The 65,467-nt window shown below is 34.8% G+C and overlaps 3 protein-coding genes across 6 annotated transcripts in view; 1 reads left to right on the top strand and 2 right to left on the bottom strand.

Annotated features, from left to right (window-relative positions):
• Positions 1-10,834: 10,834 nt before the first annotated feature.
• LOC142354691 (uncharacterized) lies at positions 10,835-34,301 on the bottom strand. Of its 3 annotated transcripts, none has more exons than XM_075407052.1 (4): positions 34,149-34,301; positions 31,474-31,682; positions 30,074-30,342; positions 10,835-11,058 (listed from the first exon to the last, which is right to left on the bottom strand). In XM_075407052.1, the coding sequence occupies exons 1-4, from the start codon at positions 34,170-34,172 to the stop codon at positions 11,024-11,026; spliced, it is 537 nt and encodes a 178-aa protein (XP_075263167.1). In that variant the 5' UTR covers positions 34,173-34,301; the 3' UTR covers positions 10,835-11,023. The 3 variants fall into 3 exon arrangements, with proteins under 3 accessions (XP_075263167.1, XP_075263168.1, XP_075263166.1); XM_075407053.1 differs by lacking the exon at positions 10,835-11,058 and adding an exon at positions 24,516-24,754; XM_075407051.1 differs by lacking the exon at positions 10,835-11,058 and adding an exon at positions 28,568-28,710.
• Positions 34,302-37,366: 3,065 nt separating this feature from the next.
• LOC142353982 (uncharacterized) lies at positions 37,367-44,374 on the top strand. The gene is made up of 2 exons (XM_075406224.1): positions 37,367-37,914; positions 43,764-44,374. Exons 1-2 carry the CDS (start codon positions 37,394-37,396, stop codon positions 44,077-44,079), a joined length of 837 nt encoding a protein of 278 aa, XP_075262339.1. The 5' UTR covers positions 37,367-37,393; the 3' UTR covers positions 44,080-44,374.
• A 14,977-nt stretch (positions 44,375-59,351) lies between these two features.
• Positions 59,352-65,467, bottom strand: part of LOC142354396 (uncharacterized) — a 31,062-nt gene continuing 24,946 nt past the window's right edge. For both annotated transcript variants that reach the window (XM_075406673.1, XM_075406672.1), the window contains exons 3-4: positions 62,678-62,878; positions 59,352-59,661 (exon numbers count right to left, since the gene is read on the bottom strand). In XM_075406673.1, coding sequence (XP_075262788.1) covers positions 59,432-59,661; positions 62,678-62,878 — 431 coding nt within the window. In that variant the 3' untranslated portion in view covers positions 59,352-59,431. The remainder of the gene's footprint in view (positions 59,662-62,677; positions 62,879-65,467) is intronic.

Here is a 65,467-nt window from a genome sequence, read left to right as displayed (position 1 = left end):
TTTTCACCCAACTTTGGCGCGACCTACGTTTTAAAAATATCTAAGTTTTGTGGATTTTGACCATTTTTAATTGGTCTCAAAAAAGTTTTTAGCAAATATATGATTTCTGGTGGTCTTTGTGCGATATATTGCTTGACCGATTTTTTGTCTGATTCATTTGACTTTTCGTCCGTAAAAACGGGATAAACAGGTAGCGCCCAGGGGGCATCAAGTTTCATTAGATGCCCTTAGCCGCTTTTAGTAGTCCTTCGAAGACTGGGAAGCCCGTAGTTTAATGTTAGGTCATTTTTAGGAGTTTTTGAGCTCAAAATGTTGCGTTTTTAATAGCCGCCCTCATCTTCTCAGCCGGCTATTATTGCGCTCGTATTTTTTTTTACTTCGTCAAACTTTTTTTCGCTTTACCATTTTGCCGCTTTTTCGACATTTTGCGTGAATTCTTTTTGACTTCTCTAGGCTAGTTTCTCTCTTCTCTCATTCTGCTAAAAGTGAATTTGAACATCAGTTGCTAAGCAAAGCAATTCAAAATGAACAGAGTCGGTATAAAAAATTGAAGTCAGAAATAGAAACGGGATAAACTCATAAAGCTCAATTTTAGATGCCCGCTATTTGAACGTCGTTCCTATAAGTCTTAGTTACCACCTCTAATGCTTATTGGTGTTGATAGTAGCCCCTGTAGCCTCTCTCTAAGAAACAGAAGTATGTTCAACTACGAAATGCCATCAAAATAAATCGGACTTAAAAAATATTTTTGTACAATTTGTACAAAAATATTTTTTTTCAATATATTCTATTCGTTCAATCCCAATCATGCTTATTGGAATCAACGGCGGCTATTTTCCGGCAATCTGCCGGGTATGTTTAATTTTTTCTTGTTTTTTCCGTTATTTTTCGTAATTTTTTGTTGAACCAGTCTGAAGTTGAGGGTGGTTAAAACTGAGTAAGGTCTTTCGCAGGACATAAGTGCTTTTATGACTGTTTCAAGTACTATATGCTTTGGTACTTGAACCAAAGACACGCAAATTTATACTAATTTTACAATTTCAAGTTTTTTGAAAATGTGCGTCATTTTTTGAGTTTTTTCACCCCTAGGAGTCAAGAAACCTCCTCTAGGGTTTGATTTTAGGTTGCTGTATTTATTTAGTGGTAATGAAATGGTTTTCAATGTTCTTACATTACGAATTTAGCATTTTTAGACAACAAATGCATTTTCAATTTTTTTGACATTTTTCTTAAGAGTTTGATAATAAATTACTGAAAAATTTTATTGGCCATCGAATAGTTTTCAACTTAATATCACAAAATTTTGCAATTTTGGGAAAGATTGCAATTTTCATGTTTTTTAATAAAATGTTTGTCATTTTTCAGGTTTCCACAGCCTCAAGAGCAAAGGATCCTATTCTAGGGTTTGATATTCGGTTGATCAATTTTACGTCAGATTCTTTGACTTATCGTTTTCAAAAACACGATAAACAGGTAGCGCCCAGTGGACATTAAGTTCTCTTAGATTAGAGCCTTTCAGCTCACTATTCTCCTATTATGCGAGCCACACTGTTTTAGAGACATGGTGTGATGGGCGGTTCTTAGAAATTGGCTAATGACGGAGCCAACTGCTCGCCTGTTGTTGAGAGCAATTCGCCCGACGTTATTCGGTTATGTTTAGTTTTTTGTAGTCACTAAAATGACCGGTCTCAATTTCTCTCCAGGTAGGAATAATCGAGTGTATTCTTTTGTTTATTGGTGTACTTTTGATCGCTACCTGCTTTTATTGCTACTTCTGCTGCGTGGTTCACCAATTGTTTCCATTAATGTTGATTTATTGGTAGATCGTTGCTTTCTATTGATACATTATGCAATGGATGCTGAAGAGTTCAAAATTTTTCTGTGTTTTTTGACTTTGATGCCACTTGTTTTCAACCATTTTCAATAATTGTTGTGTTGTCCTTTCATCTGCAGTGGGTTTTTCGTCCAAGTTAGTGCCTGCTGTCTTAACTTCTTTTGTAGGGGCCTTGGTAATCAAGAACATAAATCATGAGATTAAACCGATTGAATGGGAGCTCTGGCACAAGGGCCCTTGCATTCGAATGCCGGTTACAGGTGTCGGATGGTTGTACAAGTGGTGTCTGATCAAATAAGACTACAGTACCGATCTATGTAATTCGTATTTATAATCTATATCACGACTGCTGAGGTAATTTGGTTATCTTTATTCCATATCTTAATCTCCATCACAATTTCTGTTTTTTTTTCATTATTTTGATCGAAGATTGGTGGAAAATCTAGTTAGAAAGTTTTTTGGTATGTTAGTAATATTATAAGCCCCCGGAAGTTTTTGAGACTACTTATTTGAGACAACTTTTTCCATGAATAATTAGTATTTTCTTGGATTTTGCGGGTTCTTGTGGTTTCACTTAGTATTATTAATGACGATCATTATGCTCTCAAACCGTAATTGAATTATTTTAACGGCTTTCATTAATATTTGATAGTTTTCACACACCTTTGACGCAACTTACGTTAAAAAAATTTAGCGATTTTTTTTATAATGACCACTTTTTAGTTTTTTGTAGTCAAAAATGACCGGTCTCATTTTCTCTCCATTTAGGAATAATTGAATGTATTTAATGGTTGATTTGTGAACTTTTGATCGCTACCTGCGTTTATTGGTACTTCTGCTGCGTGGTTCCCCAAATGTTTTCATTAATGTTGATTTATTGTTAGATCGTTGCTTTCTATTGGTACTTTTTGCAATAAAGAGTTCGTTTTTGTTGCGTGTTTTTTAGTACTTTGATGCCACTTATTTTCGCCGACACTCGTAAAAATTGTTTTCCAATTGTTGAGTTAAACGTTTTAATTGTCTGCAGTGGTTTTCTGCAAAGTTGGTTCCTACTGTCTACACTTGTTGTGTAGAGGAGTTGATAACCAAGAAAATAAATCTTGGGGATAAACCAGACTGACTTAGAGCTCTGGCATAAGAGCCATTGCGTTCGAATGCCGGGTACAGGTTCCGGAGGGTTAGTTTTTTTGCTTTCAACGCATTCGGTGAAACAAAGGGTAAAATTACATCACTTTCCGACCAAGTATTTGAAAGTTGAAAGGAAATTTTGCTACCACTTCTTTTGGTCATCTATACAAGTGGTTTCTATCCAAATAAGACTACCAACCAATCTATGTACTTCGTATATATAATCTATATCACCACTTCTTAGGTCATTTGGTTATCTGTATCCCATATCTTAATTTATATCACCAGTTCTGCTTGTTTTCATTTTTTGATTTATTAACTATTGGTGGTAAATCTAGTTGCTAAGTTATTTTTTGGTATTTTTGTATTAAGTTATGCACCAGGAACTTATTGCGTCTACTCGTTCGTCTTACTTTTTTGGTGCCTGTGAAATTTTTTAATGCAACCATTAGCTCAAAAAAATTTTGCGAATCATTTTCATTAGTAAGTTTGCAGGTGTTTGAAACTTTCGTAAGCCTTTTTAATTGTTTTTTTTGTTTACTTTTATACCATACATTGTCTCATTAAATGATTTCTGCTCACAAATGAAAGTTTAAATGAGGATGTAAATTTGAATCGAACGTTAAGTCTATGCACTCATGATAAGATTCTCCCTGTTCTATGCAGAACTAATTTTGTGAAAGTAAACTTCAGGATAAAATCACTTTAACAAATTTTGTACTCTTTCAATTTCTGCTCTATATCGTAGCTATTAATCTGGTGATTTTCATCTGATTATAAACAGTCTTCTGTCATGAATCTGTCTGTTATTATTATCGGTGCTATACCCAAAATCCGCTAACTATAGTTTGAAACAAAAGCGAGAAATTGAGGTGTTTTATGGCGAGATTGTTAATAACTAGTTATTTAGTGTCTAATTTGTATTTCAGTTGTCTTTGGAGATGCCAAAAGAAGAGGAGACAGCTAACCTTGAGAGGCAAGACATTTGTGCTGGATCATAATCTACATTGAGCGATTAGCGAATGTGCTTAATCCTTCATTAACCATAATGAAATAATGAAAATTGATTGCTTAAATCACTTTGTTTTAATATTTGTACTGATATGCTGTTCTAACAGTTTATAATTTTATGTTTACACGTAGAAGTACTTCCAAAAATTCGATTTTGGAAAGCGTTGTCTTTCATATGAGTATAGGCCAGCGCAGTCAAGTTCTTGACTTTTTCTACTCTGACTTAGTTAAAGTTTATCAGATTGTCAATCGCTTCAAAATAGGGTTAACGGGATTTTTGGACGTTCTTTATAATGTAACCAGTTTTTAATTGCTCTCGTAGAGAAGCAATTGTTGTAAACGTGTGTCTTTTTTATGCAAAATTTTTGCTTGACCGTTTTGACTTTTCAAGTCACTTTTACTACGCTCTTGACTTTTTGCGTTTCGTGTGCTCTAAAATTCTCTCTCAATCACAATTTCAAGCAGCTGAACTCAATTGGCAGCAATGTAATACTAGCACTTTTTAGGAAATCGTTGTTAATTGCTCTCAAACGAAGTTTGTAGCAATTATATTAGTCTTGTCGGTCTTTTTAATGCGATTTTTTGCTTGACCGATTTTTCGTCTGACCCATTTGACTTTTCCTCCTCAAAAACGGGATAAACAGGTAGCGCCCAGCGGGCATTGAGTGCTATTAGAGTCTTGCAGCTCAAACTGTTTTGGAGACTTATACTTATGGTGTGAAGGCCGGTTCTTAGAGGTTGAGGAACCCCCCCCTCTGTTACCCCCACACTCGAATATCGCGGGTTCGAAGCCCTCCCTACTCAAATTTTAGCAACCAAAAGGGTTCCTAGTTCAAAATTGTATTAACCATACTGTATTTGAAAAAAAATTATTCAAAATACAAAAATTAGATTGAAAATGCTATGTTTAATAATCGCAGCTGCCACGGGACGATAAAATTCTAAAATTTCACATCGCCCATCCGTGTTCATCGCGATCAGTTCCAATTTTTAGTAATCTCGAATTGCTTTAGCCTCGCCTTGAATTGAAATTTTGAAACATTTGAATTATCATTAAAATTATTAAAAATAATAAAATGGAGTTGAAAATTTGGCCAGAGTATTAAACAGAAAATTTTCCTGTTCAGAGGCAACGTTTTCCCCTGTGAAGTAAAATGCTAAGTATATGAACGATTTAAATTAAATTCTTCAAGTCGTGGCAGTTTTCGAAAGCAATAATTTGTAATTTTTTGTTCTTTGGCATTTTTCTTTGTTTTTCTTAAGCCAGATTAGCTGACCGATATCTTTTGCCTAGCGATACAAAAATTTTATTGAAATACTCCTGAAAATTCTACTGATTGTTGAAGAGATTTGTTTCAAGTGTTTTGTCTGTCGAAGAAAAATTTAGGATCTAAATTTAAAAATTTTCATTATTAATTGCTCTTGAACGAAGTTCATAGCTATTATTGTAAACGTGTGTGTCTTTTTTTATGCAAATTTTTTGCTGGACAATTTTTCGCTTTTCTTCTAGAACATTTGTTGACTTCTCAAGTGACTTTTTTTACGCTTTCGTTCATCATTTTTGAGTGATCTCTATTGCTCTCTTCGAAGTAAAGCTTGTTGCTAATATATAAACGGTTGCAGTGTGGGAAAAGAAGTGACTAATAGCGCAGTGGATAGTGCGGGTGGATGTGGATCGGGGGGTCAAAGGTTCGAGTCCCGGCGGGGGAAAGGATTTATGCACCCATAAAGAAATATTGATTTAGGCTACAGAACCTGAATTAAATTGCCTCGCCTGTCGTTCAAGAGCAATTCTTCCAACATTTGTCGGTTTATGTTTTTCCCTTTTCACGCAATCAGATCGCATTTGGCGTCTTCGACGTTTGAGTGCTTCGTATTTACATTTCATGAACATTCTCTGTACATTTTTTTTAATAATCGTTGTCATATTCTCAGCCGGCAATTATTGCGCTCCGGGTTTCAATATAAAAACTGGGCTGTATGAAGGGGTTCGAACCCTTCCTGAGTCAAATTTTTGCAAGTGAAAGTTTCTCTGGCTCATGCGCCCTTCTGAATTATATGCCTCGCTAGTCGTTTGAGAGCAATTCCTCCGACGTTAATCGGTTTATGCTACTTAACAAAAGGATGAAAGTAAGTTTTAATTTGATATTTTAAGTACCGGTTCATCATCTGAAGAGTTCGAATACTGTGTGCGTTGTGGGATTGAACACCCACCCACTTCATACCACTCCGCCTCATTCCACGCGTAAACCCGCAAACTCGACACCGCTCTCCGCCCGCTCACCCCTGCCCGCACTTCATTTCAAACCCCTCAGTAAAGCTAAAACTAGTCTCCCTAAGCCGCATGCAGCTAGTGACTACGGCAGCGGCTCGCCAGTCGTTTGACCGCAATTCACCCGACGTTATTCGGTTGTTATTAGATTTATTTTTGTTGAAAGTGCTTTCTATTTAACCTGACATAGCTTGAGAGTGCCGAAACATTGTTGAAACATTTTGGTAAAAAATATTGATTGTGGATGGTCGGTTAAACATCCTATCGGCTAAAATAGTATTTATAATATTCAAATGGCTATTTTTGCTTTGTAAAAATTGTAGATTTTTTTCTCAGATATACTGAACCTCAGAATGATCAACTTTGATGGCGTCATCGCGTCTGATACCTCAGTATCTGATCGATTCGAGTTTCCTTATTTTACCGCAAGATTAAAGAATCTATTGATTGTGAGTGAGGTTGATAATAACTACTTTAAATAGAATTCAAATTCTTCTTTAGAATGTGAATAATTAGCTTATTAGATTGATTATTTTCTTCTGAGTGGGTGAAAGACAGAATTTTAATAAACAGTTATATCGAAAATATTTACTCGTTAAGCTGAATGAAAGTCAGGGAATTGAATAAATTGGGCTTTGAAGTTACTTCAGAAACTTTTCGGGGGTTTAAACGACTCAAAGATTGTCTGTGATTGTAATAGAGCGTCAAAAAGGATTGAAGTACGTCCGCTACAATTATGTGACTATTTTAAAATGTTTTTTAAGACAACAGAACCTTTCTTTTATGAACCTCGTTTAAAAGAGTTTAAAGTTTTGATTAAAACGGTTTTTTTTTTAGAAAAAATGATTTTTAAAACGATTAAAAACTGTTTGATGAAAGTTTCATTTGCACTTGAAATAACGAATGGAAATAGTTTGATTTAATTAACGTTGCTCGGAGAAGCAATTAAGTTTGGTTATCAGACTGTTAATGCTAGTTCTATTTCGACTGTTTACAATGCTTCTAGCCTTGGCAATGATGAAACAAGTTTCTAAGGCCTATACTTCAGAAAAAAATTACCTTAAACTAGGATATAAAGCTAGAACTAAGGTCGTAAAGCTGACAATTTTGTGAAATAAATGTTCATATTTTATGATAACCAATAAAAAGGCCAGAGAAGAAAAAATAGGAAGTTAATCTCGCAAATAGAATTGCTTAAATAGAATTTGCTGGGAGATACAACTCTTTGACAATAAAGCTGTATCCTATGTGTTGACTGCTTGGAGTATTTCTATCCATTTCTAAAACACAACTTGCTCAAGCTGATAGTTGAAAAATTCAATGAAAAAAGAGCTTATGACTCTTGGAAACTCTGGTCTGCAGCTGATATTTTTGGTGAGGAAAAAGAAAAAAAATGGAGAGTAGGTAGTTAAGCTATCATGTAGAGAAAGCTAGCTTAAGTAAACTTTCTTTGGAGAAAAACTCAGGTAGTTTGTCTTAACCGTGTTAAAGCAGAATTTTCTCAGGACTATCGGTCAAGAAAAATTGTACAATAAAGTGACAGATTTTCCATTAACCTGTGACGCTTGGGACTGTGGTAGAAAAGCTAACACATTTGTAAAGTAAAAAGGACAAATTATGCAGTGAATCTAATAGAGATTGTTATCTTAAATGTAGAGATATAGCGAACCAACTCAACATGACAATAAAGCTGGCATTTTTGTCTAATTTGTTAGTATTTTTAGCCATTGTCTTTGCTCAACTTCAAATTTCTTAGCCTGTGATATCAGAAATAATTAACGAAAACTAGAAAAAATGACTGCTAGCAATGAGGGGTCGTAATGGGTAACGTTTTTGTACGGATAAAAATAATTTTTCTTTTTTAATTGCTCTTGAAAGAAGTTTGAAGCAATTACTGTAAACGTGTTGTGTTGGTTTTTTATGCATAATTTTTGCTTGATCGTTTTGACTTCTCGAGTGACTATTGCGCCCTTGTCTTTTTGGTTTTGCGTGATCTACATTTCACTCTCTTTCACAAGTGTAAGCAGCTGAACTGGCGGCAGTTCACTGCTAAAAGTCAAATGGAAAATGCGCTAAATTTGTATTTTTTTTTAAATTCTATTTGTAAATTTTACGGTGGTTATTGTGTTAAATATTAGCATCTAATTGCTTAATTTGTAGCCCCTTAGTGAATATAGTTACTCCTCCCGACTGAAGCAGAATGCAATTGATTCGATCTCCCACTATCGTTTTTGAGAAATTCTTCCGACGTTGGTCGAATATACTTAAATTTGAAGATAATTTAGAAACGTTTGATCTGGAACCATTTTCAGCGCTTTTTATCCTTCAAAGTTTTCGGCGCTTGAATAGATTTTATTTCTTGCGTTTGACGAGTTTTTGTTTTAGTTTAACCGAATCGTTAAGTGCCTTAGTTCTTTGCTGCTTTTTAGAACTTGGTCGAATGTTTGGGCATAGTTAGTCAAATTTTTGTATCTGTCTGCCTTTATCTTCAGATTACAACATTTTTTGTGCTACAATTAATTGTGTAAGCTACCAGATTTTAAAGATGTTTGATTAAACCTTAAATTGACCCGTTTAAATTTCTGTCTTTCAATGCTTTAAAATTTTCTATCCTTGACTTTCAATATGGTTTTAACCTCTAATTGAATATGTTTTTGATTGATTCTTCTGGGAAAATAATAATCTTCCGAAAACAAAGCTTCATCGACTTTGAATATCTGATCAATGCATGCATTGAAAAGTATAAACTTGACAGCTATTTTAATCGTAACTGTTTTTAAAGTTAATACCTTTTCAATTTATACAAATTGTTCTACATGTAGTTTTTGCGTTTTAACTCCTTTGTGCTTGATAATGACTTATAGTTTTTATCAAGCTTTCATTTCTCTTCAAACATTGAAAAATTTAGAGACGGACCGGATATTAAAATCATACTCACGTTCTATAATTCAATTTTGATATTGCAAAGTCAAAAGTTAGACAAAAATCTATTAGATTACTTTCTGACTGTTGTAACTGGTTTCTCAGACCAGAATAGGAATTTTCAAGCTTTTGAGAATTTTGAACACAGCTAAGCCAAAATAACTTTGTGAACTGTGTTGTGATCATGGAAGAAATGTTACATACTTTCATGTTGGTTTAGTGTTGGTGCACGGTAAATCGTTTCACATTTTCACTTTAAATTTTAAATTGAGCTAACTGAAATTGTGGAAAGCGTAGAAATGACAGGGGGAATTTGTGAGACAGTAATAAAATCTGAATAAATTTTGATAGTTTTCAAAAAATGTTATTGCTTTTTTCTGAATGTTGAAATGTGTGCTGGCGCGATTCACTGATTGAGAATAGAAGTTGCACGAATCTGACGCAATCTCTGATCCACAATATCATGAACGGTGAACGCAGAGTAAGCCGAAGTAAAAGTAAGTCAACATAAGAGCAAACCGAATGCTGTGTATTAGTTATTAAATTGTGTGACGTCACAATTAAGACTGCGCATAGTATTCGCAGTTATATTGTATTCCAGTGCACTAGAAAATGCGGTCATTTTAAGAAATCTGATGATTTTGAGCCCCGGCGAACCGTTGTCCAAAGTCATGCCTGCCTCTCATCCTCTATGGGATGTAATCTGGAAATCAAGGACTGGTTATCGCGGCGAAGCCGCGACGTGCTCAAAGCGCGCTCACCGAGGATAAATTATAATACGGCCATCTCAAAAATTTTCTGCTTACTCATCTTCTTTTACAAAATTCGGATTCTTGCCTATCGGCTTGTTTGACCTCCACCATTATAAACAGTCGCAGAAAAATTTTATTCCAATCCGTTTTAAATGGCAAAAGCTATTTTTTGATAGTAACGCGTGCTTTTTTAGACAACGCTGTTCTGGATTTTCTAATGGAATTTATTTTTTTTCTACATAAGTTACTTTTAAATTAACGTCATAACTGGTTTCTGGAAAATGGAGTCATATCTTCTGTTAGTTTCTCTCGGAACAATTTATTTTCATTCAGTTAATTATACATTTTCTGTGTGGAGTTTGAAAGTTCTTTGCAACCCACAGAACTGTAGGAGACGTGTTGTTAGAAGATATTTCGGGTATAATATTGTATTTTTTATTGCTGTCAATTATCTTAGTCCTGAGGGGTCTCGTGCGATTTTTGTCCGATCGGTTTTTTTTTGTCTAACCATTTGACTTATTGTCCTCAAAAATGGAATTAAAAGGTGAAGCGCGGAAGACATTAAGTTCTCCTAGAACCTAACGCTTTACTAGTTTCTAAGTATGCGATTAGCTGATACTGTTTAAGAGACATAAATGCATTTCGTTAGAGGCGGTTCTTAGAGTTTAAACCGCTCCCACTTAACCGCCATCACTTCATCCTAGCCACAAGTCGACCATGCTTATCACAACCCCGTCAATTAAGCTAATGCTAATCTCCCCCCAGCAGCAACTTACGACTGAAAAAACCAACCAGCAGTCGTTTGAGAAAATTCGCTTAACGTTATTGGGTTGTTTGTTAAACTGCAAGTTTTTGAAGAGTGTCTAAGATTGAAAAGACTCCGCGAACAATTGATGCCCTGTGTGGTAAAACTAGTTTCGATGGAAGTTCAGTTTCAATCATTCACATCTATCTTAATCAAGCTAATATTAAATTTAATGCTCTGTTTTTTTTCTTTGGTCGGAATGATTTTGTAGGGATTTCTAAATTGTTGATTTTCCTGCCACTGATTTGCTCTCTGGTCTCTATCGTTGTGGTGAACATGAAAGGGCTCTGCTATTTTGATCAGTTCCAGTGAGGGGAGCGCCAGTAGCACTCGGCTGAAAAGAAAATATTATTAAAAGGTTTAGAAGTCCTTGAAAACGGATCAAAAGTATTGCAAATGAAGAAGAGCGGAGAGGGTAAATGAATCATCAACTTCGATTAAAACACAAATACGTTCATGGCTTTCAGCTTTTGATAACATAATGCTGAAGAATTTGATGTATAGCTATTTAACATTCTTTTTTCGTAGTTTTTATAGCTGCGAAGCTGTAAGCTGAGCGAAGCTATATTGCGGTGCTCTTGGTTTTTTTACAATTCAAAGAATTTGAATTGTATTGGGGCGCTGTCTTTTTACGACTCGAAGAGGAGTATTGGTTTTCTCTCGGTTTTTTTACAGGAAGTAGATTTGTTCACGCGGCAATTTGACCTAAAAGCGAAAGTGAGAAAAGCTGTCTTGGTGAACAGATTTTCGCTAAGCGAGAGAAATTTTTTGATCATGCGCTGCGTTTAGTGAATGACTTTTTGACTTTGAAAAGTAGTTTTTGACTGAATTGCACATATAGATGACCGTTTTTAGCCGTTTTTTCGTCTAAATGGCCCAATTTTTTGCTTTTAATTTGGTTTCTTGTAGAAATAAATTTTATTTGGTACTATATTGAAATTGATACCACACTGTTTTGCAGAGCCTGAAAATGCGTTTCAAGTTGAAAATTGGCACATAATTCTTGATTTTTTAGTTAATTTTTGGCTTTTTTAATATTAATTTCTTCATTTTTGGATCTTTTAACCGTCTTTTTGTCAAAAATCAGTTAATATGGCAACTTCTTTTTGATAATTCCTATACTCAACGCCTCTTTCTGCCTCGATGTAATTTTGTTTCATAAAATTGTACATATGCTAATCCGATTTTGGTAGTTTTTTTCCGATTTTCGTCAGTTTTTCGTTTGTATTTTGGTTGTAATTGCTAGAAATAGTTTTTTTTGTGCAAAATGAGGGACTTTAATTTCATTTCAATAAAATTTTGATCATTTTTTGGCGTTAAGATTTGAAAAAAACAGTTAAAACTTTTTCATAAATGCAGTCTTAACTTAAAAGTTCTTTGACCCTTTTTTGCAAAATGTTTCAATGTTTCGTATTTATGAATTCTGCTTTTTCCTATTTTTGTTCTCTTCAGGAGGATAGATCATTGTATCGGATGACTAGTTATCTTTTCTATGTCTTGAATGCTGAACAATAAGATGTATTCGTTTTTCTTGAATTTATTAAATTGATTTTCAACTTTCAAAAATCAAGAATGTCTTTTTGTTACGGTGTTCCTTACATTGTGCCTATATTTACACTCTAGTTAGTATCATTCTAGGTTTGTCCTGGGATCTACATTTATTTTCAGCATATTGATTTTTTAAGTTGTAAAAAATGAATGATTTCAGCTTTTTATAGATTTTCGTCATTTCTTTGGTTTGCAATTGATTTCATTCAACATAGGGCAGTACTGTGAGTTTGATAGCAAGCTTTTTCCAAAATTTTCACTTATGACTAATTACTACAGCTTTCTTCCGGCCTTGGTATTAATTAAAACGATTTTTTGCGTTGAATATTCTGCTGCTTATGCCTTTTCTATGATCAATTTTATTTTTGATTTTGTATGAAATCATGTTGTCTAGCTTATGTACAAGAAGGAACAGGTGTGTGTTGTTTTTTGTCTTAATCGCAGTGATTAGAAGTATAATTATAGGTGTTTTCTGATTCTTAATTTTGAGCTTTCTTTTTTAAAAAGATTTAACTTAGTTTCTATGATTATTATCTGCCGTTTGCTTTCGCGATCTTTTTCAGATTAGAATCATGAATTATTTGAGGGCTATTGATAACCTTGTCAGCTTTTTCAGACTATCAGATTTTTGAGCACCTTATTATTTTGGATTTTTTAACGTTACCAAACGTGTTCAATAATATAAAATTTTGCTGCATTTGTTTCTCTTGTTGACCGTGGTTTAAGTTTCACCAATTTTTAGAGCAGACCTGGGGAGGTAGTGAGGAGTTAATAGTTTAATATAAAAGGTAGTGGATTCCGTTGCAAATACGGTTTTGTTAGTGAAGTTCTGACTCTTCGAGTCGCTTCCGGAATTCTTCCGGCTATGTTTTTTTTAAGATCTGTTCACACATTTTCATGATTTTTGAAGTCAAATTGGAGTAGTGATTTTGGTCACGCCGAAACAGGAAATGGAGCGAAAAAGCAAGTGGTTTTGCGGCGTGAATTTTTTCTCTCTAATTTCAAAGTAGAGTGAGAAAACGGTGAACAAAAATTCGGTTTCTCGCTAGTGGTTTTTTGTTCACATGCGGCAATTTCACTCTGATTTTTACTGTTTTTTTCGGTTTTTTGGATCGGATTTTTTTTCTGAATGCTTTTCCCAATCCGTTTACAGCTCATTCTAGACCTAGTTTTTTGTTTGAATTATATTTTCATTTGTCGCTAGTGGTTTTTTGGTTCATATGCGGCATTTTGACATTGATTTTCTGTTTTTTCTTATTTTTTTTATCTGTTTCTTTTTTAAAAGGGTTTTCTCAATTCAATCATAGTCCATTCTAGGTCTAGTTTTTCTGTTTAGTCAATGAAAATTCTTTGAATTGTACGTCAGGACTTGTCCTGCTATGTTTTTTGTTTCGTCGTCTGGCGCTCTTTTTTCGTTTTACATTTGTTCACACAGCAAAGCTGAAAGTCAAATTTTCTGAATGACTTCTTCCTCTCACTAACGGCATTTGCGCGCGTGACGTCATTTCTCACTCGCTTCAGCAAAAGTTTTTAGGTTATTTGCGTGATTAGATTTTGATCATACGTGACTTAACTCAGTCAATAAAATGACTTTTGCACTTTAACACTTAAGTTTAGTTTGAGTTTGTTTAAGGTCAAAGGAACTCATTTGTGCAGTAGAGGTCCCTAATAAGAGGCTTTTGCGGAATGAATTGTAACAAGCTTTATTAATTTATCGCTGAATGTTTTTTTACCTAGTTTTTTGAGCGGCGTCGATTTTTTTTCAATTTAGATCTGTATCTGTTTCTATTTTATGGCACGCAGGTCTATTCTTTCGCAGCTATACCGGCAATCTGCCGGCTATGTTTAATTATTTAAAGTTGCTCATTGGTTTTTAAAAATTCTCAGTTCGCTTTTTTGCAATTTTAAGAGGCATTTGTTTTTACAAGTTTTGCTCTTACTTTTAGACGATGGATTAATAATGGAGCGCGCCCAGTTTTCATGAAATTTAACTATTTGCTTTTAGTGATAAAAATCCAATAAGTGAATTTTCTTGCCTAATTAATAGTGGAGCACCGAGTATGATTTTATTCTCATGATTTTTAGTTTGTATGCAACTCGTGAGGAGAGAACTTCAAAATCTGTATCCTTTTTTGTCTAATGTATGCATTAATAGTGGAGCATACTAATGGCTAGTTAGTATTAGCAAACTCTTTTTTTTTACAAAATCTTATTTTTGCGGGACAGTTGTCAGTTAGTTTAACTTAAAATAACAACCGAATGATGCCCAATTTAACTTACGTTCTCATAGCGTCGCACATCTTTTCGAGCGATATCTTCAATTTGAGTGATGATAGCTTTTTGTCGTCGAGATTTAAAATATTTTTTTTTGGTAATTGTGTATAATTAGCAGTACTTTATCAGGATGCTCGTTTTTGAAATAGAAAAGTTTCTTCAAGTCATTTTTAAGTTGTACTGTAATTTCTTCTTTTTCTAAATGGTCATCAAGACCTAATTGTGCCTGATACTTCTGGACGGTTACGGGGCTATCTTTAAGTGAACTGTGTTCATTGTATCAGGTTTAAAATGAAATGAGTTTTCGTACATTGATATATGTGATCATTGCGATATGCAATGTACATATTCGTTTCCATGAATCACTCACTTAGGCAGTACGAATCATTTCTTTTTGTTTTCTTTGCGCGAAAAAGTTCCATTGAAATTAGAATTAATTTCCACAAAAAATTCTGCAATATTGTAGTGTTTTGTAATCTCTCGAGTTGCCGATTCTTAGAATTGATTTTCTTCAGCTACACGAAATCTCACTTACATTGATTTTTACCTGTCAAGTATTTTAGTTATTGACTTTGTTTCAAAGTTGGTGAGATGACGTAGTTTGTTGTCAACGTTTGATAATTGAGTTATCTGCAATTTGCAGCTTTCCAGTATTTTTGTTTAGCTTTTTGCAGCAAATGTGGGTTTTCGGTCTTTCTTTGATAGAATTTTATGTAGTTTTGTTATAGATATAATATATGTCAAATATTTGGCTCAGTACGTATTTCTTATGTTTGACCTTTTTGTCATTCATTGAAGGAAAATTTTTGTTCTTAAGCATTGTTTCTCGCAGTGACTTCAAATTTTGCCTTTCTTTGATTGTAAGTTTTTAGTTTTCTGTTTCTGGAACATTTCAATTAATCATTTCATTGCTCATCAAGAGCCCAAAATAGCAATTTTAGTTATTTTAGTATACTACTAGAAATTTTTGCGTCTCAGCGTTATGAATGGTATGTCTCTTCTACTTTCTAATGAGGCATAATTGAATCTTCTCAGGTGTTTCAATTCTTAGCGAATTTTATTGACTTCAACACCATGTTTTTAATTGCTCTTGAACGAAGTTCAGCAATTCTTGTAAACTTGTTGGTCTTTTTAGGCAAAGGTGTTTTTTTTGCGTGACCGTTTGTTTTTGTGCTTTTCTTCTCGAAAATTCTTTGACTTCTCAAGTGACTTCTTCACGCTTTCGTTCTTCATTTTTGAGTGATCTCTATTGCTCTCACTCCGAAATAAAGCTTGTTGCTAATACAAAATTGGTTACAACATAGCAGCAAAAAGGGCCTGATAGCCGAGTGGGCAGTGCTTCTTGTTAGGGAGCGGGATGTTAATGGTTCAAATCCCGACGTGGTCAGATGTTTTTCCACCCACCTGTCGTTCGAGAGCAATTCTTTTGATTTTGGTCGTTTTTTCGTTTTTTGTTCGTTGCCTTCTTGTTCTCGTTGTTGGATTCTGTTTTAGGTGCCATGCGCTTTCTGATGATACTTTATTTTTTACTAGTACGAAGTTTTTATTTTATTAATTTAAATGAATTTTATGTTGAAACAACTGAGTATAATACGTAATACTCATTAGTTCTCTGATGTCCTTGGTTTTTGTCAGTGTGGTCATTTTATCACGTCGAAGAAGTGAAACAAAACGTTTATTCATTGACTTTGTAGTTCAGAAGCTAATTTTGTGCACGTAAAATCATTTATTACTCTTGGCATGAGTCTTTGATTTATTCGTGAAATCGATTACATCATTTGTGATTGTCTACGTTAACGACTTTGGGTATCAGTCTTTTTTGGATTAGCTACCTTTCTGTAAACATTCTTTTAGCTCAAATTAGTTGTTGAAGTTTTGTTTTTCAGTAATATCGAAATAGCTTATACTCATGCGTATTTTTGAGTATCCTATGCCTAATAGTTTTTAACGGTTGTCTGGAATTTTGAAGAAATTGTTTCAAAGGCTTCAGTTTATGAATGCGCACAGTATAGCAACTTACAAAAATAAAATGAGGAGCTAGTTAGAGATGCGCAATTGAGAGATGAAATACACGTCTGAAAATACTTAAACATAGCCGAGAATTATAGGCCAATAGTTTTTCTAATTTATTGCCTCTGTCTGTCTCCTACGTGTCCAGCAAACTTTTTGCTAGCTTGCAAATTAGTTGTTCCGTTAAAAAATAGCTGGTGTTTTTAGACTTAGTATTAGAAAAATGGCAAATTTGTTAGTGAATTTACAATTTCTAGGTTTGAACTTTTGTTATTTTGGTGCCATTTTGGCTACAAGGGGCCTTTGAATCTTTTTTCATCTTTGCTGCCCGGGTTATTTTTCGTAGTTTTTCTAATGTTCGTTGTTTTTGCGTCGGCTTCTCTATTCTCAAGCACGATTTGTGTAGGCTAAAAAGTTTATTTCTCCGACTGACTTTTGCGGGGGTGAAACTCTATGCTCAAATGGGTTTTTTGTTCAATCGTTATTGTCAAATGTGGCCTTTTTTCGACAAACGAAGTAAGCTTCCCGGATAAGTAAGATTCCCAGATTAACGCACCCAAAAACTGCTGATACAATCTTCGTCAACCCCAAGGACGGCTAGTTTTCCTTGCGTTTCCTTTAAGCGTGCTTGAATTAAACTTTCGCCAATTCATCTCAATAATTATCCAAAATGCATTATATATTTTTGATATATTGACTCTTTTGTAAATTATCCAAATCCAAAATTTTCAGAAGAATTACAGGTTCCTAATGGAGGAACAGCACTAGCTAGGCTAATTTTGGTCTAATCGTTGTATTTCGTATTTTTTAGTCCAAAAAAAATCGAATTGTATTCAGTCGCTGGCTAAAATATTTTCTATTTTTGCTTTTTTTTAGGTAAATTACAGAACAACATCTTAAATCAATGCTTACTAATGACAGGTCCAATTGGCTCGTTTTAAAAATAATTAATTCTCACTTTTTCTCTTTTGTGGTCAAATTGTAGCTTAAGGTCAGCAAAAACAGCTAGCATCGTTTTTTATAAGTCAAGATGTGATATTTTTTGTGGTTTTACGTTTTAAGTAATAGTTTTTCGGATTTGATACTACGAGTTTTCACAAAAAGAAATATCGATTTTTGGAAATTTTCTTATCTTTCATGTTCTTTTCTTGTCTTGTCATATTTTTGACAGGTTAGATATCGCATTTTTGGGGTTTAAGCCGTGATTAAACTTATTTCTATAATAATTTTTCAAGGAATTTTTTTGTCTTGTTGTCTTTATTGTAGTCGTATAAAAAATTTTGAGTAATTGCAGGTCTTAGCTAGGTGATCGCAGGTTTCATTGAAATTACAAAAATTTTGCACGAAAAATTCGGCAATATTGAAGTCGTTTGTAATCTTTTGTGTTTGTTCGGTTTTGTTATGGTTTTGATTATTATTCACATTTTCAAAGTAGATGTCAAAAAAACATGGAAGCGTATTTTGAAAAAATTGCTGTTATTAGTTTTGTTTGATCATTAAAAAAGCTTAATATTTCTGCATTATCGTACTGTTTCTTCGTTTGTATGTTGGAGATTATGTATGTTTTTTAGTGTTGGTGTTCTTAGTTAATTCTTTTTTAAAAATATGAGTTATTTTAAATCTGTGATATTTGGTTTTGAGAGCCGGAAGCTTCTCAAGCTTAGCGTCCAACCTCAAGTTGACGATCTTCATAATTCATTGTCCTCAGCTACATGGAATCCCGGATATTGATATATACCTGTCAAGTAATGTAGTTATTGACATTGTTTCAAAGTTGATGAAATCAAGTCGTTCGTTGTCAACGCCTAATAATTGAGGTATCTGCAATTTGCAGCTTTGCCGTATTCTTGTTTTACTCTTGGAAGCAAAAGTGGGTTTTTTGTCTTTCTCTGATAGTATTTTACGTAGTTCTGTTACTAGATATAATTTTTGTCAATGGTTGCGTTCAGTACGCATTTGTGTTCGACATTTTTGTCATTACCTTTAGAGTAATTTTTGTTTTTAGCATTGTTTCTCGCAGTGACTTAAAATCTTACCATTCTTTGATTGTAAGTTTTTAGTTTTCTGTTTCTGGAACATTTCAATTAATCATTTCATTGCTCATCAAGAGCCAAAATAGCAATTTTAGTAATTTTAGTATACTGCTAGTATATTGCGTGCATGTATTGATTTGGATTTCTTGCCTTTTCTGGTCTTTTCAGCTTTCCAAGTTATTATAAATCCACTCCATAAAATGCAATTAATGATTCGTTTGACTAGTGGCCTTCAGTGTAGTACTTTTCAAGTCTACTTAATCTTTGTTTCTTCCTATCTTTTTATGGCTATTGTTGTGTGCTATAATTTGGATGGCTTTTAGCGTCAATTGGGAGTTAAATTTGAGGTGGAGTCACACCGGAGCACTAAAGGGAGAAAAAGGGCTAGTAATTTTCGACCGCTAATTCATTCTCTTTCAAAACTTTTTAAAACTTAGTGTTTTATTTATTCTATTCATACCTTATGAGTTTGACTCAATTTGTTTTCAAAAAGTTTTTTGTTGTCTCCTCTCTGAGCCTTATAAATGACATGTCTCATCTACTTTCTAATGAGGCATCATTGAATCTTTTTAATAGCCGCCATTATTGGGGACATCGTGGTCTTTATTTAATTCGTCGTCTCCATTGATATTTCTTGCTACCTGACTTCTTGGAATTGACTTTTCTATTGCATTGTTTTCTACTGCTTTGCAGTTAAAATTTGTGTGCGTGACGTCATTTGTTCTCTTTTTAGGTCAATTGCGTGACTTGCCAATTGCGTGATAATAGTGTGCATCTAAGTAGTGCCAAACGTATATGCTTTAATTCTTGAAAATTGGAGTCTTGAGTTTTTGATTTTGAATGTTAATTTTGATAAAGCTCCATTAGAGTTTTCTTATAGAGCGCATGTGTCTCATAAAAATGACAGTTCGAATCTAACGAAAAAGTCTAGTGGTCTATTAAAGGACTGGTGGTCAATCTGTCTATCTTAGTTCTTTAGTTGTTTCGTTTCATGGAAGCCCACAGGCTTCTATCGCGGCTATTTTCTGACAATCTGCTGGCTCTGTTTAATTCTGCCGGTGTTTCAATTCTTGGTGATTTTTTTTGACTTAAACACCATGTTCTTTGTCATCTTGTGCTCTTGTTTTGTCTCGTTGTTGCATTTTGTTCCAGGTATCATGTGCTTTCTAATGATACTTCAATTTTTACTCATTCGAAGTTTCAATTTCAATACTTTTTTCCAATGACTGTGATGTTAAAACAACTGAGTAAAATACTTGTAACAACTGAGTAACATCACTAATCATCCAAATTCCCAACTTTTGAATTTCTTTTCATTTCTCGTACTGTGTCACTCGTTGGTTTTCCTCAGAGTTGGTGTATGATTCCTAAAAACGCTCATTGTGAGTTGTTGTTTAACGTGTAGCTATCGGGAGTGATTACTCAGACCATCCTAGTTCTAAAACATACTTTTATATTTTTTTACTTCTTTTTTGTTTGCTTATGTAGCGTCGTATGTTTTGTTTACTATCCAGGGTTTTGTTATGAGTTCGCTATCAGGTAGTCTTATGTTCTCTTATATCATTAGCCCTCTGATGTCCTGAATTCTTCGTCTCCATCCTTTCTGCTGTGGTTGCGGCCATTTGATCACGTCGGAAAAAGCGGAACAATAGTTTTATTCAGTGACTTTGCCCTTCAGGAGCTAAACTTGTTTTTGGTTCATTTGTGAGACAAATTAGAAAATGCGTGGTTGTCTGCGCTAACGACTGTTTTCTTCTTTTTGCATGTCAGTCTTTTTTGGTGATAGACTTAACATAATAGACACAGTAAAAGAAATAGCTACCTCTCTGTAAACATTCTCTTAGCTCAAATTGGATATTGAAGTAGTTGTAAGGTAACATAGAAATACCTTTTTTCGGGTCTTTTTTTTGTATATCGTTAACTTAATTGTTTTTCCTCGTTTGTAGAACTGAGAATTAAGAAAATCGTTCAGCTTTTTGGTTTTATGGCAATGAACTGGGGGGGGGGGACTCTTAGCAATTTTGTGGCCCATTTTCTGACTATTTTGACCTTCGCAATATACATGGGTAGTTGCTCTCGAACGATGATTGTGTGTAATTATTTAGGTCCTGTTGGTCTTTTCGTCTGACTTTTCTTCCTCTAAAATTGGGGGCTTAACTGTTCAAGTCGGTAAGCATTAAGTGCAGCTGTCTTAGATATTTATTACGCTCCAAGTTTACGTGTAAGTTACCACCACTCCCGACCTTTTCCGCCCATTCTTTGCAACCACCGGTCCCCCCGTCCGAAGTGAAGCTAACCTCCCTTAGCAAGCTTGTTACTCATTTATGTTTTTTCACTTAGGTTTTGTATGACGGGAAATTGCAGTAACATGGGAACAGTTGGGTCGACTTTCTTGGCCCTATGAAACGACCAAAAATTTGGTTCATATATTTGAAAATTTTGAAAATTTGCAACATTGGAAAGAGTTTTGATGCCAAAAACGCAATCTTGACGCCAATGAGGCTTTTCGTTATTCTGCCTTCAAAAACAAAATTTTTGAAGTCTTTAGTTTAAGAATGCTCACATTACAGCAACTTGCAAAAATTAAAATGAAGAGAAACAACAAGTGATACTTATGAGAAGTGAAAGACGATTCTGAAAATACTTAAAACATAGCCGAGTAGGTAATGAGGTGACTTTCGATGGTAATGAGGTTTGATTATGATATTGTATTAGCTTTAAACTTGTTCTGGTAGGAATTGAAGGTTTCAAGTGGTAAATTTGAGTTTAATGCTAATTTGGAGATTTTTGATCAGTTTTGCTCATTTTTAGACAAAATTTAATGATTTTTTGCCTGTTTTTTTGTTTTAATGCTTTAAGTGGGATTTGGATAGAAGCTTGTTACTAAAGAAATATTCAGATACCAATTGACTAAAGTTTTCTTGGTATAACTCATTTTTTCTGAGGAAAATTGACCGAAATATTTTGAAATTTTAAAACCATTTTTCTTATTTTGAAGTTTTTCTTTTTTTTAATCTTAGACAAGTTTCTGAGCCTATTATGACTTGCCCATTGTTTTGCGAGCTTTTCATTGCTCTAATTGCAAAGAAACTTTATTTTGTTTTATGTTTCCTTGTACTATAAAAGTTAAAAAAATAGTTTTTTTTGTTCAATTTGTTTTTGAATGCCGTTTCTATTCTTCCTTAAATTTTTTATGGCTTTTATGGAGGTTCAGGGTTCAGAATAGTCGTTCTAGTTGTTAAGTCATAAGTGTGCGCAAATTTCTCCTTCGAGTCGTTTCCGGAATTCTTCCGGCTATGTTTTTGTTTAAGATCTGGTCACACATTTTTATGGTTTTTGAAGTCAAATTGGAGTAGTGATTTTGGTCACGTCGAAACATGAAGTGGAGCGAAAAAGCAAGTGGTTTTGCGGCGTGAAATTTTTTTGCTCTAATTTCAAAGTAGAGAGAAAACCGTGTTTTAAAAAATATTCGCGTTCTCGCTAGTGATTTTTTTGTTCACATGCGGCAATTTCACTTTGGTTTCCACTGTTTTTTCGATTTTTTGGATTGGATTTTTTTTTCTAAATGGTTTTCCCAATCCATTCATAGTCCGTTCGAAAATTTTAAAAAAAGTTTAAAAGTTATTCAACCAATCAGCTATAATCTGAAATCTTTTAATAGGTTAAGTTACACATCCTGGGGAAGCCATTGAGACCTTTCACTTTCAGCTATATGTTGTACAACAACAAAAAGATAAACTTAGGTAAAACTTTTTAGAGAACTAATTTTGCCGAAAGAACTGTGTCTCAGCCCATAAAAGCAAACAATTTAATTTACAAATTCAGTTGCGCCTTTTACCAAAGCTGTGCATTCCTCCAACTATGCATTCCTTAAATTGTACCTGTCAATTCGACAAGAAAAGAAATTGAACCTATAAAATGTGCTACTTTTCTCAAAAATCGAAAAAAGTTTGAAAACTCAGAACGAAGAAACCATTAGTTAATTATAGAAATCGTTTCAAACATTAATTTATAACTCATAGGAAATTGGCTTTATCCTGTCTTTACTAAGACTGCGTCAAAAGTTGAGAGATGTAACAATATTGCCAAAAGTTCGAAAATTTGCCAACATTTTAAAACATTTATAATCAAAGTCATAAAAGACATTAGATAAAAACTGAAAGCATTGTCTAGGTTGTTTTTTACCTTTTTAAGAAGCCAATTGGATCTTCGATTTGCGAGACTACGTCATTGGAATACAAAAAGTATAATAAATGAAAGCAAAGCAAAAGAAATTTATAAAACTTAAAGGACACATTTGAGCAAAGCCATAAAAACCATGAGGTTTACTGAAACGATAGTATACTTTTATTGGGCCTCCTTTTTGTGTTAATTGTATCTGCCAACAATTGAGCCCGGATTTGAAATTCTTGTCAGTGATCAACACGAAAAACTAAATGCGGAAATATTTTTTAAAAAGGCCGAGCCGCAATAAAATCTAAATTTTTATTCTAAGGTTCCATGAGATCAATTGAGCATTTGTGTGAGCATTTTGTATAACTATCGAGTTTATATTTGCAATATAATGACAAAAATTATAATTCCAGAAGCTGTTAAAGCCATCTGGAGTACAACTGGCTCTCTTTTTTAGCTTACAAAGATTGTGTCCGAAGTTTTTGGACGCCTACTTCAAGCAAATTTAAAGAAAGTGGACTAAAATTGCATATTGGGTTCATTTTTGACAGGCTGAATTTTAGCATAAATTTAGCATAAATTCTAACCAAAAAAACTCGGACCGAACATTTCAGCAAGCGTCCTCTATCTTGAAGGATTAACCAAAAAAAAACTACCGTTCACATTTTTAACATATTATTGCAAAATTGGGACAAGAGTTACGGAAAAATTGAACGAAAGCACCGTAATTAGGCCGAATGTTCAGAATTTAAAATTTCGTTAACTCCCTGTAAAAAATGACATTCAAAAAATCTTTTAAATTCCATATTCTACGCTCGACGGGCATATTTGAGTATATAGTTCCTTCCCCCACTAAAGTGTGTCGGACCAAAAAAAATTGTACAATTTCTTCGAGAGCTCTGCAATTTCGATGCTTGAAAATTTGTTGTCATATCAGTGATTTTTGGCTACAAGGAGCCATCATTTTCTTTGTTTTTGCCGCTGGGTTTTTGCGCAGATTATGTCAACAGAGTTTTGCTTTTGAAGACGGTTACCACTTAGAATTTTTATGATTTTCATTTTTGGATTTCAGTTTTCGATGTTTTTGCGTCTGCTTCTGTTTTATTTCTCAAGCTCCATTTGTGTAGGCTACCAAGTTATCTTTGATTTTATTCTCCATTGTTTGCTCCGTAAATTTGTAAAACTATTTTTGCTGGTTTGATTCTTTATGGTGAATTGGTCTACTGGTTAAGTCACAGATTTCCAAGTTTTTAAATTAAGTTTTTTGAAGACGTGTTAAGCTATGTTTTCATTTTCCTTTGTTATTGATCGGCTGACAATCGAAATGAACTTCGCTTAGTTTGCCCATCCTCGGTGATGTCCTTTTTTTGGATAAACAGATGGCGCTGCTTTCAATCTTCTAAAAATACAACCTACCTATTATGGTGGATTTTTTATATTCACTATTGAACGATCGTTTCGTTTGAGTTGTTTTTGTTGAAACATTGAGCGAGCAGTGGTGTTCTACACTTCATTTCTTCACTTTTTTGCTAAAACATTTCTTTATATGAGCACTTCAACTTAAAAAATCATAATTTCAATAAGAATTTGTACAAAAGCAATTTGTACAAGTTCGAGTAAGCTAGAAATAGAGTAAGCGTGATTTGAATTTGTTTAATGAAAATAAGGTTTTTATGCACTAATTTATTTTGCTGCGTTGAATCGGAAGTTAATACGCAGTTTTTTTTTCAGCTCAACTACGATAGAAAAAAAACGCTCAATAATGTTAATTCAGTAAATTTTGTCGACAAATAAAGCTGTTATTTATTAGCCATTGTTTTTTCTGTTGCTCTCACGTTTGTTTTTCTTGTTGTCCCTTTTTTTAGAATCGAAGTGCTGTTGTTTTGCATGCTTTTATAGTATTTTGTTTAGCTCTTTTGTATTTTCATCGAGAATTTCGTCTCGTGAGCTTCATCGGTTAATGGTTTTCTCGCCAGATGCAATTGGGGTAAGCTGAAAACACACCTTCATTATCTCTGGAAAAATACGAGTTATGCCCTTATATATCAAACTCTTATTATAGATGCCAAGAATTTCTTAGCGGAACCTATTTACTATTTTTTCAAAATCTGTTGGGGATCCTACATTTCCCCTTTTCAGGTTAGCAACTTTAAACGGCAGGTAGATCGTTTCACAATTTTTTAGCTGCTCACTGCTGTTGCACGTAATTTGAAGGCAGTTCAAACAAGTTTGGGATGTTATTCGGTTATTTGTTTGTCAATTAATTTCTGCATTTTGTTTCTAGATATTTTCTAGTCACCGCGGATTCCGTTTATGAAAAAGAATAAAACTGATTTAAATTATTAGCATTTTTGACAAAGAGCTACCGTTTATTTTAGATTTGTTTTGTCAGTTTTTTCAATATTAAACAAAGAGGCTCGCTAATGTGCGTTCGCACATAATGTTCCGACCCGGCTCATCGACATTCTTGTCTTAATTGGCTACCAAATGAGGAAGAGATAGAATTTTTTTTAAAAAAACACTTCGTTCAACAAACCATTAATGGATTAAAATAATGCCACTTTAGAGGGCCGTTGAAACTTTTTGTTAATAGGACTACTAGAAAAGACAATCATAAAAATCGAATAATAAACATTAATTACGGCCATAAACCAATGTCTATAATTTAAAAAGATAAGAAAATCAAACTGGCATCAGATAAAACCTAAACAAAATAAATCATCTATACTTCATTAGAAAAGATAGGGGACCTGTTCTCAATGCGACTGGGTAAAAGGTCGAGTCGACAAAAAAGGGCGAAGTTCAAAAATACGTCTGTGTTTGAATGCAAATTTCAAGGTGATTAAAATCTTTTTTTTTAACTGAGATTACTAAAATGTTCATTTATATCTCCATAGGAAAAAATTGAGACCTGTCACTATCCAGCTTACGTCATACGACAACAAAAAGGAGGACAAATACCGGCAAAAATATCAAATTTTGCGCAAAAATGGAAGCCAAGCCGTGAAAACCATAAATTTGTCGCTAAGATCATTAATTATTTTCAATTGCGCAATTTTGGAAGCCAAATGGACCTACCATTAATGTTATAATTTAAAAAGAAAACAGCAATCCTATAAAGTGTACAAATATATAAAAATCAAACATTTTGTGAAATCTTGTAAGAAAGACGAGAATCAAATTGTTGAAACTAAAATTGTTACAAAGGTTAAATTATAGCCCACTGGAAACGGTTTTGACCTGTCTATACAGAGGCTAAGCTACAAATCGATCGAAAAATGGTCTTAAAAAATTCCGAAGCTCAATAATCCAAATATGTCATAGAAAACGATATTTCTAAAAGACGTTTACAACTAAGAGGAATAGATTAACTTGCAACACCTCAGGAAAACAATTGCGCTTGCTATTAATGAGACTAAGGCACAAGACTACAAAATAACAACAAATGCAGGAAGAAGCCAGTACTTCACAAACAATATTACGACTCCACGGTGTTGAAGGCCTCATAATTATAAGATATTTTCTGGAAGAATTGTCTATGGTCAATTGCTTCTCATCTGAACATCAGCGGGTCTTCCTTATAAAAGGACTACGTAGAATTTAAACCGAAAAAAACCCAAAAGTTTAACTGTTTCGAAAACTCGAAAATTTTGTATGAAATTAAATGGTCGAAGCCATCAGTGCCAACATATAAGCAATAGAAAAATTAATGTTTGAATTAAGAAAAGTGTTCAATGTGGTTGAAATAAATGATGACGAAAATAAGAGCTAAAGGAGACAGTTGAAAAAATGTTTTTTTTTAAAAAAAAATCAAGTCGTCAAAACAATTAGCTATTAACAAAAATTGTTAAATAGGTTCAATTTTACGTCTTTGGAAAGCAACTTAGACCTATCATTATGAGGTGTATGTCCCACGACATCAAAAAGAAAGACAGACACAGACAAAAATAAGAAATATCCACTTAAACTATGTCTCAGCCCAAAAAAGCATAGATTTTTCAACGGAAACATATAACATATTCAGTTGCGCCTTTTTTAGCGCTGTGATTTCTTCCGACGCTGCATTCCTCTAATTGGACTTACGAATAACCTGACAAATTGGCCAGGAAACAAATGAACCTAAAAAATATGCAAAGGTAATAAAAAATCAAAATCCAAAAACTCAAATAATCAAAATCTCGAAATATCAAAACCAGGAAAGCAATGGTTAAATATAAAACCGTTCCAAACCTTAATATAAATCTTGTAGGAAATGATTGTTGGCCTTTCTTTACTGGGACTGCGCCAGAAGTTGAGAGAAATACGACATTTTCTCGAAGCAACTATAATCAAAGGCATAAGAGACATTAGATAAAACTGAAAGGATTGTCTAGGTTCACTTATAACTCTTGAAGAAGCGAATTTGATCTTTAATTGGTAAGACTCAGTCATTGGACTACAAAAATTATAAAGCAAAACATAAGTCCGTAAAATTTTACGAAACATTTGGTCAAAGCTTTTTAAACCAAGAGTTTTTTTCTGAAACCATAATATATGTTGGGCCTCATTTTTTGTCTATTTTTTCTGGCAATAATTGAGCTCTGATTTAAAATTCTTTTCAGTAAAAACTACAATTGCAAAATTATTTGGAAAAAGGCCGCGCCTAAAAATCCAATACATTTTTTTGTATGGATCCATGGTGAGATCAAATCAAACCTGATACTGTTGCTTGTCTGAATAAAAAAACAATTAATCGTTAAAGTGGTTGCGAAATACAATAATTTTTAAACAAAATTTTTCAGTAAATCAAAAATAAAAATGCATTTTGCATAATTATCGAGTTGATATTTCAAAAACTCGCAAAATTATAATTCCAGAAGCTTTTAGCACCAGCTGGAGTACAACTAGCTCTCTTTTTGAGCTTAAGAAAAATGTGTCTGCATTTTTTAGACGTCTACTTCAAGCAAATTTGAAGAAAGTGGGCTAAAATATTTTTGGTCCCATTTTGGTCAAGTCTGAATTTTGAAATAATTAGCATAAATTCTAGCCAAAAAACACGGATTGTACAATTCAGCAAACCTCCTCTATATCAAAGGATTGAACAAATAACTCTACCGTAAACAATTTATATATTACAGCAAATTGGACAAAAATTACGGAAAATTTGAACAAAAGCACCGTGATTCGGCCGAATGTTCTCAAAACTTAAAATCTCGATAACTCCCTGTAAAAAATGAAATTCAAAAAATCTTTTAAATTCCATATTCTACGCTTGACGGGCTTTCTATTGATACAACTCTCTACGATGCTTAATCGATCGGCCAAAATTGATTTAACAAAAAAGCCCATTTGAGTTTATAGTCCCCCCCACCCACTAAAGTGATTCGGAACAAAAATTGGTATCGCAAGAGTCGCCTGGCTCTTTTTTCGGTTTTGAATTTAAAAAGTTTTTTAAGTTAAAATTCATTCTGTATCTGCAGATAGAGAGCTAAGTTGTGAGAAATTGCTTACTTAAAATTGCATTGCTTTAGTTTTAGGTTAGTTATTCAGAGGTAGTAGTTTTATGTCTTTTTTGGGAAATAATAATACAATGGAAGACTAATTAAAACTTTATTAAAAGAACAAAGTGACTCTATGCATCACGTGGTTTTTTTTTATTGACCGAATTGCGCTAGGTGATTGCGATGATCAAAAATTTGAATTTCGTTTTTGCTGCTCAACTGTTTTAACTCTGATTGAAAAGAATGGCTAGCAGAGTCAATTGATTTAGTTTTAAATAAGAAGTGAGACGACGATAGACTACTGGTTTCAATTTACACATGCTGTCACGTTCGTTGATATTTTCCCCTTTTTCGAACTGTGTTGTTTTGCGTTATTTGTTTGAATCTCTGTTTTTTTTATCCAGAATTTCTTCTGGGGTTCTCATCGTTAGCAGCAATGATTTAGTCGCCAGTAGGTGCAATTCACAACTGAAAAAAAGGCTGTTAGATTTGGCTATAATAATTTTCCTTAACACGTTTAAACAGAAATTGATGTTTCAAAAAAGTATGAGTCCGCATTACAACAAAGAATTAAATTAAATTGATCTATTTTGTTTTGTTTTGTTATAAGTATTTTCAAGCCATTTGGTTTATACACTTAATTTACTTCTTTCAAAAAGAATTCGTTATGATAATTAGTATTTTGGTACTTTTGTTAGTACTATTTTCTGCTTTTTAGTATTTATTTGGTACAATTTTTATTTTGCGATTTTTATTTTTAAATTGTTGTGATTTTAAAAAGAAAAACATTGTTAATTCCTTTGAGTATGAACTCTAAAATACAGAACATAGTTTAAAGGCAATGTAGTGTTAAGAAGTAAAGAAGTATAAATGAAAGAAACGTCACATATTGTGAAAGTTTAAAATTGTATTTCGAAAATTTGGTTTTAAATTTGGAAAAGTTAGTTTCTGCTCAAAATTGACGGATTGATACCAAGAGAAAAGCTATATCCAGAACGCAGTAAATTGTACAACCTTTAAGCTCGTGGAAATTTTGTTTAGTCCTGTGATAAACGATTTTTGAGAATGATTTGCGACAACTAATCGTCAGAACAAGTTTACTCCGAAATCTGATTACTGGAGAGTTTTTTTCACCATCTTCGAGTTATGAAATTTCGCGGGGAATGGCTTGGGATAGTTTTTGAAATAGTTCTTTGTTGGTAGTTTTTATGGAGTCATATCGCCGTTTTTTCCAGTTTTGTGATTTTAAGTGGGATTAAATTATTGAACGTATTCCTAGAAAGCCTTATCCATTTTGTAGTACGCTAAAATATTAAATAGATTGGATTTACTGTCCGCTATAGACTCTTGGATGCTGTTGGTGTAGACCTAACGGTGTTCTATCGATTGGAGATGTTGTTCAAAATATGCTTAGCACAAAAAAGTGTTTTGACATTTTGTCCAAGATGTCAAGATGCAACCACAAAAAATATTTTGGATTCCTTTTTTGTGTTACACTAATGCTTCAAAAACGGGTGCTGTTGCTTCTGTGTTCATAACCAACCCTAAACAGTTATGTGTTTACGAGTTGCAGGAGCCGTTAGCTACTGTTTTGGAACCCTCTCTTAACTATTAATTTTGTTTTCAGTTTGTGAAAGTTCTATTTTAAAGGATTGCTGATGTGAAAGTTTCATTTTAAAGGATTGCTGATGTGAAACTGTTAAATGTTGCTCGTGAATTATACCCAACTACCCAAAAGTTTTAAAACTTTTCAAGTCCCAAAAATCTTTTCCGTGTTGTTTTTTTGGGGGGGGGGGGGGTGAGGTGAGACTGATAGTATATATGTCCTTACAGCAGCTATCTTTTTTCTCGTCGCCGGCATCGAAAAGCGCCAGTCTCTTGGGCAATTGAAAGTCCCCAGTCCTGTAGTTGATTGGCTGGACTGGCACAGGTGCTTGGTCCAGTGATTGCGCTTGTCCCCTCTGGTTGGCAGCACGGGCTGAAGACTGGTAGTTCGTGGTACCCCAGGATCTCTGGTGTGATTGTTTTCTAACTGTTTTTGCGGTACCAACGGGTCGCCTCTGATGCGCCTCTGTTCCTGGTGGCGGCTGTAGGGCCAACCTTCAAAAACCATTTACTGATGAGTATTTGTCAAAGAGAGACGGTGACATAACCACCAAACCCCCCCCCCCCCCCTACCGTTAATTAGCTGTTAATTATTAATTACTCTCGCAGAGAAGCAATTATTGTAAACGTGTGTCTTTTTTATGCAAAATTTTCGCTTGACCGTTTTGACTTTTCGAGTGACTTTTACGCCCTTCACTTTTTGCGTGATCTAAAACTCTCTCAATCACGATTTCAAGCAGCTGAACTTAATTGGCGGCAATTTAATACTAAAAGTCAAATGAAAAGTGCGCCCAAACTGGTGCCATTTTTCAATTTAAATCCTAATAGTGGTATATGTTAACCTCTAATGTGGTTATTTGAAGCCCACTATTGAACATCTTTGTCCCATTTAGCCCCCACCCCCCCCCCCCCCCACCCTCTCCGACTGAAGCAGGTTGCAATTGATTAGAGCTCCCACTAGTCGTTCGAGAGCAATTCTTCCGACGTTTAGTCGGTTATGTTTAACATTTCGGATTTTTTCCGTTTGTGCCTCTCAGTAAGTTATGCGCCCCTTGTTATAGAGAACGTGTCATTACATAGTAAATCATTATGTAAAAAAATGCACATGTGTCTGGGGGTGCAAATAATATGCACCCACTAAGCTTGGGGGGGGGGGCACAAACTGAAAAGATCCAACATTTGTCCAATAACTTTGTTACGGAATGTACGCGCGTACTTTAATTGTCATGGCTTCGTCTCTAGAGTAGACTAATTAGTTTTTAACTACAAATGTACACAATAGTTTGTTCAGACAATCCTCTTATGTAAAATGGAAAAGAATGTAAAATTTGCTCATATGACTAATGGGTGGTTCTTTCTCTTAGGACGTACTAACAATAATTGGTTCAAATACACGCAGTGAGTTTCAGACAGGCTAAAGGAAAAAAATTGTAGAGTGGGGCACAATTTTGAATTTAGTGATTTCGTTAGTATATTTTGGTTAAGAATTTCTCTGCTTAAATTTTAGTTCGTCCTTTTTCACAGATTTGATGTTTAAGGCTTTCAGTTATTACATCTAAGATTTTAACGGTAAATAATGAATTGAAATGGAATAAACTAATTTCTTTGGAATAAAAATCAACTCACTGTTGGTTCTCATAAAGAGGAAAGTCGAATGACTTCTGAAACTGGTAGTAGTATTCGCCCTGCGTAGGCTGTTCCTCGTCCAAGACAATTCCTCTCTTTTCTACGATTCCATCATTTCGCGGAATTATATCACTGGACGTTTTAGTTTCGCCATTGACAGGAATCAGGATGCAAGACCATGCAGTTGTTACTGCCAGAATCAGTAGTGTCTAAAAGACTATTTTTTAAAAGGTTGTCATTGAAGAATTGTTCTAAAAGAATTGTCTGTTTTTTTTGTGTTCGATATTGTTTTTAGAGCTCAATGAGCCATTGAGTTCTAAGATTACATCAACGCAATAAAAGCAAATCACTAATCTTATTGTCGCGCATTCGTGTAACCAAATAATAAATGTCACCAATTTTGCCAATTGATGATAATTTTGTGGCGCAGATTTTTAAAAACCGTTGCATTTTGAAATTTAAGAATAGTGAGTGCATTTACCTCGACATCAGTTGAATTTGAATCTTTTGCAGAGATAATTTAACAGGTGATGAGGAAAAATTGGTAAGATTTCTTGTCTTTGATTTAATTATGTAATCATTTTTCAACCATTTATGTAATCATTTTTAAATAATGTTAACATTTTCATGACTTAAGGTCTGGTCGTTGTTCATAGTGGGTTCACATAACGTATTAGTTAGATCAAATGAGCTCCGCCGTTTTTCTCGGAACGAAGATATAAAGCATAGATTATCAAATTTGCTGTTTTGGCGCTTGATAACTCTTGGTTTTAATAATAGTATTTTTCTTGTGATAAAAATTATTTTTCTGGTGATAAAAAATTGTTGTATTAATCAATTACGGAGATAATTTTTTATCGACATTGTAAAAATGTGTTTTTCATTTCGTTTCATCGATTTAAAAATTAGGTAGATTTTCATTAGATGTTGCACTGCGTTTTCGTGCTTTTGACAATCTTGATTTTTTTTGTCAAATTGTATCTGCATGAGCTCTGAGAATAGGGGTACCTTATCAGTAGATTTTACGAATGATTGTTGCTTCTTCTTTCTTTCTTTTTAATTCAAATTTTCTAAACACTGGCCGCATATCAGAAAAGTGACGTATATTGAGTAGTGGTACATCAAATATAAGCCGAAAGGAAAATTAGCCGACTGAAATATTAGCCGCAAATGGAGATATTAACTAATCAGATTTGAGAACGCACAACTTTTATTGAGAGAATAACAAGATCGGTCGTAATATTTTGTTCGGTTGTGATAGATTCATATGTCTCACAGGCCATCGAGGTACTTTTCACGGCAGCTATTATTCCGGACACCTGTCGTGGCATAGAACCCTTTGGCTCCAAATAGGTCGACGTCAACCAAGACGACTTCTAAGAGGTAATGTAAAACAATGCCGACGTATACGAGTGCCAAAAATATGTCCAATTTTTCTCCCGATAAATTTTTAAACCAATCAGATCACTCTACTGAAATGAGCGCAAAAATTCTGAACCAATCACAATGAAGTGGTGAGATTTTCAATTTAATTATTTGAGGACAAGAGCGGTAGCATTTAATTGATAATTAATTGGAATTGGCAATTTCGGCACTTCTAAAATCAGTTCCATTTTCGGAACTGTTAAACGGCGGAATAGTTTTACGTCGGTATAGTTGTACGTAATTCCTCTGAAAAATTCAACAATATTTGCTGACAAAATTTTTTTTACAAGTACTGAAGGCCACTAATTGAGGCCCTGAATGAGCACTAGTTTGTTTTTTTTTACTGCAAGCAACTGAAATCTTTATTGGTTGAGCGTGTTTAATTTTGTTTGTCTGAATAATTGTGTGATAAGAGTTAGTGTCTGTATTATTAAAATTTCCAGAAATGAATTAATAATGAAACGATAAACTTGAGTCTACATGAAAAGTTGAAAAGTGTTTGATAACCAAATAGCAATGGAGAGTTTGTGTACCAATTTTTGCTTCGGCCTTTTTTCAAATATTGAACTCTTTTCCAAATATTTTGACTGTGTTTTGAATGTTTTGTTGGTTGTCAGCGTGCGCGATCTTCTCGCGTCGATTAAGGGCTATCAGTCAAGATTGTCATTGAGATGCTAATATGATGTTTAATTCGAATTGAACTTTTCAAAATTTCAACAGTAAATTAAATTACTTTAAAATTGTGTCAGAATTTGTTTGATTGGTATCAATTACAAAAATTTCAATTTTTTTTTTTTAAGTTTTTAGTTTTAAAATTTTATTTTAAGTTATTTTAAATTTTTAATTTTAAGTTTTTATTTTTGTTTTATATGTACCGACATGGTTGCAAGCAGTTATTTCATTTGAATTTGTCTATTATTACGCAATAATTTTTATTTGAGTAGTTTGACAAAATTTGTCGAGTTTTGTTCCCTCCTTGATTTTTAACCTTTTTACTTTCACGCTCATTCAGAAAATCAAGCGGCTGCAGTCATTTAAGAAGTGAGCCTCTATTAACAATCCGGACATTTTCTGACAAATTTGTACTTTGGCTTGAAATTTTTCGAATATGATGAATCAGTGATATGTTAACAAATTCCTCTCCTGGCCTTTTATTGTTTACTTGTTTGTTGCTTATTGTTTATTGAACAGGTAATTTTTATTGTTTACTAAAAACAACAATCGACCAAAAATAACACTTTAACGGTTACCTGTTCCTTCCATATAGATCCCATTTTCCCTCTCCTCCTGTTTCTAATAGTGTATTTTTTGGTATTTTAACTCGCCTGACTGATTTCGGCAGGAACTGTGAACGAAATGATGATCTCCGAATTCTTTGTAAGCGTGGGAAGTTTATTGATATTGGTAAGTACATCAAATCAGTAACTTCCAGATTAATTATGCTTTCTCAATTGATGTGAAAGCGACTAAATGTCGCCTTATCATCGAATTCCGCGGTAGATCAAACGGATAATTTTGTTCTAACATAAACTTTAGTTTCGAGATAATTAACTGATGCGAATTTCTGACGCAGGCTACTTCTTATCGCTTTCCCTTATCTGGGACCGATGCTATTTTAGAAGAGGGGAAATATGTAGGATTTTATCAATAAAACTAATGATATTATGTCAAGAAAGGAAACACGGGGAAATGTTTTGGGGTTTTAACCCGGACGCGGTTGTAAAGTTGATCTTTGTATGATGTTCAGTTTATTTTTGTACTGTTGGTGTTCTAATTAGATGAATAAAAAAAACAACAACAGCAGTAATCTGTTAATATGCCCTCAATTTATACTGTACTTCTTAGTTTTTGCTGATGATTTCTGTGACTTTTAATTGAGGCGATAAGCATCCAATTCAAGAAATATACGCATGCTTTTTCACTAGACACAAAAAATTTATACACTCCTTTTCGCCTAGATTTATACTGTTGTACCAAAAAGCTGCGTACAGCATTTATGTTCTCTAAACACGGTTTGCGTGGACGTTTGAAAGAGATTTAATAGAATATTCAAACCGCTTTGTTTTTTGCTCTCTAACGAAATTTGAAGCAATTATTGTAAACGTGTTGGGTCTTTTTTATCCAAAATGTTTGCTGGTCAAATTTTTCGTTTTTGTTCTAGAACATTTTTTTTTACTTCTCAGATAACTTTTTCGAGCTCCACTTCTTCATTTTGAGTGATTTCAATTGCTCTCATTCTGAAATAAAGCTTGTCGCTGAAATCGTTAGAGGTTGTGTAACAACGAAGTTGTAGCTTAGTTGTTAAGATGCCTGGCTGCTATCCTGGAGGTCGAGGATTCGAGCCGATATCAGGTTCTAGTGTTTGCACCCATAAAACATATTTAAACGATACCACTCTAAATTAAATTGCCCCTGCCTGTCGGTCGAATGCAATTCATCCGACCTTAGTCGGTTTGTTTTCTCTTTTCATGGACAAACATAAAAAATTAACGCAACTTGAAATCCAGTACGCAGCAAGCAAGCTTATAATGGTTAATTGGAAAGTGAAAATTTTGAAGCCAATAAAGTAGACGAAAATCCCCAACATTTTAAAGAAAATCAAAGAAATGGTTCGAATCTAAAAAATGTTGAGATTTCTTGTAAAAACCATAGAAATTTGGTTGGGGCTAGCTAGCACTCATATTTTTTTGGGGGGGGGGTAGAAGACAATCGGAAGGACGATAATTGCTTGTAAGATGTCCAGACAAGCTGAACGCTTTAGGTTTCTTTTGAATTTTTGAAAAAAATGAAAAATCTTCAAGACCTTACTTATCAAAGAAAATGTACTCGATTTCTGACACAACAAGTAGTAGGAGGTGCTGGATTGACTAGCATAGAGTCCAGAGATGAGGCCAATTGAACATTTTGTGTGGGCTATTTTGATGCAGCGATTAAGACAACACACATTGTTTGGTAAAAACTTTGTAAATATCGAAAATTCGGAATGAAATGACACATGTAGATACAAAGGTGAAGGCGTAATGCAGCGTTGCTAGAGAACTGAGTTGAACTCAACATGTTGTTTTTTTTATTGTTTCTGAGGCTGTTTTTTTTAAAAAAAAATCAATTGTACGTAGATTTTTTTGGTACCATGCTGCATTTAACAACGTCTGATCTAACGGAAGATTTCCACTCATAGCACGCCTGGCCGCCGTTCTGGAGATAGTACGTTCGAGATTTATAAGCTCTAATTCTTTAGCAGTTAGCAGTATATGCAGTTAGTTAATACCACAGTAGGGTTACAACATGTATTTTAAGATAATTAAATTTAAACAAAACTCTATAACAGAGCTGTCTAACTGCTATGCTTTTGGTTGAACCAAACTGTTACGAAACTTGTGAAAGCAAAATTGGTAGAGTTTTGTTGCTGTGTTCCATAGGGCTTTCAAATATTAATTTTGATTTTAATTACGTCCATTTGATCTGTGGAGCGAATTGCTGACATGGCTAATATGTTGATTGCCCCCATTTTTTGAGGCATCGAAAACTTTGTTTTAAAGCCCATGACGCATTGTCAGCAGTTAATTTGTAGATTTAAAGGATGGAAAGAGTGCGCAATGAATTTTTTAGGTTTTCACTAAAATTTCAACGTTTTCCCCCTTCTTATTTTTCTTATTTCATTGCTTCATCATTCGTGAGTAGTTAGTTACCATTATTTAATAATCTACAGATCAGGATTTAAATAGACAGTTTTGATGGACGATGAGTTTATTTAAAAATTAATTTATGGCGGGTTGAAGTAATAGTTGTGTAGAGGCGCACAATTTTAGCTTCTGACCCCACCCCCTTCGCCGTCTGCAAATATTTCACAATTTTATTACTGAGAAACTTATGAAAGTTCCTCATACACCACAGTGACATCGTATGCTGCAGATTATTGTTCAAAAATAACAGAAGTTCGACCTAGCCACCAATTTTGAATGCAAAAAAAATCAACCAGCTTTTATGAGTATTCAATTGTTTTTGCTCCAGAAGTTAAGATTGAATTAGATCAGTTCATTTCATCATCATCATCATCATCGCTGTTTTTGTTGACACTTGTAGTGAGCTCGGTATTTTTGACGCTGGTATTAGATGTAAAGCAACAAGATGATAACGCAGGCTCTGAAATGAGCTCTGTATAGTGACGCTGAAAAAGAAAGCAGAGAAAAAACGCCGATTTTGGAATGAGCTCGATTTCAATATATTTTACCTTTTAATTTAGCAAAAATTACTTCCATTGATGAATAATTAATTACTAACGTGTGACGAGACAGTAATTTAAAGATTAAAAATTGTGAAAAGAGGAAGGGTGCGCTTTACCTTAAATTTTACCCCACGAATTAAATCTATTTATTTGCTCTTATTTAGTATTTTCCCGGACCTATTCGGCGTCTCCTCCTCCTACTAGTGGGCATTTATTTTTTGAGCCCGCGCAAGTAATTTGTTTAATTAAATACACAGGTATAGCATACGAATGTCAACCTTTTTCCTGGGCTTTACAAACCGGTTTGCAGGGGAGGATCTCATAAGCGATCTGACCTATCTGTGCCTCTTCAGAAAAAGTGTTATGACGTCAGACGCAGACAAAATCTCTTCAACTGGCGATCTCTCTGATTTCGAGTATGAATCATCTCTTTATGAGCCAGGTGCTGGATCTGGTTCTTCCCAGTTTGGGTCCCAAGTACAAGTCGACCCCTTTTCGCTCGGACCTTCTTTGGGCTCAAAAATGAACGTTCCAGAAACGATTGCGTTGCTTAGAGACGACGAAATGCATAATTACAGACTTTCGGATAAGATGTTTTCGGCTAATCAAGCGGCTAATATGTCAATTCCCGATCGAATTTCACTAGATGGGAGTGGAAATCGAGACTCGGGGTTTTCCACAGGAATGATGGGATCAGTTGTTGGAATGCCAGCTTCTGTGACGGCGTTTTCGGACACAGAAGTGCTCACACCTCCGAGGCATCTCAAGTTGGACGAGTTTGCTTTTCCTAGGTTTGTGAGTTTATTGTTTTTATCCGTTTATAATTGACGAGTGACGGGTCAAAGGGTTTATGGACCGGATGGTGAATAAGAGTTTTTCGATTGATAGCCGCGGTTTCGTAGTGGCTCTTATTTACCTTCTTGTTGTTTTTACAAAATTTAAATTTGTAAACGAAACGTGAATATTGAATCTTTGAATTTTGCGACTTTTGAACATTTTTGGGTGAGGGTATTACTCGGCTCTAAATGATTAGAGCGGAGAAAGGTAAACTTGCTAAGTTGGTTATAGCGGTTCTTATTGAACGCGTACTACCAATCCGCCCAATTAATCTTAACTTCTGAAAGTCATTAAGAGCGAGGAGCTCAGGTCAGTTTGTTGAGTTTTATTTTGACTTCCTTTTTTCAAATATTATTAAAAAATAAGTACTTTTCAAATAATTACTAGCTATGGGCATTTATGAGCTATATGTTTTGGTAATGCAAACATAAACACGAAAAATGGTTCTAATGTTTGCCATTTTTTTAAGTTTTTTTTTAAATTGTTGTCATTTTTTGAGTTTCTCCAGCCTCAGGGGCCATAAAACCTCCTTGGTAGTTTGATAATAGGCCGCTGCATAGTTTCTAATGGCAATGGAATGGTTTTCAACATTTCAATGTCAACGAATTTTAGCAACTTTTTGAAAAAAATTTTTATTATTTTAATTTTTTGTTGTTTCAAGTTTTTCTAGCTTTATGGGCCAGAAAAGCTCATCTAGGGTCTGAAAACAGGTTTCTGCATAGTTTTAAGTGGCAATGAAGTTGTTTTCAACATTTTAATACCATGAATTTTTGCAATTTTTGTTGATAAATTGAAATTTTTTTTCAAGTTTTTCGAAAACATTTGAATTTCGTGCCTTTTTTCTTGTCTCAGTGGTCAGGTAACCTCCTCTAGGGTTTTCTAGTCCGCTATTGCATAGTTGTTACGAGCAATGCAATGGTATTCAATTTTCTAATATCACAAATTTAACAATTTTTTGATGAGATTTGAAGTTTCAATGTTTTGAAAGTTATTGTTATATTCCTAGTTTATCGATCTTTCTGAGACAATTCAATGCTTGAAATTGAGTTGATGGATAGCCTCTGGAGACAATGAAATGGTTCTGAAGAGACTAATATCACAAATTGCAGGACATTTAATTAAAATTTGAAATTGCTTTCAAATTTTCTGTTATTTTAGTCATTTTCTATGTTTATCAATCGTTAGCGGCCAATGATTCGTTTTTAGGTCTTGCAGGTATGTTATTGACAAATTCCACAGAAAAGTAGTGTTTTTGAACTTCTAATATTTAGAAATTAAGAAACTTTTAATTTTTTCAGTTTTCAAGTATTTGTCGTATTTCTCGATTTTTGCTATTTTTTTGGGCCAATAAACCTCTTTCAAGGCGTGTGCTTGTTTAAGTGGGTGTATTTAATTGGAAAAATTTGGGCTTCAGGGTAAAAGCTTCAACAATTTTAGCAATGATTATGCTTTTTATTTAGTCTGATTAATTTTTGTTTCTCAACTTTTGATTTTGTTTTTCTTTTTGGCTGGCGTTGTCCAATTGATCTGGTGGCCAGGTACAGCAGTTCTAAGTTTTCTATTCAATTCTTTGTATTGTATTTCAGGACTTGTCCTGCTATATATTTTTTAAATTCGTCCTCCATCGACGATTCCTGCGACCATTGTCTTTTTCATTTTCAGTGTCTTCTACTGCTTTGCAGTTAATTTTTTTGTGCATGACGTCATTTGTGCTGCGTTTAGGTCAATCGCGTGACTGACCTCACTCAAGGAAATGACTTCTGAACTCAGTTAATGAATTTTTAATTTTAAGCACATACTAGGTGAAGATCAATAGTGTGCATCTAAGTAGTGCCAAACGTATATCCCCTAATTCTTGAGTATTAAGAGTCTTTAGGTTTTGATTTGGAATATTAATTGAGATCTTTTAGGGCTTTTCTTGATAGAGCGTATGCTTCTCATAAGAATTACAGTCCGAATTTAACACAAAAAGTCTAGTGGTCTTTTAAAAGACTGATGGTCAATCTGTCTATCTTATTTTTTTTAGCTGTTTCAATTCCATGGAAGGCCACAAGCGTCTACCGCGGCTATTTTCCGGATATCTGGCGGCTACGTTTTTTTTGTTTCCCGCGCATTGATTTTTAAATGCGTAGTTGGTTATTCACCATCCGCTATTGTGCCTTGCCCATCTGCGCACATGTGACGCAATCTTTTCATTACTTGGTTGGAAAGTTCGAGAATGAAACCGAGGGAGACAGCGACAGATAAGAGAGTTTGGTTTTTCAATGTTCTTTGTTTTCCCGTTTTTTTTGGGACGGAGTTGAGTAATCTTGTTGCGGCTCAATTACACACGCATGCAGAATTTTTAAATTGTCCTGGTCTAGAAAAGGTCAAAATGTTAAACAGGGATGGTTTTGCAGCAAATAAATTTCATTGAGCTTTTGAAACTTTGAATGTTTCAGGTAAAAATATACGAGCTATCGCTCCTACCTTTATTTATTATTGAGCTACTTAGTGAAAATTGACCACAAAGGGCAAAATTATCGTATAATAACTTAAAAAGGGATCTCATGATCCTGTGCGTGGCACAATGTTGCCACATTGACTCTTGAAAGTATCATAACACTCTATCCGAAATGATATTGCAGAAACATTTGCCTTAGCTATAATTTTTTTCAGATATCTTCAGCAAAAACGAGGGGAAAAGTCGTGGTTTTTTCATATGAACCAGAAATTCTTGACTACCTTCCCCCGCAGACCAATTTCATGCCTGCGCCAATTTTTAGTCGTTCACAAAAGGGTTTTAAATTGCTCTCTTACGACGTTTGAAGCAATTGTTACAATCGTGTGTTTTTTATGCAAAATTTTTGCGTAATCGGTTTTGCACTTTTGTTCTAAAACATTCTTTGACTTCCCAAGTGATTTTTTTTCGCTTGACTTCCTCTTTTTTGATTGATCTCTATTGCTGTCAGTCCATAAAGTGTATTGATAAAGTAAAAAGAGATTGCCACCCAGGAAGTAACGGGTTCGACTAAACCCTGGGCGATTTTTTGCGCCGTAAAAATTTTCTCAGCTACATCCCTCTAAATTAAGTTGCTCCCGCTTGTCTTCCGAGGGAATTTCATACAACTTAAGTCGCTTTATGTTTTTGCTCCTATACCAAAAATCAACCAACCAAAAATCAACCAGTTAGGTACCAACTTCTTGTGTTATTGACTGTTTTCATGCTGCTTCATCAGTTTGTCCGGTATTAGTTTATAATTTGCAGCAGATTCTTTTAATTTGGACTACTTTGAAATCAATTTGATTGTCTCGCAATTCGAAATGAATTGTGTCTGATACAGTCTAATTTTCACCGGAAATTCATGTTTCAAAGCTGCCAAATATGGATTTTGAAATTTTAATTGAAAAATAGTCTTCATGCCTTATCGTAAAAAATTGAGAAGCCAATCCAGAAATATGAATAACAGTCAGCAGAAATGTTTCACAGTTTGTCATGATTCAGCGAAGTGCTCTTAGAAAGGCCCATTTGTGGCTACAAGTTTTTTACAGATACAGCTTTACTGTATACTGTATTTCGTAAGACTGATTTCGTAACTTTATCATTAACAATTCAATTTTGGTGACCGCTAACAGGCAGGCAAATAGATTTAATCAAATTTCTGCCAATGTTTGGCTGAGCAATGTTTTAAAATACATTTTAATTTTAACAAATGGATTTAAAATGGCAAAATTAGGTGTAGCAAAAAATTCTTTGGACAAAAAAAGGCAGACACAAGTCATGAAATAGAATTCAAAGAACACAACGTTATTTGCCTGACAACCTGATATGATTTCATTGCAAGAGGAGTTGCAATAACGCAACTCAATGTCAACAATTCGGTTTAAAAGTAGCTAGCAAGGAATTATCAATTTTAGATCTCTAGCAACGTCGAATCCCCTCTGATCAAACTAACTTCTTAAGGCAATAAAGGCTACTGGTTGTTGATATATTTAAAGACAACGTCACAAGTGGGACATGAAATGAGTGCAAAAAGTAATTTAAGTTTTACCTTTGAAAATGTGTTTCATCAAAGTTTTAGAACAACTAAATTTTTAAATCGTTCAAAAGAACGATGAAAAAACTGAGAAGCACAAAATATCATTCTTTTAAATTCAGAGGCATTAACAAATGTAAATCGAAGTTTGAGCCAAATCCAAAGTTTTCGTTCAATTGTGAAAAATGCTGGCAACTGTTGTTAAAGTAGATTCACTCCCTACTCTCAGTTATATCTTTCAAACTCCGTGTTTTAGGCAGTGCAAGTTTGTCGAATTTGCTTGCTGAGTATAATAATAGTAAAGTAACTTTTTGCTTGTTTCATCTTGATAGTCGTAACGATCTTAAAAAAATGAAAAATGTAACTTCGGATCAATGTCATGCAATCATAATAATGGGAATGAACTAATGAAAAAAAACAGAAAATAGTTCAAACGAAAACTAGTTTGTCGAAATAAAAATAGAAGAGGCAAGTATTGAGATACAGTTCAACGTTTTCAAAAAAAACTTGAACTGTCTTTCCGGATGATTTGATTACAAGAGGTAGCTCTTTTTTCAAAGCAACTAAACTTTAATAATAATTTAGAAAAAAATCTTATGAAAACACTTGATATCTTGCAGCTTCGGTGGTTTCAAACTCCTTGAAGAATATATTTTTGTTCGGTGATGCCAGTTTCTTTCGTTCGAGAGCAATTCGTCGCACTTTGGTCTCCTATGTCGTTTTAAAATGCGAATTTTCTGAACCGTAGATTCAAAATATATTAATTTATGGCTGAACTTGAACAGTGAGAACAGATGTAAATTTATTCTAAAATAGATGATTTTCTTAATAAAAGTTCATAAGTTCCGTGAAATATTTGTAATCGATTTTGAAACAGCATTCTAACAGCGTATAGTTAGCATTAGTATCTCAAGCAGCAGCAGATTTTCAAATCGAGTTGTTTTAGTGTATGTAGCTCTCAATATTGTACTTCAGATAATTATATCAATGATATCGGTTTCTTCTCACGTGCAATTCTCAACCAATTGAAGTACATTTTATTGTATTACATTACTTTCACCCTAGTCTGATCAACTTATTTTTACTAATCTTTGAATGCTTCGATCTACGCGCTATAAGCATATCCATGACATAGGAAAACAGTAAGTATCCAAAATAAACGATTGCTTTAAAATGAAAGATATTAAGAGACGCAGAAACATTACTCAACTCAGTCGTATTATTTTGAAATGTTGATTCCTTTAAACGAAATTGCGATTCAAAAAAGTGAAAATTCTTGAAAATGTATAGTGAAGTTTCTAGAAGTTATCAAATATTTAGGTTAGATTCAATTTCTTTAATTCGGTGAGTAGGTTTACTAATGGTCCCTCCCATTATAGCCCCCTCAGCTTAGTGGTCAGATAACCTAAAGCCCCCATCTTGGTAAATATAATTTCGTGGATGGGCTATAATGGGAAAGACCCTATTAATGTCGATTAAGTGAAGTTAGCGCGATGTTTTAGCTGTACAATTTTCCATACATCACTTTTTAATTAGACTATAGTGTGGGGGCGTTTGTGAGTGGGGGGGGGGGGTCATTTTAAAAAGAAGTAGAGTGAAGTAGCGAGTTATTACTCGCTAAAAAAGAAATTTCGTTTGATTCTTGCTCTGCGGATACCATACATATAACGCATTACTCCTCCCCTCCCCTCCCCTCCCCTCCCCCTCCCCCCAAAAATTACGGTACATTTAACGAAGTGGGAGTCTTTATTATTGGGACAGAACCAAAAATTTTATATTTTTTGTAGCGTACCGGTGAATTCGGACCGCCCCAAAACATCCAAAACCGGCCAGGCAGACTTACTCAATTCATCAGACCCAACCACCCCTTCCAGTAGGAAAAAAGTGAAGATGTCATTAAACACGGAGGCAGTCTACAATGACAGTGTGTTCCAGGGGTCAACGGAGGATGTTCTAGCCCTCAGGAAACAAGTTCTGGCGCTTTCGAGGAAAGTGGCTGCCATCGAACAAGACAATAAGTCGAGAATTGACAGAGAGAATTATTACATGTACTCGTTAGCAGTATTAGCTACAGTTACTCTCTATTTGATGTTTAGAAGATGATAATCAAAACTATTTCGAGATATGTTTCCTTTCCACGGTAGAATGTGACCGTCGATAATTGATTTTTATTCATTTTTTTAAATAAAAATTAACGGCTAGCTAAATTAACAGTGCAAAAATGAGCAGCAATTTCTCTGATATAGTCAAAAAATTTATACATGAAATCGGTTCACGGGGTGAAAGGAAACGGTTCCCTATTTCATCTTATTAATTGCTCTCAAACGAAGTTTATAGTATTTATATCAATCCTATGGTCTTTTTTTCTGATTTATCGCTTGACCGATTTTTTGTCTGACCCATTCTTTTAAACTCTGATGTGGTGAGGATTTTATTCCCTAGATCTTAATTACCACAATTGAGTTAAAAAGGTTATTTGCTATTGCGACCCAAGGTATTAGAAAGAATAAGTCTCAATCCGTGTCTTAAGGTGCATTCTAATTACTGGACCTATGTGTAATTTAGTGAAAATAAACTGTATAGATAAAAATGTTAATTAATATAGAGCTGAAAAGGGTGGAGCACAATTTTGAGGGTGTTCCTTACTTGAAATTTACAGTGGTGTATCTAATCTTAGTTAAATATCTAGATCTTACTGTTGGTTTTTGTTAACTTCAATTTCAGTTGCTGTAAGAAAGACAGACTTACAATCGCTGGTTTGTTTTCCCGCAATGCGGAGGTTGGAGAGGCTGCTTTAGAGCAAAAAATAGAGGGAAGGAAGAGCAGCGTACCTTCCCGCTAACTTGAGACTGGTCTGATTTCCTTTAGCAGCAACGTTTTAGGCTTATACGTGGCAGCAGAAATGCTAATCACGAGGCTTCTGACTAGCTCCGAAACAATTGGTAATTCGTGGATTCGACTCATTTTCGTCTTTTAGTCATCTCTTCGTTTCAGAGTTGCTAATGTGAAGAACGGCCTGGATAGCTTTGGTATCTTTCACTTTGGCCGCATATTATTAGCGGCCGTGAATCAGCCGCCATAGCCTAGTCAACAGAGTTAAATAATAAGCAGCAGTTTTGCCTTTGTATAATGTAGTCTTTTGCTCTAATGCTTGCTTTTAATGTTTCCGTCCGTTTAGATTAGTTCTAATGTGTTCAATAAGTTGACGTGTAAATAATTATGATACTTGTGGCGGCAAATATCCAATTAGCAATACTACAGCTGGCCCCTTTTTGAGAAAGGAAATATTGTGCTCTGTCATACAACATTTACACTTGGCTCTAGAAATCAAGTTTTTTGCGAAATACTTAGAGAATTTTAGTGTTAGGAAATTTCCTGCTGGCATGCTGAATCAATTACTCGACAGCACTCATTTTGTACTAAAAAATTAGAAATGTAAATTATACTGAAAATTAATACGAGGTTAAAAAATTAATATCTCTATGCTGTTGTTGTTTATGCCATTCTCTTTCCGTCGTTGTTTCTTGGGCGAGTTTCTCGTTTGCTTCATTTTTAGCTGCGAATCTCTGATCTCCATTATTTTCGAGCGGACGACCAGTTTCCCTATGAAATTTTTTTTCATTGTCTGGCGGTTTGGTTGAAATTTTATGTTCACCTAATTGACTCTAAAGATCGGCCACGGCTTTTTCCGACACCCAGAGTTGCTTTCGGAGTGTACAATTTTTGACCACTACTGTAGTAGAGATAATTTCTACAGTTTTTGTGTCTTTTTTTTTGAGAGTTCCTGGAACGAAGTCTTTACAGATTCTTGGTGAACACCAGGGAGAAATCGTGGATGACGGGTAAGGTGTCGGTTGGAGCATTAACGGTTTGGCGTGTTTTTTCTGATTACTGTTTACTCAGAAATACACCATTGTTTGTAGTCTGACTTGAGGGAGTACACTAATACTTGATGTACTTGGGCTTATTATCAAGTGGGAACATTTCTCTCATTCGTTGGTGTTCAAGACTTAATGGCTCGAGGAAATTTCTTTCCTCTGGGAGACCATCGTCTCTTGAGTCCTTTCCAGATTGGAAGTTCATGTAGGTGTTTATTGTGCCCGTGGTCTTTTTCTTGTCGTTGGTGATGGTGTGCTGGCTGATGTTTTCATTGGAGATTTTGTGGCTGATGTGAATGTTCTTGTTGTTGTTGACGTAGTGGTTGTTTGTTGTTGCCACGACCACGCTGACGCCAGGCTGCTTTTTCCAATGAGGTACGTCAGCGTGCTAGTTCGTAAGGGGGTCGTAGTCTTAGGTTGACAGCTGATTGCTGTCTGTACTGCTTTTGTTCATCATGTATTATCATAATCGAATAAAAGCATAGAGCAAAAAAACTTATTAGCTTTTTGAGTGAACACAACCGCAGTTTGTGTACCAAGACAATCATACTCTGAGGACATGTCTACAATCAGTTACTTGTAATGTTAAGTTTGAGAAACTTTCAGTAGGGTTGAAAAATGAAAATGAAATCCGTTCTCTGAATTGAATTGGTGTTTTTGACAGGTGTTGTTTTGTTGACCTAATCCACAATTAAACAAGGTGAGATGAAAGCGGGCTCTGCTGCAAATGACCGACCGATTTTCGTTACGTGAATCTAATGTTCGTTGATTTGGAATATCGTTTTAACAGATTATTATTGTTAAAAATCGACGAGGGGTCACAATGAGGGGATGTTGGGTTCACTGATGTTAGTTTTTTCCTTTGTTTCCTAAACATTGAGATGTGCGACAATGAGGAACTGTAGAAGAGGTTCTGTTGCAAACGTTTATTCCAGCTTACAAACTTCAACAAATTTAGACTCAAGTCAGAAATAAATTTCTAAGACAATTCAATTGGATGTCTAAGAGTTAATTCAGTTTTCGAATAAAACGCTAGAAAGAGCACATTCTTAAAATTTAAGGATAAAAGATTGAGAGTCTGATTATCTAAGTCAGAAAAATTTGGTGCTCAGGCTTTTAAATGCACAAAGATTTCATATTCAGGTATAAAGGAGAAATAACTATTACCGCAATTTTCGTAGAATTTAATAATTATACTTTTGTGGTTTTTGGATGCAAAAAAATCATTAAAATGTTCCATCTTAGAACATGACGCTGAAACAGTTCAATTAAGCTAAATAGTTAAACTAACTGAGGTTAATCTAGTTATAAAAAAAACAATTTAGATGACTGCATTATGGGTGAGCAATTGCGTTCACCTGTTGTTGTTTGAACTTTGGAGTAAAGATCTGGTACCTCTAATACTGGAGGTGCTGGTTCACAGGTAGCAGTGAATAGTGACGATTCTCTTTGTCTATTTCCATGGTAGATGCTAGTGTCTTTTGTACGTTTCAAATATCTAACATTGTTGGTTTTGTTAGAATTTACGTAGTCTTTAGGTGTTTGATAAATTTATCTTACAATGGAGAGCAGAAACAAATTACAGGAGGCTGTTAGTAACTTTTTCCAAAAAACAAAGTTTCTTGAAAGTTTCTTTGTTTCAAATTTGCTTGAAAAGAAAATGATAACATTGATCAAAAAGGTTATTGAATGAAATATGCAAACAAAATTCCGACCTTCTACATAATAACCAATTTCTCCAAAAGTACTCTGAAGGGATCACGGCGAAAGATGGTGACATCATTGAATCTTACAGAGAGAATTATTACATGTACTCGTTGGCAGTATTAGCTACAGTTACTCTCTATTTGATGTTTAGAAGATGATAATCAAAACTATTTCGAGATATGTTTCCTTTCCACGGTAGAATATGACCGTCGATAATTGATTTTTATTCATTTTTTAATAAAAATTAACGGCTCCCTATACGATAATATACCTATACGATAATAGAAAGCCTTCTCAGTGCAAAAATGAGCAGCAATTTCTCTAATATAGTAAAAAAATTTTATACGTGAAATCGGTTCACGGGGTGAAAGGAAACGGTTCCCTATTTCATCTTATTAATTGCTCTCAAACGAAGTTTATAGTATTTATATCAATCCTGCGGTCTTTTCTGATTTATCGCTTGACCGATCTTTTGTCTGACCCATTCTTTTAAACTCTGATGTGGTGAGGATTTTATTCCCTCGATCTTAATTACCACACTAGAGCTAAAATGGTTATTGGCTATTGGGACCCAAGGTATTTGAAAGAATAAGTCTCAATCCGTGTCTTAAGGTGTATTCCAATTACTGGACCTATGTGTAATTTAGTGAAAATAAACTGTATAGATAGAAATGTTAATTAATATAGAGCTGAAAAGTGTGGAGCACAATTTTGGGGATATTCCTTTTTTGAAATATACAGTGGTGTATCTAATCTTAGTTAAATATCTAGATCTTACTGTTGGTTTTTGTTAGAACGTCCAATTTCAGTTGCTGTAAAAAAGACAGACTTACAATCGCTGGTTTGTTTTCCCGCCATGCGGAGGTTGGAGAGGCTGCTTTAGAGCAAAAAAATAGAGGGAAGGAAGAGCAGCGTACCTTCCCGCTAGCTTGAGACTGGTCTGATTTCCTCTAGCAGCAACTTTTTAGGCTCGTACATGTCAACAGAAATGTTAATCACGAGGCTTCTGACTAGCTCCGAAGCAATTGGTCATTCGTGGATTCGACTTATTTTCGTCTTTTAGTCATCTCTTCGTTTGAGAGTTGCTAATGTGAAGAACGGCCTGGATAGCTTCAGTATCTTTCACTTAGTCTGCATTTTAGTAGCGGCCGTGAATCAGCCGCCATAGCCTAGTCAACAGTATTAAATAATAAGCAGCAGTTTTGCCTTTGGATAATGTAGTCTTTTGCTCTAATGTATTACGCAGCGCAGCTCGCTTTTAATGCTCCCGTCCGTTTAGATTAGTTCTAATGTGTTCGATAAGTCGACGTGTAGATAATTATGTTACTTGTGGCGGCAAATATCCAATTAGCAATACTACAGCTGGCCCCGGTTTGAGAAAAAAAAATATTGTGCTCTGTCATATAAAATTTACACTTGGCTCTAGAAATCAAGATTTTTGCGAAATACTTACAGAATTTTAGTGTTAGGAAATTTCCTGCTGGCATGCTGAATCAATTACTCGACAACACTCATTTAGTACTAGAAAATTAGAAATGTAAAGTATGCTGAAAATTAATACGAGGTTAAAAAGTTAATATCTCTATGCTGTTGTTGTTTATGCCATTCTCCGTCGTTGTTTCTTGAGCGAGTTTCTCGTTTGCTTCCTTTTTAGCTGCGAATCTCTGATCTCCATTATTTTCGAGCGAACAACCAGTTTCCCTCTGAAATTTTTTTCTTTGTCTCGCGGTTTGGGGAAATTTTATGTTCTTCTAATTGACCCCTAAGATCGGCCACGGCGTTTTCCAACACCCAGAGTGTCTTTCGGAATGTACAATTTTTCGACCACTACCGTAGTAGAGATAATTTCTACAGTTTTGGTGTCTTTTTCCGGAAGAGAGTTCCTGGAACGAAGTCTTTACAGATTCTTGTGAACACCAGGGAGAAATCGGGGATGACCGGTAAGGTGTCGGTTGGGGAATTGACGGTTTGGCGTGTTTTTTTATTACTGTTTCCTCAGAAATACACCATTGTTTGTAGTCTGACTTGAGGGAGTACACTAATACTTGATGTACTTGGGCTTATTATCAAGTGGGAACATTTCTCTCATTCGTTGGTGTTCAAGACTTAATGGCTCGAGGAAATTTCTTTCCTCTGGGAGACCATCGTCTATTGAGTCCTTTCCAGATTGGAAGTTCTTGTAGGTGTTTATGGTGCCCGTGGTCTTTTTCTTGTCGTTGGTGATGGTGTGCTGGCTGATGTTTTCATTGGATTTTGTGGCTGATGTGAATGTTCTTGTTGTTGTTGACCTGTGGTTGATTGTTGTTGCCACGAACACGCTGATGCCAGGCTTCTTTTTCCAATGAGGGACGTCAGCGTGCTAGTTCGTAAGGGGGTCGTACTCTTAGGTTGACAGCTGATTGCTGTCAGTTTGTGTACCAAGACAATCATACTCTGAGGACATGTCTACAATCAGTTACTTGTAATGGTAAGTTTGAGAAACTTTCAGTTGGGTGGAAAGATGAAAATGAAATCGGTTCTCTATAATTGGATTGTTGTAATTAAGGCAAAAAGTAATTAAATTCGGAAATTGTTTTGAGTAGTGTCAGATGTAACTGACTAAAAGAGTTTTCGGACCTCATGGCTACACTCGTGCAACGACCAGCGACGCTGGGTTTTTTTGTTGCAGTTTTTGCATGCTAAAGTTGAAGCAAAATTACAGGAGGATGAGGAGAATTTCGATGAAGAGGGCAACAGACAAGGGCATAGAATTTTAATTGGAACATAAATGGGATTCATTGTCTAACAGCTACACCAAATTATGTTTTCATGGTCATTTTTCAATGTGCTCACTGGACATTGGGATTTTTGAGATGAGCAGTCGATACAGACAAAATGTCCTGCTTTTTGATGGAGAGTAATATGGGGTTGTGCTGAGGCTTGTAAAACTTTTTTTTTGGCAATTCTATAACTATATCAACTAAAGTTGTAACCTATTGATACAGTTTAAGCAGTGCGAAGACAGAGGCAGTTTGGAGAAAGGAAACGAATAACAGGGTTGTTTCGGTTTTCACCACATTAATTGATGAGGTTGATTATCTACATTGGAATTGACCTTTTTCCAACAGTAAGTAAAGCGAAAGCATACGGAGCATTCATAGCTGCATTCATAGCTTAGTGTATTAAGAAGTGGGGACATTGATTTAATAGAGAAGCAGTTTCCCATTTTGGCAATATAGAATGGAAAATAGAGTTTTTCAGAGTTCACAGATTGGGGGGTTCTAGTTGGGAGGTTTTTTTGAATTGGAAGAACAAAAATTCAATGCTTTGAATTGGTGTTTTTGACAGGTGTTGTTTTGTTGACCTAATCCACAATTAAACAAGGTGAGATGAAAGCGGGCTGTGCAGCAAATGTCCGACCGATTTTCTTTACTGAATCCAATGTTCGTTGATTTGGAATATCGTTTTAACAGATTATTATTGTTAAAAAATCGATGAGGGGATTTTGGGTTCACTGATGTTTGTTTTTCACTTTGTTTCCTAAACATTGAGATGTGCGACAATGAGGGACTGTAGAAGAGGTTCTGTTTCAAACGTTTCTTCCAGCTTACAAATTTCAACAAGTTTAGACTCAAGTCAGAAATACATTTCTAAGACAAGTCAATTGAATGTCTAAGAGTTAATTCAGTTTTCGAATAAAACGCTAGAAAGAGCACATTCTTAAAATTTAAGGATAAAAGATTGAGAGTTTGATTATCTAAGTCAGAAAAATTTGGTGCTCAGGTTTTTAAATGCACAGTGATTTCATATTCAGGTATAAAGGAGTAATAACTATTACCGCAAAATTCGTAGAATTTAATAAATATACCTTGGTGGTATTCAGATGCAAAAAGATCATTAAAATTTTCCATCTTTGAACATGACGCTGAAAGATTTCAGTTACGCTAAATAGTTAAACTACTGAAGTTAATCTAGTTTGGATGACTGCATTATGGGTGAGCAATTGCGTTCACCTGTTGTTCTGTTGGAACTTTGGAGTAAAGATGTGGTACCTCTAATAACGGAGGTGCTGGTTAACAGCTAGCAGTGAGTAGTTACGATTCTCTTTGGCTATTTTCATGGTAGATGCTAGTGTCTTTTGTACGTTTCAAATATCCACCATTGTTGGTTTTGTTAGAATTTATGTAGTCTTTAGGTGTTTGATAAATTTATCTTACAATGGAGAGCAGAAACAAATTAATGGAGGCTCTCAGTATCGTTTTCCAAAAACAAAGTCTTTTGAAAGTTTCTTTGTTTCAAATTTGCTCCGACCTTATACATAATAACCAATGTCTCCAAAAGTACTCTGAAGTGATCTCGGCGAAAGATGGTGACTTCGTTGAATCTAGATATAACCTATTATTTAGACCTGCGGCGCCCTACATATCGCGTTGGAGGGCTTAATGGGACTGAGGAGCTCACCTAGAGCCCTACACCTTACTATGCGATTCGCTGAAACTGTTTTGAGCAGACAACTTCAATTGTGAAGCGCGGTTCTTAGTCTTAAAAGTTTAACCCCCTTTCCCCCCGTACACACCACACCCCGTCCACCTTGCTCAAACCCGGCGATTTAGAAAAATGCTTTTTTTTCATTTTTGCCGTTTTATGTTTTTTCAGCATTTCATTCGAGCTGGTACGGAAATATTTTGGTTTAATTGATCAGTTTTTCGCCAGATGTAAACTTTAAGGTCAATTTGGAACTTCAGAGGTGTTCTCAGTTTTTTGATTAAACTGTTTTTAATTTTTTTTACAAGTATTCAACTAAGCGTATTTGGGAGAGAAAAGTGGATAGTTTGAGAAAATTTGACCACTTTGAGTTTTCACCCTCATAGGCGTTATCAACAGGTAACGCTCGGAGGGCCTAAAGCACTCAGCTCATCCCTCAAGGCTTGCATATTCAAGTTTCAGCTGGTTACTAAAGCCAACCTCTCGCTGGTTGTTTGAGAGCAATTAGCTCGACGCCAATTGGTTTTGATCACGATTCTAATGACTAGGTGTGAATGAATTAAGGTTAAAGGAACTGTTTTCTGGTCTGGTATCCTTTTTTTGCGTTCTTCTGTAAGACCCACTTAGGGAAGATAAATTAGCTTGTTAGAAAATCTAATCGTTTGAAATTGAAATTTTACAAAACCTGGCATTTTTCTGGAGCAATAAATTTATTAGGGGAAAGTGCTTGGTTAGATAACAGTTTCAAATAAACTCAGTGTTGAGTGATTCTTTTGCCGCATTGTAGGAAAAAAATTTCAAGCTGGACTTCAATGGATTTTCTTCTTCACAGAGTATATTTTTGTTCATGTCAGTATAATTAATTGGCATTGTTGTTACGTTTTTAATACATATTAAATTAATGATCAAAATTAATTATTTTCTGAGTAAGTTTTTGAAAGCAAAAATGGAGCCTATAGCCGAGATTAGTGGCGAGCAATTGCGTTCACCTGTTGTTCTGTTGGAACTTTGGAGTAAAGATGTGGTACCTCTAATACCTGAGGTGCTGTTTAACAGCTAGAGGTGAGTAGTGACGATTCTCTTTGGCTATTTGCATGGTAGATGCTAGTGTCTTTTGTACGTTTCAAATATCTACAATTGTTGGTTTTGTTAGAATTTAAGTAGTCTTTAGGTGTTTGATTAATTTATCTTACAATGGAGAGCAGAAACAAATTAAAGGAGGCTCTCAGTAACTTTTTCCAAAAACAAAGTCTTTTGAAAGTTTCTTTGTTTCAAATTTGCTTGAAAAGAAAATGATAAAATTGATCAAAAACGTTATTAAATGAAATATGCAAACAAAATTCCGACCTTCTACATAATAACCAATTTCTCCAAAAATAATCTGAAGTGATCTTGGCGAAAAATGGTGACATCGTTGAATCTAGATATAACCTATTATTTAGACCTGCGGTGCCCTTTATATCGCGTTGGAAGGCTCAATGGGACTGAGGAGCTCACCTAGAGCCCTACACCTTACTATGCGATTCGCTGAAACTGTTTTGAGCAGACAACTTCAATTGTGAAGAGCGGTTCTTAGTCTTAAAAGTTTGACCCCCCCTCCCCCCCGTACACACCACACCCCGTCCACCTTGCTCCAACCCGGCGATTTAGAGAAATGCTTTTTTTCCATTTTTGCTGTTTTATGTTTTTTCAGCATTTCATTCGAGCTGGTACGGAAATATTTTGGTTTAATTGATCAGTTTTTCGCCAGATGTAAACTTTAAGGTCAATTTGGAACTTCAGAGGTGTTCTCAGTTTTTTTGATTAAACTGTTTTTAATTTTTTTTACAAGTATTCAACTAAGCGTATTTGGGAGAGAAAAGTGGATAGTTTGAGAAAATTTGACCACTTTGAGTTTTCATCCTCATAGACGGGATCAACAGGTAACGCTCGGAGGGCCTAAAGCACTCAGCTCATCCCTCAAGGCTTGCATATTCAAGTTTCAGCTGGTTACTAAAGCCAACCTCTCGCTGGTTGTTTGAGAGCAATTAGTTCGACGCCAGTCGGTTTTGTTCACGATTCTAATGGCTAGGTGTGAATGAATTAAGGTTAAAGGAACTGTTTCCTGGTCTGGTATCCTCTTTTTGCGTTTTTCTATAAGACCCACTTAGGGAAGACAAAATAGCTTGTTAGAAAATCTAATCGTTTGAAATTGAAATTTTACAACACCTGGCATTTTTGTCTGGAGCAATAAGTTTATTAGGGGAAAGTGCTCGGTTAGATAACAGTTTCAAATAAACTCAGTGTTGAGTGATTCGTTTGCCGTATTATAGGAAAAAAATTCAAGCTGGACTTCAATGGATTTTCTGCTTCATAGAGTTTATTTTTGTTCATGTCAGTATAATTAATTGGCATTGTTGTTACGTTTTTAATACATATTAAATTAATGATGAAATTAAATATGTACTGAGTAAGTTTTTGAAAGCAAAAATGGAGCCTATAGCCGAGATTTAGAAATGTTAGATAAACGTGGTACACCAGAAGCTAATGTTGTAATTTTTCAGGTACAACTTTTGGAGTCAATTAATAACCCAGAGAGCATTTTTGGGTAAACAAGTCTAATCGCATCAAATTGTCATATTTGTAATTGGTTAAAGGACAAATTAAAGTGAACCAGCTGAATTAGCTGAAAATGATATAGCAGGCCTTGCATAATTCATCTGTTAATTTCCGAAAAAGATGGAGTATATTTTTGTTCATGTCAGTATAATTAATTGGCATTGTTGTTACGTTTTTAATACATATTAAACTAATGATGAAATTAATTATTTTCTGAGTAAGTTTTTGAAAGCAAAAATGGAGCCTATAGCCGAGATTATGGACGAGCAATTGCGTTCACCTGTTGTTCTGTTGGAACTTTGGAGTGAAGATTTGGTACCTCTAATACCTGAGGTGCTGGTTAACAGCTAGAGGTGAGTAGTGACGATTCTCTTTGGCTATTTTCATGGTAGATGCTAGTGTCTTTTGTACGTTTCAAATATCTACCATTGTTGGTTTTGTTAGAATTTAAGTAGTCTTTAGGCGTTTGATTAATTTATCTTACAATGGAGAGCAGAAACAAATTAAAGGAGGCTCTCAGTAACGTTTTCCAAAAACAAAGTCTTTTGAAAGTTTCTTTGTTTCAAATTTGCTTGAAAAGAAAATGATAAAATTGATCAAAAACGTTATTAAATGAAATATGCAAACAAAATTCCGACCTTCTACATAATAACCAATTTCTCCAAAAGTAATCTGAAGTGATCTCGGCGAAAGATGGTGACATCGTTGAATCTAGATATAACCTATTATTTAGACCTGCGGTGCCCTTTATATCGCGTTGGAAGGCTCAATGGGACTGAGGAGCTCACCTAGAGCCCTACACCTTACTATGCGATTCGCTGAAACTGTTTTGAGCAGATAACTTCAATTGTGAAGAGCGGTTCTTAGTCTTAAAAGTTTGACCCCCCTCCCCCCGTACACACCACACCCCGTCCACCTTGCTCCAACCCGGCGATTTAGAAAAATGCTTTTTTTCCATTTTTGCCGTTTTAATTTTTTTCAGCATTTCATTCGAGCTGGTACGGAAATATTTTGGTTTAATTGATCAGTTTTTCGCCAGATGTAAACTTTAAGGTCAATTTGGAACTTCAGAGGTGTTCTCAGTTTTTTTGATTAAACTGTTTTTAATTTTTTTTACAAGTATTCAACTAAGCGTATTTGGGAGAGAAAAGTGGATAGTTTGAGAAAATTTGACCACTTTGAGTTTTCACCCTCATAGGCGTTATCAACAGGTAACGCTCGGAGGGCCTAAAGCACTCAGCTCATCCCTCAAGGCTTGCATATTCAAGTTTCAGCTGGTTACTAAAGCCAACCTCTCGCTGGTTGTTTGAGAGCAATTAGCTCGACGCCAATTGGTTTTGATCACGATTCTAATGACTAGGTGTGAATGAATTAAGGTTAAAGGAACTGTTTTCTGGTCTGGTATCCTTTTTTTGCGTTCTTCTGTAAGACCCACTTAGGGAAGATAAATTAGCTTGTTAGAAAATCTAATCGTTTGAAATTGAAATTTTACAAAACCTGGCATTTTTCTGGAGCAATAAATTTATTAGGGGAAAGTGCTTGGTTAGATAACAGTTTCCAATAAACTCAGTGTTGAGTGATTCGTTTGCCGTATTATAGGAAAAAAAAATTCAAGCTGGACTTCAATGGATTTTCTGCTTCATAGAGTTTATTTTTGTTCATGTCAGTATAATTAATTGGCATTGTTGTTACGTTTTTAATACATATTAAATTAATGATGAAATTAAATATTTACTGAGTAAGTTTTTGAAAGCAAAAATGGAGCCTATAGCCGAGATTTAGAAATGTTAGATAAACGTGGTACACCAGAAGCTAATGTTGTAATTTTTCAGGTACAACTTTTGGAGTCAATTAATTACCCAGAGAGCATTTTTGGGTAAACAAGTCTAATCGCATCAAATTGTCATATTTGTAATTGGTTAAAGGACAAAATAAAGTGAACCAGCTGAATTAGCTGAAAATGAAATAGCAGGCCTTGCATAATTCATCTGTTAATTTCCGAAAAAGATGGAGGAAAAAGTTGAATATCGCGGCTTTTTCTGAAAAAAAAATGACTTTAAAGATGTACAAATACCACTGCTTACTATCTCTAAATTTCTTGGATTCTCAAAAGTTGAGCAAATCGAACGCGTCTGTTTCAATGACGGATCGCATCCCTTTATCCTCCACTATTGTATTCGCATTGGGTGCTATCCGATCTTTGCACGTTACTAGTGTTTAACTGGTGGCGTGGTAGCCGAGAGGTAAGGTGTGTGATTGGCACGCCAATGATCAATAGTTCGATGCCTTGCTTCCGTGAAGCTGCTTGTGTAAGGATGAGCTATTATATTAATTAACCATAGCTTCAGGTTGACCATAGCCTGACCAATGTTGGCTGCAATGATGGTACCACGTGATAGTTTCGACGCAAAAAAATGGTCATAGTAAACAAACAAGAGCATTCATGCTCACAAAATGAACAGTCTGATATGTGGGGAATAACTTAAAAAGGACAGCTGAGAACAGGCTACTGCTAATGCAGACTAAAAGCCTAATGCTGTTCCCCTGTGATAACACAGAAACAAGATAATAATTATTAAATGAGTGCTTGCTTAACTTTATTCTGATCCATTGAGGAAATGCGCAGATTCTTTGGTGGGTCAAGGTTACAATGTGCTTCTACAAAATTTTCAATGATTGCTCCAGAAGTGCACGACTGACAATTTTTTGTTCACTGTCCGAATCCACCGGTACTTGGCAAGATGTATTTCTGAATTGTTTATTTTCAAGTTTTATTTAAGCTTTTGATTGAAAATCGTTGATCATTGCAGCACAGTTGTTATCTAAGGAATCGTAATTTTAAGCAAAAGCTTCACTATAATTCTGTAACAAATTAACTTATTTTTTTGAGTTTCGAGTTTCTTCAACATTATTCACCTTAGTGCTTAAATTTTGTTGACTGTTTTTGTAACGTGTTTGTTAAACTCGGACCGGTTTTCGACAACACCTGCAAGTTGAATCCCTTTGTTCTTTCACGAGTTTCCTGTTGCTAAAGTGTTTGGGTGATGGTTCACTAACTGTTTCTGTTTACATTTTCTATTTGTTCTGGCCCACTTTAGTAGGGGAGGAACTATATACTCAAACTGTCTTTTTTTCAGTCAATTTTGGCCGATCGATATATTCATCGTAGAGGGTTGTGAGTGGTGTAATTAGAAGGTCCGTCCTGGTAGAATATATAATCAAAAAGATTTTTTCGTTTTTGTGAAGTTATCGAGGTTAAAAGTTTGGTATGTTAAAAGGTTGTTTGGTTTGTTTTTGTTCACATTTTCCGTATTTTTACGCAATTTTGCCAATTTCTTAAAAAATATATATTTAAATTGGAAACGATACGGTTATTGAATATACCTCTGAAAAGAGTGTTGTTGAACTGATCCAATTTTTTGGTTTAATTTTCTGCTAAATTTTTCAAAATTCAGCCTTTTATCAAAAATGGCACGAAATAAGCTTCTCTATTCGACTTTGTTTACGTTTACTGGATTAACACTCCTAAGAACTGCTGATGCAATCTTCGCCAACCCCAAAGATGGCTAGTTTTCCTTGTTGTTTGAAAGTGTTCTTGAATTAAAATGTTGCCCTTATTTTGCTAATTCAACTCGATAATTATGCAAATACATCTGAGTTCCTTCTTCAACAGTTCTCACTATGGGTTAATTTTATGTAACGCTTCTGTTAAATTCGCACTGGTTCTTGACAAACGTGTAAAAGTTGATTTTGAACTCTGCAATTCTTTCTCTGGTTGCTGGACAATTTTGGCGATGATTTGATACGTCCTAATTCCAGGCTGGGTTTAACGTTATCCAATTAATCCACAATTTTTGACTGATCGCTCAAAAATTTTACACCTAACGAAGGATGTGCATTTTGATGACTGATTGCGGTGTTGACTCTTTGTTGATTACGCAAGAGCATCATCGTATTAATCAACAATTCTGAAGTTCTTTATGGTGTAACTGTTTCGTAGTGACGTATTTGTGGATTTTTATTAAATACATCGGGTACCAATGATTCCTCTCATTCACTGAAACGTTGTTGTCCGCTAATTCTTTCACTAATGTAAAACATTTGGGCTGATTTTTGGGCAGCAAAACGACCAAATTATTTATTCAATGGGTGAATGTAATCAATTTTCTTCGTCTCCTCCATTTCCTTAGTTTTTTTTTTCCAGATCAATTTTCCTGTGCGTACAATTAAAGCACAGAACTAAGTTTTTAATCACAACCTCCACGGCTTATCTTAACAAAAATATCATTTTTCTGTTTTTCTCTGACAGTTTTTTTTGCCACGAAATTTTCTATCAGGCATTTTGCGATGCATTATTTTGCGGTTTGAAAAGGGTCTAGTCTTGGAGAGATGGGCTAAGGAAGCTGCGGATGAGTGAGGTCAGATTTTATTATTCGAAATGGAGAGTAATGATAGTTATTATGAGAGCAGCATCTTTTAATAGACACGGGTTGAGGTGTCTTCACTGAAAAAATGTAAGAATTGCGTTGAATGTGATGCAAAGATGTAAAAATTGCGGTTTTCGGCGTTGAGTGCGGTGACAAAAACACATCTATAAATAGCAAATCTTACAAAAATTTACAACTTTCAAGGCATTCATGGCTAAAAGATACATACAAAAAACGGGGGGGGGGGGGGAGGAGCAAACTGAAAAGATGCAAAATTGTTCGTGTAGATATGTGAAGATCAATTCGCTTTGAAGTTAGCAGTATTGAATAAATTACACGAAAATGAGGGCTGGAGGGGTTTCATTTACTGGAGAAGTCAAATCACGCGTAAGTTTCTATGCCGTACACTTTGAACTCACAGAACCCAAGTAACTGATTCTGGCCAGTGGGCTCTATTTTGATGTATTCGGCTGGCATGTCACCACAGTAGGATATCTGCCATGAAAAGTACTCAAAATGCCAGCTAAAGCTGTTATCACCAGGTTCCAAAGTCTCACATTCGAACCAACATTTTTTTTCGATGCACAAGAATATTTCGAACCCATCTTGAGCTGAAAAAACAAAATTTTTTAATCTAATGTCGCGATCAAAAATACAGTAATTCGACCCTGGCAGTCATTACAGCGCTAACATAACATTATGTAATAAATAGATACTGTTCTGTTTAATAGCCGCCGCAGCTTCTCAGTCGGCTATTATAGCGCTCCTATTTTTTTTTTACAATTCAAAGAATTTGAATTGTATTGGGGCGCTGTCTTTTTTTCGCGCTTTTTCACGTCAGTGAAAGACCTGTTCACGCTTTTTTCGGCTTTTTCACGTCAGTGAGAAGTCAAATTTGAGTGGTGATTTTGGTCACACTGAAAAAGTAAAGGGAGCGAAAAATCGAGTAGGTTTGAGGCGTGACTTTTTCAAAATACTTTTAAAGGGGTGAGAAATTGGTGTATGAACAATTTGGCGGTTTTTGAGATTATTTTTTTTCAGGTGCGTCAATGGACTTCTGTTTTTAGAGTTTCCTCTCCTTCAGTGCTTTTAAGACGGTACATATGTGTTCTAATTCTGCCTATTTGCCTTAGCTTGAATTCATTAAGGGGCCGCTAAAACTTTTTATGACTTTGCCACTATTTGTCATAAAATATTATTGAATTTACCCCCTTTAAAATTATCTGTTGTCCTATCACTTAGTATCATCGACGACAGGTCTGATTGCTTGCTAACGAGGCATAAAAGAACCTAATTAATGGCTCGAAATAATAGCTAGTGGCTTTCATGGAGCGAATTTTTTAGCTCTGCAAGTACTTATTGAACTTTTTGATGTCTTATTATTTAATCTCATTGGAGACAGGTCTCCGATGCTGCTAATAGGGGCCAATTTTATCGATTTTTTTAAAGTTAGTTTTTTCTATGAGTTTGAGACTAATTGTTTTCAATAATTATCGAATTTTTTTTAGTTTTGCGAACTTTTCTATTCAACTTTGTCGTCTTAACTCTTAGTCTCATTACTAACAGATCTCATTGGTTGCTAAAAAGGATTCAATTAAAGCAAATCAGTTCAGTTCATAGCTATTGCTTTTTGTGACTTATACGCTTGTTTGTTTTTTAAAAAGAATCTTAGTGATTTTTTCTGTTGCTAGTATTTATTGTGTTAATTGCTGTCTGATCACTTAATCTCATTGATGACGGGTCTCATCGGTGCTCACCAAAGACTCAATTAATTGATAGAACTTTATCTTTTGGTAGCTGTTGCGTTCTGTGAATTTTATACTAAGTGTTTTCAAAAAGTTTCAGCGAGTTTTTTTTTTGCGATTTTTGGTTATTTTTGTCTTATCAATTAATATTAATAATGCAAGTACTCATCGACGTGTAATGTCTGGTTGCTAATGAAGAACAGACGAATGTAGTTGGCAGTTTGAGTTCACAGCAGTTGTTTTTTGATGTTGATCTTGTCTTTTCAAAAAAATTGAATTTTTAGTCTTGCTTGTTTTTGTTGTTCTCTTGTTGTTTTATTGCTTAGTCTCATTAGTAACAGCTCTCATTTGTCTTTTAAAGCGGATTAAATGATTGCCAGGTCATAAATTAATACAATTATCTGAATTGTTTTTCAGGAATTGTCCTGCTATGGTTTTTACTTCGTCGAATAAAAATTTTTGGCTTTACCTTAGTTCACGGCTTGTTCAACATTTTGACTTCTCTAGGCTAGTTTCACTCTTCTCTCATTCGGCTAAGAGTATTTTTAGACAACCATTGCTCAGCAAAGCAATTCAAAATGAACAGAGTCAGTATCAAAAAACGAAATCAGAAATAGAAACGGGATAAACCCATAGAGCCCAGTGTTAGATGCTCGTTACTCGAACTTGGTTCTTATAAGTCTTAGTTACCATCTCTAATGTTTATTGGTATTGATAGTAGCCCCTGTATCGTCTCACTATGAAACAGGAGAATGTTCAACTACTAAGTGACATCAGAATAGTTTTTTTCGTTTTTATCTTTCAATCCCAATCGTGGTTATGGGATTCAATGGCGGCTATTTTCCGGCAATCTGCAAGTCAGTATCTTCAGAAAGTTATTTGAGATTTTTATTACAGGGCTGGACTCTAGCCGGATATCTAGCTTAGTTCCAACCTAATTCAGAAATCTAACTTAGAAATCAGATTTCTGACTCCAGAAATGTAACTTAATTCTACGAACTTTCTTCGACACGTATATGGGGTCTTGTTGTTTTTGGCTAAAAATTGTTGCTTTATCGACGATTCTCAATGCATTTCTGCCTTGTCATATAGAGTTATTAATTATCTGAAACAAAGCCAGAGGCCAATTTAACCCATTAATAACAAACGTCTAATGAACGTAATTTATGACTAAATACTTTTCAATAAACGGGTTATCCATTAACTCAAGTGTCCAATAACATTGCATATATTTTGACGCATAGCCGAATTAAGGGATATAAATGTCCGGTAAATCTCAATTTTGTTTTAAACACGCACGTTTCCGTCAGTTTTGAAATCCAGATATCTGCAGTGCCAGATTTTTTCCAGGTTTTTGCTTTTTACAGTGCCCGCGTTTAAAATCGTCGGCATTTTAAAACTTGTGGTGTGCGTGTGCTTCAAGAAAAGAGAGGTGACTCTGCTAACGTCACTTCGAAGTTCTGGCGTGCATCTCAAACCGCGATACGCAGTTCCACCGGATCTATTCTGTTTTGCCCCCCCCCCCGTGTCTTTTACGCCCCCCAGTTACAAATTATATGTCGTTATATAGCACGGTACTATGTAAGAAAATAGCACGTGCGCCTGGGGGTCATAAAAAATTTGTGCTCACTAAGCTGAGGGGGGGGGGGACAGAATAGATCCTGTTCCACCGATCAATGCAATGCCAGATTTTCACAGTGAATTCATTGTTTCTCGTTTTTAATCCAAAAATTTTTCAGATCTTGCTTTAGGAATCACTCCTGAATAAATAGCTTCTTCTTGAAATAAGCAAAGAATTTACATCAGAGAGCTCACTGTGTACTCAATTTGTACTCTTGGGGGGGGGGGGGGGTTGTTAGTTCCTTCAGTGGTGAACACTAACGTTCAGATTTATGGGTGAGAATTTCAATCCGATTAACTTTGGTGATACTAGTGTCCGTATATCCCAGTCCGATCCTGACTTTAGCTCCGTACTCGAAGTCAGATGCACGCCAGCAAGTCTCAGGGTCCAAATCCAGAGTCCACTCAAGGTCTTCTCTGAAGTCACCGATTTCAGTGTACTGCCACAGGGAGAGATACTTGGCTACAGCGAAAAGTACTGGTATACCAACAAAATGTTTATATAATCAATAATAATTGAGATTACCATACGACATATCAATTTATAAAATATAAATACGAATATACTCACCGTCACCACACATAGAGTTCTAGAAACTACAGTTTGTTCAATTTTCGTGTTCCAGATGACACTGAAAATTAGTCGCAGTGAAACAAAAACCGTTTTTTACGGGTTTGAGAGGTAGTTTTGATGATGTATTTCATTAAGGACCACAAAAGACAATGCTTGTTCGCTGTTCTGTGAATTCTTTAGCATCATGTTTCTCTTTGCTGTAGACAAATTTATATTTAGAAAGTCTGAGCTTTGGTTATTCTACTAAAAGTATGTACTGCAGAACGTTACAAAAAAAGTTAATTTAGGATAATTTTAACTTACCAATGTTAAGTTAATCTAAGGTAGTTTAGTGTACACTTGTATATACTTAGGTTTAGACTTCGGGTTATGAAATAAACCACTCTCGACTTAAACAGCCCATAAAATGATATAAGCTCGACGTAAGCGCTTAATTAAATTTTTGCTCGAGCCAGCCTTAGGGAGAAATTGTGGTTTATAAACGTACAATAAATGTTGGTGCGTTTGGTGTTAGTTAGAAAAAACATCGAAATCTCGGATGTTTTCTTCGTTATCGTCGGTATGCGCTGTTTTGAAAAATGAAATTGTCGGTATTTTAGCTTGAAAATAGCTCAGCAGTAAGAAAATGGAACTATATGCAAACAATTGAAAAACTTTTTGTGATTGATTCTTAAATAATGGACTGTTGACTTATCAGTGAAAAAACAATTCTGTATTTTATTGTCTTCTGATCTATTATCGTAGATTCAAGCAAATGCTACAGTCCATCCATAATTTTTGTTTTTTGTAATTGGGTTACCCCAACGAAATTATTAAAAGCTCACTCGAAGATATTTGGCTATCTATTTTATTAAGGAAAAAACTTTTTGAGCGCTTTGAAACGTTTGTTTTAAATAAGTTTTTCATTTTCTGATGTGCTTTTTAAATCAATTTTTGACTGTTATCTATTATGTTAAGAAGTGTGTCTATCTTTTCTGTAACTTTTTTCAAGGTTGATTGGTCATGTCTTCAAAACAATCGTTACCCCATTTTTGTTTTTGTCCTTCACGTTTGATGTGGCCAGTGATAAAAAATATACCATCAGAAAATAGCTATGATAAGAAAAAGCATCTTTCTCCAAAAACTTCTCCAATTGTACTTTTGTTTTTTTGGTCGGTATCATTTGTGTGTTCTTTTCTAAAACAAAAGAATTGGGTGGTATGTCAGTTTCAAACGTAGGAAATCAATGATTTGTTTGGTTTCAAAAGTAAAATCCACCGGTATGTTCGGTTTCAAACCACAAGTGAACATCAAAACTCCGTGAATGTGAATTAATCAACTGAATTCACATTGGTGTTGAAAAACTATGTTATATTTTTAACTTTAAAAATGAAAAAAGATTTTATAATTGTTCAACTAACTTTGGCAATCAATTAAAGAAAAATTTTCAAAAATTTTTACTTTGGAACTTTTCTCTCAGTTGCAAGTTTGAAATTTTTGCAAAAATAACGCTATCAACACGTTTGACTACATTATGAAAAAGCCTCAAAATACACAAATTGAAAAGAAACCAACGATTTCTTACATTCCAAGCCAAAATTGCCGACACTTTTTGCATCTAAAAACCAAAAATATCAAAGCTACGTTTCCAATCGAAAATACTGTCGATTTCCTACATTTAAAATTGAAGATGCTGAACATGGAGACAAGAGCTTTCTTACGTCATTTTTGTTCGGTCTTCCGGACTAACCGGGTCGAGGTTTTGTTGCAAGAACAACGTAAGATTTAGTGTGAAAAGCGTTGAAAAAGATAGTTTTCGCCGCAAAGCGCCCGCATCTTATAGCGTTCAATGCGGTGAAAGTGGTAATTAAAAAAACTGCGGTTTTTTTGCGGTGAAATTTTGTAGGATTCGCTGTTTTTAGCGCTGAGATTTATGTTTTCACCGCGTTCACCGGAATTCGTTTTAAAAAAAGAGGCGTCTGTACTCTGGTTTGAAGCTCCCACCTCCTGCATCAACCACTTTGTTTTCCCCTGCACCATCTGTCACGTTATTCAATCAATATAACTGTGAAATTAAATCAGATTCAAAAAATTTAATAGAAATCATGTGCAATGAAATTCTGTAAGATTCGCGGTTTTTAGCGGCAAATATATTTTTTTTAACGCTGAAGCGATGAAATAAATAATTCACTGCTTGCAACACGAAGCAATTAAAAAAATTTGACCGATAAAAACCTAAAATCGTACAAAATTTAACTGAAAAAATTTACTCATTTTCACCGGTGAATTAATCTAAACTCGATGTGCGGTTTTTAAGGCTGAATTTTTTTCTCATCGCTAAAAACTTTTTCTAGAGAAAATGTACCGAAAATTCTTGATAATTTCAACTTCTCATACATAGGGGATATCTGTCTATGAGATTTTCCTAAAAACCGCAGGAAAACCAAACTTTCCGAGGCAGGCTACACAAAAACTTTAAGTTAAAAATTTTAATCAAAA

The sequence above is a fragment of the Convolutriloba macropyga genome, chromosome 15 (assembly GCF_964194025.1).
Source record: "Convolutriloba macropyga chromosome 15, txConMacr16.3, whole genome shotgun sequence".
Classification (NCBI taxonomy): domain Eukaryota; kingdom Metazoa; phylum Xenacoelomorpha; order Acoela; family Convolutidae; genus Convolutriloba; species Convolutriloba macropyga.
Note: the sequence above shows the minus strand (reverse complement) of the source record. Positions and strands in the feature narration are given on the sequence as shown.

Excerpts from the sequence above, each read along its gene's own strand:
- LOC142354691 (XM_075407051.1), bottom strand. The coding sequence starts at position 34,172 with ATGGGATCTATATGGAAGGAACAG. Across the intron at positions 30,343-31,473 it reads CCTCTTTATGAGAACCAACA|GTTGGCCCTACAGCCGCCAC; the intron begins GTGAGTTGATTT and ends TGGTTTTTGAAG. Across the intron at positions 28,711-30,073 it reads CGAGAAAAAAGATAGCTGCT|TTGTGAATTGCACCTACTGG; the intron begins GTAAGGACATAT and ends CCTTTTTTTCAG.
- LOC142353982 (XM_075406224.1), top strand. The coding sequence starts at position 37,394 with ATGTCAACCTTTTTCCTGGGCTTTACAAACCGGTTTGCAGGGGAGGAT. Across the intron at positions 37,915-43,763 it reads GACGAGTTTGCTTTTCCTAG|CGTACCGGTGAATTCGGACC; the intron begins GTTTGTGAGTTT and ends TATTTTTTGTAG.